This window comes from Camelina sativa, chromosome 15, assembly GCF_000633955.1.
Source record: "Camelina sativa cultivar DH55 chromosome 15, Cs, whole genome shotgun sequence".
Taxonomy (NCBI): Eukaryota; Viridiplantae; Streptophyta; class Magnoliopsida; order Brassicales; family Brassicaceae; genus Camelina; species Camelina sativa.
Genome location: NC_025699.1, coordinates 29,347,352 through 29,418,848, shown reverse-complemented (window position 1 = coordinate 29,418,848; position 71,497 = coordinate 29,347,352). Strand labels below are relative to the sequence as shown.

Here is a 71,497-nt window from a genome sequence, read left to right as displayed (position 1 = left end):
AGAAATAGAAGATAAGAAAAAAAAAGGAGATAGGAGAAGGGGAGATGAAGAAGAAAAGAAAAAAAGAAAAGTAAAAAAAAGATAGCAAAAAAGAGAGAGTGTTAAGAAAAGAAAAGATGATTGAAAAGAAGAATAAGAAAAGGATATGAGTAGTGAGGAGAAAGAAAAAGGTGATAGAGAGAGTGAAGTAGAAAAGCGAGGTGAAAGGAGGAAGAGAAATAAAGAGTGAGATAGAGAGAAGAGAAGACAAGAAAGAAAAGAGAAGAAAGAGAACAAAGAAGAAGAGAAGAGAAAAGAAAAGAAAGTGAGAAGAGAAAGAGCACAAGAAGAAAAAAGATGAAAGAAAAGGGAGAAAGAAGAAGAGGCGTGTAGATAGAGTAGAGAGATGAGATGAAAAATGAAACCGTAGAAGATGTAAATGGTGCCGCAAACCACGGTTTCAAGAAACAAGTGGCAGAGTTCCCGTTCCTTATAAACGAATGTGGTATTTATCCTTAGCAGACAGCTTAAAAAGGTTATACCAATCTGAACGTACAGCTGAGCCAATGAGATGGCATGCAGAGCATAGAAGAGAAGAAGGAAAGATCACACATCCCTCAGAAGCAGAAGCATGGATCATGATCCAGAACTTCTTCGATTAGGAAAGGTGGCAAAAAGACTTCGTACTTCTTCATCACCAATATATGAGCTTGATCCAGAACTTCTTCGAGTCCTCCAAGAAAAAGATGAACGTATTGAAGCTCTTGAGAAGATGATGGAAAAAGAGAATGAGAAGAACAAGCTGAGAGATGAGGAGCTTGCATCATTCATGGCAGAGATGCGATCAAAGTTCCCTGTGAATTCAAGCTCCTAGACCTAGTTTCACAAGATCAAATCCAACATAATCTTTTTCTTTTTGTTTTTTGGGATGATTTGTGATATTATATTTTGGAGTTCTAATTGTATGAATATAAATGTTATTACCTAATTAGTAATTTAAATATTGAATTTATGAATTTAAATTTATGAATTTAAATATTTATCTAATTAGTATATTAAATATTTCAAAATATTAATATTAAACATTAACCATCCATCGGGATTCCGTCGATAATCCGTCGAGATTCCGTTGAGATTCCGTTGGTACAAACAGAGAAAAACAGAGCAATGAATAATTTAATTGTCGGGAATCCGTCGGTAATCTCTGTCGGTAAACCATCGGGAATGTAACAGTCGGGAAATCCATCGTAAAATTATTGACGGGTTCTCGACAGCCACATCTCAACGACAATATCTGTCTCCATTTCGTCGGGAACAAGAGTCGTTGGTTATCCGTCGGAATAATCTGCCGTCGGAAATTTGTCGGATATCTGTTGGATGTACTGACGGATTCCCGACAGAGTTAATATTCCCGACGCTCTAGAACCGACGGACTGATGTCGTCGGGAATCCGTCGGTTTAGGTTGTTCCCGACGGTTTACAGACAGATATGGTCATCGTTTTGCGGTTGTTTTCTTGTAGTGTTTGTATCAGGCGAAGCAGAATAATGGTATGCAGGTTGGGGGTGTCCTTGAGCCTGAAGTCCCTTTGGCTGTTGATATGGTGGACCGAGAGAAGGATGCACTGATGGAGGATGCTATTGGGGCTAGTGGAGGAGACAATGAGGCTGGTTTCTCCGTGAGTTCTGATGATCTCCTTGAGGATGGGGAATACCAGGAGGGTGAGGGTCAGGCTGACGATACTGCTGCGGATGATGAGGATGCTCAGACGGATACAGAGAAGGGTGTGTCAGAGACCGATGATGACGCTCCACAAGGTACCGTTTCGCTCTCTCCTTCCCTTGTTAAGGATTTGGGACATGTTAATAAGGCTATGAAAAAGATTGAGTTGGGAAATTCTAAGGTTGTCAAGGTAAAGAGAGCTGGTCTCTCGGCCTCTAAGGGTGGTAGGGATAAAAGACATGTTGTAGCTATAGTTTCGCCTGGTAAAAGATTATTAGCTAAGGCTCTATTGTTGAAAACTGCAGGTGATGCTGCAAAGAGTAAAGGGATTGCCAGGCCAAGCCAGAAGAAGTCAGAGGGTGGCAATATGGGAGGAGGAACCCGCAAACTGAAGAAAGGGATGATCATGAGTTGGAACTATCAGGGCATTAGTGCGAATCTGACAGAGAACTATTTAAAGGATTTGTGGAAGCAGAATAAACTAGATGTTTTATTTTTATCAGAAACAAAAAAATGTTTTTTCTATTTACAAAAGTTTCAGAATAAATTTCGTTATCATCATTTGTATACGGTTGAACCATGTGGGTCTAGCGGTGGTTTAGCTATCTTTTATAATAATAATATAAAACTTGAAGTTCTTTCTGCTTTTGATCGGTTAATTGATGTTCAAGCTTTTTTGGGATCTCAAATCTTTTTTATTACTTTTATTTATGGAGATCCCGTCCCCGGGTGTAGACAGGTGGTTTGGGACAAATTAATTCAAAGTGGTGCTATTCGGCAGGATCCTTGGTTTATGATTGGTGATTTTTAGTGAACTTATTTGTAATCATGAAAAATTGGGAGGCGCGATAAGACCGGCTTCATCATTCCTTCCGTTTATCTCAATGATTAGAGAATGTGGGATGTTAGAGTTTCCATGTTATGGAGATTCTCTTTCATGGTGAGGTAATCGCTGTAATAACCAGGTGGTCCGTTGTAGGTTGGATCGTGCTTTAGGAAACCAAGATTGGCATACACTCTTTCCGTGTTCGCGGGTGGATTATCTAAAAATGATAGGATCGGATCATTGTCCTATATTAGCCTCTTGTGCAAAAGTTGAGGGACGACGTTTTCGTCAATTTCATTTCGACAAGAGGTGGATGGGGAAAGACGGGTTCTCCGGAGCTGTGGAATCGGGGTGGAATCGTACCAAAAATTTCAGGATACCAATGTTTGTGGATAAAATCAAAAATTGTAGGAATTATATTTCATGGTGGAGGAAGCATAATGTTCCGAATAGTAACACTCTTATCTCTTCCCTAAAGACGGCTTTAGAGGATGCTAAAAACGATGATTCTATTTCACAAGCGGAGATTCACATTATTGAGAAGAAGTTAAAGGATGCGTATCATGATGAGGAACTGTATTGGCAACAGAAAAGTCAAAAATTTTGGTTACGGGTGGGGGATAAGAATACTAGTTTCTTTCATCCGTCTACTAAACAGAGGAAGACTAGGAATAAGATTGTGGGACTGTTTGATTCAGAGGATGTTTGGGATGAATCGAATGAAGGTATGGAGAGGATTGCGTCTGATTACTTCAATAAGCTATTTGCTCAATCGGATGTGAGTGGTATTTCAGAAATGGTTCAAGCGGTCAATCCTTTTATCACCGAACGTATGAATCGGGAGTTAATTAAGGATATATCAGAGATAGAAGTTCGTAAGGCCTTATTTGCAATGCATCCGGAGAAAACCCCGGGTCCGGATGGGATGACCGCACTTTTCTTTTAGAGGTTTTGGCCTCATCTTAAAGGGGACCTGGTTGCTCTCGTTAGGGATTTCTTTCGGACTGGGAAATTTGACCCCAGAATTAATGAAACTAATATTTGTCTGATCCCAAAGGTTGATGTGCCTAAGAGGATGGCAGAATTCAGGCCTATTAGTTTGTGTAATGTGAGTTACAAAATTATATCAAAGATTCTGTGCTTCCGTTTAAAAAAGATTTTGCCCTCGATTATTTTGGAAACACAATCGGCCTTTGTGTCTGGACGGTTAATTACAGATAATATTCTGGTGGCACAAGAGATGTTTCACGGTTTACAGACCAATAGGATGTGCAAGTCGGATTTTTTGGCTTTCAAAACGGATATGAGTAAGGCCTATGACCGAGTAGAATGGGATTTTCTGAAGGCGGTCTTAATAAGGCTAGGATTTGATTCCCGATGGATTTCTTGGATAATGTGGTGTGTGAGCTTGGTTTCTTATCAGGTGTTGCTTAATGGTCAACCACGTGGCTCCATTTTGCCAAAACGAGGCCTGCGACAGGGGGATCCTTTATCCCCTTATCTGTTTATTTTGTGCACAAAGGTGTTGATTGCTAATATAAAAAAAGGCAGAGAGGGAAGGAAAAATATCAGGCATTAAGATTGCCTAGGACTCCCCCCCCCCATTTCTCATTTGTTGTTCGCGGATGATAGTCTCTTTTTCTGCAAAGCGGATGAAGAACAATGTTCAACGGTTATGGATGTCATAGACAATTATGGTAAAGCATCCGGCCAGGAGGTAAATTTAGATAAATCATCGATCATGTTTGGTAAAAAGGTGCCTGCAGAGGTCAAAGACAAGGTTAAATCTATCATTGGAATTTCCAATGAAGGGGGAATGGGCTCCTATTTGGGAATCCCAGAGAGCCTAAGTGGTTTAAGAGTTCAAGTCTTCGGTTACGTCCGGGATAGGTTGAACGACCGGGTTAATGGTTGGACGGCAAAATTTTTATCTAAGGGAGGAAAGAAGTTTTATTAAAGTCGGTGGCCTTGGCCCTTCCTACGCATGTTATGTCCTGTTTCAAACTTCCTCAAGGATTAACATCCAAATTGACGAGTGCTATTTCCAATTTTTGGTGTAGTTCTGATGGGAACGATCGGGGGCTCCACTGGGTGGCTTGGGATAAAGTGTGTAAAGATAAAGCTGAGGGAGGATTGGGATTTCGGGATTTGGAGATTTTTAATGATGCTTTATTGGCCAAACAGTATTGGCGTTTAATTCAATTTCCGAATTCTTTGTTTGCTCAAGTTTTTAGGAGTCGATATTTCAGGAACAAGCATCCGTTAATGGCAAAAAAACTATATTCTCCCTCCTTTGGATGGAGAAGCTTTTTCTTAACTAAAAGTTTAGTGGAAAAAGGAGCCCGATGGACGATTGGCTCAGGGTTCAATGTTTTGGTGTGGCGTGATCCGTGGATCCCTGACCAACACCCTCGACCTGCACAGGGTAGGGGACAGCATCTGCACCCAAATTTAATGGTAAACCATTTGATTAATCCTCGGACTAAAGAATGGCATTTACCTATACTTCAGGAATATATGGATCCGGAGGATATTCAAACTATTCTTAGTTTGCCAACTAGCAAATCTTTTAGGCCAGATAGATTGGTATGGCATTACACACAATCGGGTCGGTATTCGGTTAAGTCAGGTAATAAGGTAGCTCAAGATATGAAGGCTGAAATTGAGGTTGGTCCCAATGTTAATGCCCTGAAGGCTAAGGCATGGGACCTCCTGGTACCACCTAAAATCAAACACTTTTTTCTGGCAGATCACCTCGGGTTCCCTTCCGGTGACAGTGCGATTAGCCTCCCGGGAGTTAATTGTGACACGATATGCAAGAGATGTGAATTGGAGGAAGAGTCTATTAATCATACCTTATTTGAGTGTCCTCATTCACGTCAGGTTTGGGAGAGGATTTTTGATGGACCTGACATGGATAAATTTCCAGTTGGTTCAATCTATTCGAATTTAGATTTTATATATGGCAAAGGCTTAGCTCATATGGCTTTGGGCACTACTCATAGCTCGATCCCATGGTTGGTCTGGTTTTTATGGAAGGATAGGAATAACAAAGTTTTTCAAGGACTACAATCATAGCCAATGGATATTATTAATCAGGCTTTACGTGACCAATTGTTGTGGAAGGAATCACAATTAACCACAAGGGTTGATTCCGTTTCGACGGATTCGCTGATTACGCTGGAGTCGTTAATTGATCAACAGGTCAATTAAAACCTAATGTGTACTCCACCACGATCTAGTGGTATCGTTGTAACACTTCAGGATCGAATCCATAGGGACCAAACAATTACACTATGAAATTATGTAGATTAAATATAGCTAAGACAAAAGAGGAAGTTTTGTGAATAAATTAACTAATCAAAAACGGAAAGTAAATAAGTTGTTTCTAAATCAAAAAGGAAATATTGGGCGTAAGGAATCAGTTAGGGGACATGACCACGAAATTAGATGATAAATTGGGATAGCATTAAACACCGTTCTTGAACTCAAATCTCGAATGTAAAACTAACCTACTGTCGCAGCATTAGCTATCTATGCAAGGAATTGATAAAACTCTAAACCGTCGTTTGAATCTAAACAATCCTAGCAAGCAATAAGTTCAAGTTTGATTATGTTCACAAGGTGCCTCAACTTCAACTGTCGTTGGCTAAGGATCACCTTGCTCACCTATGTTCTTTTCAAGCAACTCAACAACACTTTTGGTGCCCCGATGAATTAAACCTAAGATCTTAATCTAGGTGATCAATCTAGCTTAAGCATTAAGAACAACTATAGATGAAGAACAATAAGATCAATCCCTAATCTAACAAATCTAGCATCAATTAATCATAGAAACCCTTCTGAAACCCTAAACCCAACAGTGAAACTACTCAGACATGGAGAAGCAGAAACAGCAAATCAATAATGAAGAAAACATAATTGAATTGCAAAAGAATAGAAAATAGGGTTTAGAAATCTTCTCCAAAGTGTCAAGAAGGATTAGAGATCTTCTCCCTTTGCTCTCAATACAGAATAGTCTCAGAAAATAAAACTTATGTCTCTGGAGGCCGTGCCTCTAACTTAAATATCAAAATAAAACCCTAAAAGTCGGTTTAAAACGAAAAAGGAAAACTTGAGTTGGGTGCGGGGACTGGTCGATCCCGATGTGGATCAGCCAATCTCGGATGCTTTTCTGGAGAAACCGTTTTCTGCTTCTTTGTCTTCCACGAAACAGGGGAACCACCAAGCAAGACAACATAAGCGCTAAGCGACCGACGTGTAAGAGGACAGGAACTCCAGTCCGAGTCACAATAAACTTCAAGAGTTAGGTCCGAAGAGGACTGAAGCAAAATGCCATGACCAGGCGAGCCACTCAAATAACGGATCACACGTAAAGCAGCCTCCATGTGAGCCTCGCGTGGTGCCTGCATAAACTGAGCCAAGACATGAACAGAATAGCTCAGCTCAGGCCGCGTATGTAACAAATACAATAAGCGCCCAATTAACCGCCAATACGACTTAGGAGTGGAGAGGAGAGGACCGTCATCAGTAGGAAGATGATGATTCTGCTCCATAGGAGTAAACACAGGACGAGAAGCAAGGTCTCCACTGTCAGCAACAATATAAAGGGTGTACTTACGCTGAGACAAAAAGAAACCATCCGAACCACGACTTACTTCAAGACCAAGAAAGTACTTTAATTTGCCTAAGTCTTTCATGGAGAAGCAACGACTGAGATAATCCTTGAACTTTTGAAGCATAGAACCATCATTCCCACAAATGATGAGATCATCAACATATATCAACACACGGAGCTCAATACCATTGCGAGTGTAAGAGAAGAGAGAATAATCTTCATACGACTGAAAGAAACCAAAACGCACAAGGGAATCGGACAATTTCTTGAACCAACACCGAGGTGCCTGTTTGAGACCATACAAGGACTTGCGGAGACGCCAAACTTTGCCTGGATGAGAATGACGAAAACCCGGAGGAAGCTTCATATAGACCTCCTCATCAAGATCCCCATGTAAGAAGGCATTGTGGACATCCATCTGATAAACCTCCCAATTCTTTGCCGCAACAAGACGAAGAAGAGTGCGGACTGTTGTCATACGAACAACTAGAGCAAAAGTTTCCTTATAATCCTCCCCCTCAATCTGATTGTTACCAAGAGCAACAAGCCTAGCCTTGTAACGTTCCACTGTGCCGTCTGAGTTATACTTTGTCTTATAGATCCACTGACAACCAATAGCCACTTTATTAGGAGGAAGATCAACCAACTCCCCTGTTTTATTAGTTTCAAGAGCAACAACCTCTTTACACATTGCATCTTTCCACACCTTGATCATAACAGCTTCCTTAAAATTCTTAGGCTTAGTATTGTCAGTGATGGCCGCAAGGAAAACACGATGAGCAGGAGTAAACTTATTATCAGAAATAAAGTCTGTAAAAGGAGACAAAAACATACCTGGGACCGAGGCCGAAGACAATGAGGAAGAGGCGAGAAGAGCGTTTGGTGATGATGGTGTGTAGTCAACATTGTAAAGGATGTAATCACTAAGCCGAGCAGGAGGCTTAGAAGTACGCGTACTTTGACGTTGTGGAGGAGTCGGCACAGCCGGTAACAGAGCAGGCATAGTTTGGTCAGCAGGAACCACAGACTCGACATTATCGGGAACAGAGGTAGAAGTAGAAGTGTCCGCAGCAGCACTTAAATCCTGTGACGAGGAATTATCAACAACAACTTCTTGCACAGCAGGAACCGGAGGACTCGCAACAGAGCTCCCCCTATCATCTGAAGTAGACACCAACCAATCATCATCACCAGACGATGGAGAAGGAGTCACAAGAGACAACGGAGAAGCGGAAGAAGCATAAGGAAAAACATTCTCCTGAAATATAACATCCCGAGACACAAGAAACTCATTCCTCTCGATATCAAAGACCTTCCATCCTTTCTTGCCAGGGGAATAGCCAACAAAAACACACAAGCGACTACGCTGACCAAATTTGTCTCTGTCTCGACCAACACGATGAACATAACACGCCGAGCCAAAAACACAAAGCTGGTCATATGTAGGTTTTACACCGTGAAGCAACTCAAACAGACTTCGACCAGAGTGCAGAGAAGACGGAGTAAGATTGATCAGGTAAGCCGCAGTAAGAATAGCTTCACCCCGAAACTTGATAGGCAGACTTGCCTGAAATAACAATGCTCTAGCCACATTGAGAATGTGTCTATGCTTTCTCTCAACACGCCCATTCTGCTGAGGCGTGGCAACACATGACGTTTGATGAACAACACCAATAGTCCGAAAATGAGAAGAAAGACACATAAATTCTGTCCCATTATCAGTTCGAACCACCTTGACCGCTTTACCAAACTGTTTCTCCGTATATTGCAAGAAATTTGTAAGAACACGTCGGACTTCAGACTTCTCAAGCAAGAGGAAAGTCCAAACTGCGCGGGAGAAATCATCAACAATTGTCAAAAAATACACTGCACCACAAGAAGACAGAACACGATACGGTCCCCAAACATCACAATGAATCATTGAGAAACAATCTGTTGTTTTATTAAGACTATCCGGAAAAACAGAACGAGTTTGTTTAGCTCTAAAATAGACGTCACAAGACGAGGAGCTAACAGAGGATGAAGAATAAGAAAGCATAGGTAAAGCCGAAATAACAGAAAAAATAGGATGCCCTAAACGCCGATGCCACAGAGCAGGATCAGTTGCCGCACTTGCCATATGAATCTTCGTTGTAGCCACATCCGTAAGGTAATACACACCATCACGCTCTTCACCTCTTCCAATCAAAGTCTTCGAAAATCGGTCCTGCAAGATACATAGAGTGTCAGAAAACATGGCGAGACACTTCGTTTGTTTAAGAATCTTAGAGACAGAAATCAATGTGCAGTTGAGTGCAGGCACAAAAAGCACATTTGTCAACTTGACATCCTTGGAGAGTGGAAAGGCTCCCATGCTTACAGCAAAAGTTTTACTTCCATCAGCAAATCCAACCGGACTTCGTGGAATAGAGACCACATCAGTCAATAAAGAGAGAGTCCCTGTCATGTGATGGGATGCTCCAGTATCCAAAATAACATTGCCAAATTTAATCTTACCAGACAACTTGTCGGAACTATCAGCAGTAGCGGTGTTGTTGGTGGATTTTTCTTGAAGGAACTGAGTGAAAGCCTTCAACTGTTCTTGTGTAAATTCAGGGAAAGTAGACGAGTTGGAGCTAGTAGCGTGTGCAGCAACAGGATTACCACGACCGCGACCACCAACATTGTAACCAGCACCACGACCTCTTCCTCGGCCACCAAAACCACGACCAGCATTGATCTTCTCAGACCTCTCCGTCCACCAGTCGGGAAAGCCGACTAGTTGCCAACAGTCTCGTTTCTCATGTCTACTACGACCACAATGAGAACATGAGAATCTAGACTTACTCATAACAGATTCTGGTTTGCTTCCACTAGAAGCATTTGACCGAGTGACAAAGCCGACTGCTTCCTCTCGTTGTTCACGAAGACGAGTGGAAGACAAGCGTTGTTCCTCACGAATGACTCTGCTGTACACTTCACCAAGGGAGGGAAGTGGATCCATGGCAACAAGTGTAGCACAGAGTCCCCCAAATCTTGACTCATCAAGTCCCAAAACAAATTGATGAATCTTTTCTTCCTCTCTTTCTGTTGCAGGCGCAGAAGTAGCTCCACAGGTGCACAGTCCACACGAACAGACGGTGAGAGGCTTGTAAATTTGGTATTCCTCCCACAAAGTTGACAACTTGCCATAGTAATCAACAACAGTTTGTCCTTCTTGTCGACACGAACTGAGCTGACTTTTGATCTGATGAATACGAACCTTATTTCCAACCGAGAACCTCTGTTTCAAGTCCAACCAGAGGTGATGAGCATTCGCGATAAAGGTCACCGTAGTTTTCACCTTTGGTTCAATTGATGTTCTTATCCACCCGACGATCATAGAGTTCACTGTCAACCAATTCTCCAGGTTGGGATCGTCACCAGCTGGTTTCGGAATCGTCCCGTTGATGAAACCAATCTTCCGTTTTGCTTGGAGTGCATTCAACATCTCCGTTGCCCATTCATTATAATTGTCACCATTCAACAACACCGACGAGATCATGGAGCCAGGATTGTCGGAGCTTGACAAAGTGTAAGGAGACACCACCGGAGTCACTGACTGCAGACTATCGGTCTTCTTTGTTGCAGAAGAAACTTCTTCTAACGAAGACATGATTACTTGTCACGCAAGCAAGAAACTTGAAGAAAAAAGAGATCGAAACTTTCGAATTAAACAAAGAAATTTAGAAAACTTTTTTTGTGATCTTTGCTCTGATACCATGTAGAATTAGATATCGAACCAACTTAACTTCTTATTGATTTTCCAACTAGAGTATTTATACATGAGACCTTACATACAAGATAGACTTTACATCCGAAAATATAGGACCATTAGACTTATCAACTAGAAGAAGATAAACACAACACATGAGACAAGACTATCCGCAATAAGATTCAACTGACTTTGGGCTTATAGGCCATGGGACAAAACAGTCATAATCTACTCTCAGCTTAGAGCGTACCAGACATCTACTCTCATCCTAGAAAGAAGAAGAAAAAGAAGCTCATATATAGATGTCCAAGTTTTAGGGTCATTCAAGATCTATTGCAAACGTAAGTGTCGTCACATTGGTTTTATATAGAAGATAAACAGAATATATAATTTGATTATCAGGGAAAAATCGCAGATTGATAAACACTGGTACTAATTTTAGAAAACAAATATTTAAAGTAGCAATACATATGATATCACATATAACATCTCAAGGGTTGTATAACGTAATACATAAATAATATAGTGTGACCATTATATATCACCAGCTCTGATCCTTTTCCATTTTGCCTACTCCAAGAACATTGTTGGTTGGATTTGCACAAAACTTGGAACATAACTGACGACAAGTGACCATATAGTCTCTGCATCATTATGAGCCACTTGTATATATTTACCCCCTCCCACAACGTGTAAGAAGCTGTTGGGCTCCCACGCATAGAGCTACACAGTAAAACTTTCTTCTCCTGGTCTACCAAGAAATTTATCCCATTAAAGAAACGAAAGCGCTGGTGGAGATTGGCTAAATCCAATGATAGGAACTTGCTCCATGACGCAGCTACGGGTCTCTCAATCGTTGTTTTGTTCTCCTGATTTACTAGCGTCTTATCAATCTTAGTCGCGATCCATACATCTATATCGTGTACTTTACCGCTTTGAGTAGCTAGCAAACAAAGTTTCTGATCTTCTCTAGTCACTGATAAACTGATAACTTGATGAGAAAGATGATTACCCGGAAGAGACACACTTACAAATCTCTCTGTTGAGAAGTCAAAACTCAATAAGAAATCCTCACGTGGGTTGTTTTGCGTAGAAGCAAGCCAGTAAGTATCTCCCTTCACAGACACACCACCACGACCATTCCACCGTGGTATAAACCATTCTATAGTCCCACCAACAACCCTCCACGAATTAGAGGTAAAGTCATAGATTTCGAACTCAAGGAAGCTTGGCATCAAGTTATTATGCTGATCCACTCTCAAGATTTTGTACTTGTTGCAGGAGGTTTACCGAGAGCAAAGTAATCGTTTGTCTTGTAAGTATCTCTGGGTTGGATCCACATGGTTTCACGTGAACACGGATTCCACACCACAAGTCTACTACCGTCTTTGGTGGTGCATAGTAACAAGCCTTCGCAGTGAAATACGTTACGTATCTCGACTTCTTCTGAAGAGTTAGTAGAAAGAGGATCTCTTAGGCTAAATTGACTTATTACCTTCACCTTGCTGTTATGAATTCCATGGAGATCGACACTCACTAAACAAACCCTGAAGCCAATCAACATAATAACCTGAGACTGCTTCTTCGCAAGTATATCTTTGATCAGAGCGTTCCATCTTTTGGATGCCCATCGTAGTCGTGCCAGAGAAGCCAACGGAGCCCTAGAGAGTATCTCCATTTCCAACTCCTCCGGAAGATACATTTTCACTTGAGATTTCAATGAAATAATTAGGGTTACATATATATATACTTAGAAAACGAGAGAGAAATGAGAGGTTTAAACATTCAAATCGGTTGCTTACCATGAAAGTCCTTTGTTCTTTGCTGCTGCTGCCGCTTCACACGCTTCTTAGATTCAGCCTCCATTTGGTATCAGGAAAAGCGTACGGCTTCCAATGTCTTAAGATTGCTCTTTAATATAAGAAGAAAAAAGTAACCGACGTGACGTTTCGAAATGTTTGTAAATTTTTAAATTTCGAAAATTTAATTGGTCAACTGTTAAATTGGCATTATTTTAATTTTTTTCCTAATTGATATAACTGGTATCGAAGAGGGGTTATTGATCTTGGAATTGGTTTAGTTAACAATATTCAAATCCCCTTCAATATAGAAGACAGATAAGAATGCAAAATATGAACTTTTCAAAAAGGAGAAAACAAAAAAAAAAGAATCTTCAAAGTAAATAACCATGCATGAACACAAAAACCAACTGAAAAGGTTTGAACATGCAGGCCATCGGGTTTATATAACTTTGTATTCAGGTTGAATCTGAAGATCTAGTCAACCAGAACCATCTTTTTGGTTTCAGGATGCTTCTCCATGAATCATGGACCAGCTAGGATGCCTCTCAACGGTTACATCTTCTTGGTTTCGAGTCATATATATATAGTACTGTTCAAATAAAAGATATAATATATGCTCGTTTAACAAGAGACAGCCATCCAATCCAAGATTCAAAGACATTTTTTTTTTTTTTTTAACACGTAAAACTTTATTGATATTTAAATGTAATCATGGAACAACATAGAGTTTAAGAAACTTGGGACAAAGTCATAGTGAATGGTATCAATATGTGGTCGTCGAGGTGATTTTGCTAGTATGTCCGCGCATTTGTTGTTGTTTCTGGGGGTCCAACTGAATTTCACCTGCTCGAACTTGTGTTTCCAGAAATTGATATCTTGTATCCAATTGTGTGTAGCAAAGTGTGGACTCTTGCCTTGTAGAATTGCTGTAGCTTCTTTGTTATCGCCTTCCATGTGAACCTTTGTGTAACCTTTTGTCGCAGCATGTTGTAGGGCGTATAGCGCTGCTTGGAGTTCACTTTCAAGTGATGAGTTGGTACATTGTCCTTCTGCTTGACCTGATCCTTCATAAAAGCCATTTTTGTCTCGGAAAATCCAGCCTGATTGTGCTTTGATTGTGGTATTTAAAAATGATCCATCGTATTTGCATTTAATCCATCCATGATTAGGTTTTGACCATCTCGTCCTTGTTTGTTGTTGAGGATTGGATATTGTATGAATCGAGTGATATTCCTTCGCAATAGTCATGGCGTCGAGCCATTCTTTCGCATCCCTCTGTGCTTGTTTCATACATATGTTCCATGGTACTCGGCGTTGTTGATAAAGTAAGATGTTCCTGCATTTCCAGATTCGCCATAAAGTCCAAAAAGGAATTTGTTTGGTGATTTCCTCCATATCGTGTATCTTCGTCATCTTGAGTAAATCTCGTATCTTGTCGCTTGCTGAGACTGTTGGATCTAAAATATTGGTGTTTGGTATACATGAAGCTCTCCAGACAGATTGAGCGAAATCACATCCAAAAAATAGATGTTCTGTTGTTTCTTCTTCTATGCAGCAGTGACGACAAAGGGAGTATTGGGAGATATGTCTCTTTTTCATTGTTGCACCCGTTGATAAAGCACCAGATAATAATCTCCAAAGGAAATGTTTGATTTTTGGAGCTAAGTTGCATTTCCAGACTTCTGCTTTCAGTTCAGGATCTCCTGGTGGGGGTTGAGGTTGTTGTTCTGATAGATGGGTTGAGAGCCAATATGCTGATCTAACTGTATGATTGCCAGTCTTCGTGTAGTGCCATCCTAATAAATCCCCTGCTGCGTGTCTGCTGATTTTGAGGTTTAAAACTGTATCTGCATCATCCTCATGAACTAGTTCTCTGACTAGGTCTTCATTCCAACCTGATTTTTCTTCATTGAATAGATGGTCGAGCGTCATAGGTTCTGCATTTGAGGTTTTTGGGCGAGGTGCTCTAGGGGGGTTTGAGGGTAACCAAGGATCTACCCAGGGATTTATTAATGTGCCATCTCCTATCACAAATCTCAGGCCTTTCTTAAGGAGATCCCTGCCATGCAAGATTGATTTCCAAATATAGGACGATTTTGCTTTGTCTGTTGCATTCAATTTATTTGTATCCCCAAAATATCTAGCTTTTAGAACCCTTGCTACTAGGCTATGAGGCTTATGAAGGATTCGCCAAGTCTGTTTGCTTAGGAGAGCAGTGTTAAAATGTTCTAAGTCTCTAAAGCCTAGACCCCCTTCTGTTTTTGGTAAACTCATTCTGTTCCATGCAAACCAGTGCATCCCTTTTTTTTCTTCCGTTGTATCCCACCAATATTTAGCTATAATCCCATTTATTTCCTCACATATTTCTTTTGGTACTCTAAAGAGGTTCATAGAGAAGATAGGCATAGCAAGGGCAATTGATTTGAGGAGTACCTCTTTTCCAGCCGGTGATAAGAGATGTTTGTTCCAGCCTTGTGTTCGTTCCTTGACTCGCTCCACAATGTATTTAAACATCTCTGATTTCTTTTTATTGAACTGCTCTGGGAGACCCAAATATTTGCCTCCTCCATCATTATGAATGCCCATGTTGTTGCGGATTCTCCTTTTAACATCAGGGTGCACTCTGCTTCCGAAGGTGATCGATGACTTGTTCAAGTTAATGGCTTGTCCGGAGGTTCGTTCGTACTTGGAGAAGATGTTTTTCAGAGTATTACAGGATTTCCCATTTGCCAAGGTAAAGAATAGAGAATCATCCGCGAAGAGCAGGTGCGTTATTGCAGGTCCTCCGTTGCTTATCTTTATTCCCTGAAGCTTTCTTGTGTTTGCTGCTTGGTTTACCATTTGGGATAACACCTCCGCACATAAGATAAACAGATAAGGTGAAAGTGGGTCACCTTGTCTTATACCTCTACTTGGTTGGATCATTCCATGTGGCGAGCCATTGATGAGAACAGAGTATTTAACCGAGGAGACACAAGCCATGATCCACCTGATCCATTTCTGGTCAAATCCCATGTGTTGCATCGATTTTTCAAGGAAAAGCCACTCAAGTCGGTCATATGCTTTGGTAATGTCTGTTTTTACTGCCATGTATATGACTTTGATTGTCGCTTGCGAACTTTTAATGCATGATGGACTTCATGGGCCAGTATTATGTTATCTGTGATCATTCTCCCAGGGATGAATGCTGCCTGATTCTCTGAGACCAACTGATCCAAATGTGACTTCAGTCTGTTTACTAGGATTTTAGAGATGATCTTGTAACTCACATTGCAGAGTGCAATTGGACGAAACTCAGCCATTGTGGTTGGGCTCTCTGTCTTTGGTATCAAGCAAATGTTGGTATGGTTGTGTAAGCAGTTCGTGTTTTCCTCTTGGAAGAAACTTTTGACTTCTGTGATAACATCTTGTTTTATGTCGTTCCAAAATTGCTGATAAAATATTCCTGTGAAACCGTCTGGACCTGGGGCTCGATGTGGACCGATACTAAACACTGCATCTCTGATTTCTTGCTCTGTAACTTCTTTCGTTAGATCAGTGTTCATAGCTGTGGAAACTGTTCGTTGGAAATTCTGAAATATACTTTCATAATCTGCTTCTGAAGTTGCTTGAGAAGTGTATAAGGTGTTGAAGTACTGTATCGCAGCTTCGCCAATCTGAGTCTCAGTCCGTCTTATTTCTCCCATATGATCTTGGATTGCATTGATCCTGTTTCTTGTACGACGGACCTTAGCTTGAGTATGGAAATAAGAAGTGTTTCTATCTCCCACTTGTAACCATGTATTGCGACTCTTGTTTTTCCAGTGGATTTCCTCATCTGTGTAAGCTTGATTTAGTTCTCTTCGAAGGCGCGTTCTCTCTGATAGGGGTAAACCCGTAGCCACTGCTTTATCCAAAGCATGTCGTAGTAAAGCTATTCGTTCTTCTCCATGTTCTCTGTTGAGACGTTTCCATCTGGATATTTCTTGTCTACAGTGAGTTATGCGTTACTGCAAACTACCATTGCCTGTTCCTTGTATTCTCCTCCAGCCCTTTAGAACTGATTCTTTGAATCCGTTTTTATGGTAGAGGCGTGAGTCATAATAAAAATAACCTTTGCGTAGTTCTGTTGACTCTGCAATATTTGTTACCAACGGACGATGATCTGATTCCTCAAATTCCAAGAATAATGTTTCTGAAGCTGGGAACTGAGTGTGCCATGAAGAAGTTGCCATACTGCGATCTAAACAACAAACCACATAGTGATCACCGCGCTGACCAGCCCAAGAGAATCTGTCTCCTACGGATTTTAAATCTGAAAAATCACACTGTCGGACCATTCTTCTCATGTCTTCAAAAGAATCCTCAGGTCGTATACGACCCCCTCTTTTCTCCTCATTGCCTAGTAGTTCATTAAAATCTCCCATTATTAGCCATGGTTGGCCTTGTCTAGTAATGGCTAATCTTTCTAATCTTTCCCAGAGATCATTCCGGTAAACCGGGTTTGGGTGACCATACACAAAGGAAAAAAAGAAACTTGTTCCATTACTAGATATTGTACAATCTACAAGATTTGGAGACTTAAAATGAACTACTAGATTAACATAATTTTTCCATAAAATAGCTAGACCCCCACTTAAACCATCTGGTGGAACTGTAACTGTGTGATGAAAGCCTAACTCTTCTGCTTTTTCCAAGACCACTTCATCCTGCTGCTTTGTTTCAAAGACATTATTTTGGGATTCAAATAAGCAAACCAACTCGCGGAGGATAAAAAGAAATAGCAATAAATATATATCTTATGAAATATCATGAGTTAGATAGATAATCCATTGTTATATTTTATTTCATCAGTTTGTTACCTTTCTACATATTCTCTCTCTGTCCCGAATATCGAGAAACCAGAAAGCCTAGTTTGCTCCGACGCCGGTGAAGCTTCGGCTTGCCGGCGTCGGGATCTCGAATCTCTCCTTGTTTCTGTTTACATGTTGTGCTCTCCTTTAATTCCTTTTTGGCTCTTATCTCAATCATTCCGACGGTTAAAGAAACCCGCTCAAACCTTATCTACCCCACCGCCGAGCTGCAATTTCCGAGTCTTTTCCGGAGATAAACGGTGGGGGAGTCCGTCGATGACCCTTTCTCCATCTCAAACCCTTTTCCCAAACCCTAGATTGAAACAAATAATCTTGGTGCATCTTCAAGTCCTCAGATCCGAATTATTTCCTCCCTTGGCTGAAGTTTCTCTCCGTCCGGTGAAAGCGTCGAAGGTATACGGCGCTGCCGCGTCTTGGTTAGAGTGCTCTTGGCTGCAAAAAACGGAGACGATACCGAAGAGGACACCTCTGCTCCCCACCGAATGCCTCTGTGCCTCGACAACCTCGAGTTTCAGATCGTCGCTGCCCCCTCCCTCACCGGTGCTAAGTGGATCCGGGCTGAACTCTTACCCGTTGTTGCGCCGCCACATTACCGCCTCCCACTGCTCAGCCGTTGAGGAACTAGGGTTCCCTCTGTTGGCTCTTTGGTCACAGTTAGGCCCATTACCCATCCTTCGGCCCATTACCAAAAGAAGTTATCCATGCTATCAAATTTTAAGGCCCAGGTCTGTGCATTCCTTTTCTATACCAACAACGTCTCTCGAAAATCTTTTCTTTACTCTCTTTGGCGGAACCCAGTTGAGCTTTGGATTGATTGTGCTGAGTTGGTCTTGGTTCCTTTATCTTGAAATCCTGCTGCCGTGTTTATCTTTGGTATGGCTTTGTGAAAGTCTAAACTTGCTAGCTCCCTTTCGACAGTTTGATTCTGGCTGTAGAGCTTCCCTACCCAGATCCGCAATATTGGTTTTATGTCAAGCTCATCTTTAGTACTGATTGTTTCTGCTTGGTCAAGACGAGGTCTCCTCGGTAGCAGAACGTTGGTTTCTCCTGTATGGCTTGGAGAACGTTTATGTCGATGCCAGGGTAATAGTTTTGATTGGATTTCCGCAATGTTGAGTTTTAAAGGTGACTTTGAGCCGACAGTCTTTGTGACTTTGTTGCTTGTACCCATTGGCCCCAGATGTCACCTACCGCCACAAGATCGAATGCTTGGGTCTGTTTCTTTGTTTCAGGGACAAACCGATTACAGGCTTTGTGTGGAATTCCTTGACCTCCATGGCCATGAGCTTCATGTGAGGGAAGACCCACCTGCTTTGTTACGTTTTGACACCCATCTCTTGCGAACCCCATTTGTAGCTTCATCTCGAATCATGAGGTATGTTTTTAAAAGCTTAAAGGACTTTGATCCAAGGCTATTGAACCCTCTCATGTATTTGGCGAGAAGGTCCCTGTGTGCTCCCCCTGTGGAGCTCTCTCTTACAAACTCGATTGCGTTATCCGCTAGAGTTACCTATGACCATCAGCTGGTCGAGGATTTCGTGAAGTCCAGCTTCAAAGACGAATCCGCTTTTGTCCCAATAGATTCTTCAAATCCCTTTGAAAAACTCATGGAACCCTTATCTGTATTTTCCTTTGCTTATCTTAAATCATGTTGTATGAACTCACCTCTTTTGAGGTTTTAGTTTGAATGAAAGTTTCTTGTTGTTCAAAAAAAAAAAAGATAGATAATCCATAACTTAGTCTGACATATATAATTGACAAGCTATCGCACATCAATGTTTTCCTAGTAATTTAAATTCAGAACCATCTTATTTTATATTTACTATTTATACTTTAATTTTTTCTATCTATATACTTATTTAAGCAACCCTTTAAACAAATAACCCTACTCTATGTAAAATATTACACAAAATGCCACAGTATTTTAATACAAAATATAATAATAGAATTTTAATATTAATTTGTTGTAACCTAAAAATGATTATCCAAAAAATAGTAATTATTAATTTATTAGATTAAAAAAATCATTAATAAAATAATTTCAAAATTATTTAATAAAATAATAATAAAATTATTTCGAAATTATGTAATAAAATAATTAAACAAATTCTATTTATTGTTTCAGAAATCTTAGGAAACAATAACAAACTATTTAGAAAATTATAAAACTTAAATTTATTTATAAAACTAAGATTAAATATTTACATATCTAAATCATTTAATAATAATAAATATATATTAAAATTAGGATAAAACATTGTTTATATTTTTAAAATATATCTATATACTTATTTAAGCTATGTTGTTAAAAATTTAACCAGTTCTGATGTGACATATTACGAAAATGCTATTATATTTTAATTATTCTAATAACTAACAAAAGAAAAGTTTAGATTTGTTTACAAAATAATAAAACTCTATTTAATTGTTTAGATTTATTGTTTAGATTTATTGTTTCATAAATCTTAGGAAATAATAACAAACTATGTAATTGGCTAAAACTTAATTGTTTATACACAATATTCACTATATAAACAATACTAAGTGTATAATATTGATAATATACATAATCTAATTGTAATTTTCACCTATAAAATTAATATACAACATATTATACCAATAACTTCAATTTGTAAATTTGGTATATTAAGATCTCTAAACACGACCACATCAATTTGTAATACCAAATCACGGGTCAATACATGTTTTGTTGGATTTTTTTGGCTTTACCGAATGTATAATTAACGAATTTGATATTGCACCAAACCAAAATAGTAGTACCAACTACGGGTCGAAATCAGAGTATGACCTTAAGTAAATTAAATACATAATTTTATAAAATGTATAGAATTAATAAATTTTCTACTATTATTTTGTAACAAACAAATCCAAATTCTACAAAATATTAACGTATATTTATGAGTCGGGTAATAAAACGGGTAATAAGACGGGTAATGAGACGCTCAAAAATTAAATTAATATCCGATAGGGACGGATACAAACCAAAAAACGGGTCCAATACGGGTATCAGTAGTAGATTCCAAGCCTACCTATTAGTAGTTTAATATGAATCAAAATTCACCAAATAGTACTCTATTATATAACATGTAAATGAATGATACAACATAAACATAATATTAACAAATAATAAAATAAAAAAAAATTCTTCGCGCTACCAGCGCGGGTTATTATCTAGTTATTTACTATATGTGCACTCAGATATCCCAATTTTTTGAATCTTCCATCCGTTCTAACTCCTAAAACATAGTTATCGACAAGTTTAATAATTTATTTTACATTTAATTATATTTTCAGAAAATTAAATTTATATATAAGCTAATTAATAATCTTCTAAGAAAACATATAATAGTTAGTATTGGTTTTTATGAGAATTTCAAAATCAAAGTGTATATATAAATTTTCAAGTTCTATGGTTGAGTTCATTTGAAATATTTATAAAGGTAGTAAATAATTTATTTAACTATATATATATATATATATATATATATATACAATTATGAAATTTGGTAGTATAGACATAGAACTGTAGTTTTATAACTATAGGAGGAGCCAAAATGTCTAATGAAAAATTACAACTCGGAGGACACTCATACAATTAGACTCGCAATTATGTTAATGAGTTAATCTATTACATTTTATGTTCTATTTTTCCTTTTTCATATAATTAAGAGGTTCTGGTCCGAAACCCATAAATTCCCTCATATCCGAAATCAGAACAAGTTATATAGCCTCGTCCCAACTCAAACCAACGATCTCTAGACTTTTATTGAAAATCTTTACCAGTTGAGCTATTAGCTCTTAGTTTTTTTCTAAGTTTTTTTTACCAACATCATTTTACGAAATATATAAATAGCAATTACAAACACCTTATAATATCATCATATTATTTGATACTCTCCTTTGACCATTTTCATCATTTCATTAGCAGTATCTGTCGTTCGTGGCAGTGCTTGGTCTTGTAATAGCTATAGCTTTGTTGTTGCTGTACAAGAAGAGACATCGAAATGGTAAAAACTAAAAACATTAAGAAACTATCCTACATTTCGTCTTCTAATAAGGTCTATTTTGTAAGAAAACTTCTCATGAGATCTTTACAGGTGATTCTGGTAGTGTTACAGTATCTCCAATGAAGGGCTTTTAGGTGAAATTTTTATGGTATATATGATTAAAAATAAATTAAAATGGGAGAAATAATAAGAACCAATTCTTAAATGGTTTAAGAACCACCTCTTAATGGACATATGTCGCGACATAATTGTTTAAATTTTTTAATATAAAAAAGTAATTATATGTATATATATATATATATATATATATTTTTTCCTTTCTCGACGCTTCTCTCTCGCGAATCTCTTTGTTGCTAAATCGGAGGAGATTTTTCTCTCAAATCGGAAGCAATCAGAGGAGAATGATTCGATTTTTCTGATCTCCTTGAAAAGTCAGATCTCCCTGCTATTATTTTTTTCCGGAAAAAGAGATACATCGTCGGATCTCCTTGCAAAGTCGGATCTGACCGATTTGGATCATAACAATAGCTAAAATATCAATATTTTGCTCAATAAGAATTATTTTTCTACTTAAGTTCTATTTACATTTTGGATCATAATATTTAAACAAATTAAGTTCTACTTAAAATAAAATTATTTGATCAATAAGAACCCCACTTATAATTTTATTATGGGAGATAGATAATTTTAGTTAACCTTATAAATAATCTTATTTTAAAAATTACAAAAATTATTGTTAAAAGTTATAAGAACCTAAAAATAACAACCCTCCATTGAAAGTAGTGATAGAACTGGCCGTTAAAATCATGTAACTGAGAGAGTTACTAGCCAAGGAGGTTTAGGTTTTGGATGTAAACAAAATAAACTAAAAAAAAAATAATAAAAGAAAAATACTTTGCAAACTTTTTTATACGAAAACTTTCTTGATGTTTTTTTTTTTTTGTTAACTCAGAGAGTAAATCCCTAGACTTATGGAAGGGTCCGAGACTAATCTCTGGAGGAAGAGCATTCCACGAATAGGTCCCCTCCATCGGTTATGCAAATGGGCCGTAAGCAATGGGTCCATACCCATGTGGCCAAAGAGATAAAGCTGAGCAATTCTTGCGCTTGGGGAGAATCGATCCCTGGCCTAGACCAACATGGCGCCTCTTCCACCAAGACTAGAACCACTAGCCCACCACCTCGTGGTTGACTTTCCTGATGTTTGGTATTTTTCTTTTCATTTTCTCTTCTTGAAGCTTTGGTTTTGAAGTTACTGTAGGGTTTATATGTTTGTTGGTTAAAAAAAACGTTAGTTTCCGTAACGGCTTTTTTTAGCAGACGGGTTTTAATTTTAGCTAATTCCTAAATTTCCCAATTTCGTGTATTGTTTGTTTCATTCCCCCAAAACAGAGTTGACATTTTTTTATTTCGATTTTGTCCTTGATCAGTGACTGTCTAGGTTTGAGTTCGAAATTTAGGGTTTTGGATCGGTGAATATGATGATGAAGAGACGATTGTACAAGCTTGAACATGGTAATATAGTGGCCATGATTCATCGTCACTCTGAGTCTGAGACGGGAGACAGGAGAGAAGACGACGATATATAAGCAGAAGGTGATTTCTTTAGTAACACGTAACGAAGATGATGTCTATGTCCTCAGGTTTGGCTTCTGTGATGAAATCACATCTCTGTATGACTGTATTATATGATTCAGAACTAACGGAATCTTTGACAATCTGGAGACGAGGCTGATCAATGGCAATACCGCTGGTTTCTAACTTATCCTGATGGTAAGTAACAATTTTCAAGAATTAGAATCCATGTTGCCCTTTACGAGATAATCCACTAATTACGATAGGTTCAAATAGCTCAAGAATCTTCTAAGGCATGTTAAAACGTAGAAGAGGAATGATCTTCACTACCGATTTCTTAAATCTTACGCATAACCCAACCTGGAGACTTTTGTTTGATAATAGAAAATAATTAAATAAAAAACCTACTTGGAAATTGTTGTGAATATAATACACACTTTTGTAATTAGTGTTGACATTATATCAAAGAAACTCTCATAAAATCACAAAATGCCCTTTTGGGTTATAGTATATGCTTTAAGATCGAAGGTAGGCAACATGTCTATTGAATGACTGAATAAACAAGTGTTTGCATATATAATTTGAATCTATGAGAAATTGATTGAGAATTGTGACTGATGGGGCATTTCAACTTTCTTCCTCTAGTTTCATTCACAATCTTTGTTCTTGTCGTTGTTCTTGTTTCTGCTCAAGACCAATCAGGTGGACAATGGTTTGGTTTTTAGTTCCATCCTTAAGATATTGAATAAGGCTTTCATGTGTGTGTGTATGTGTTTTTTTACAGGTTTTGTCAGTATAGATTGTGGTATACCGGAAGATTCAAGCTACAATGACGAGACAACAAACATAAAGTACATTTCAGATGCAGCGTTTGTCGAGTCTGGGACAAACCATAGCATCGGTCCTGAGTTTCAGATAAATTCTCTTGAGAAACAGTTCTACAGTTTAAGGAGTTTTCCTGAAGGAAAGAGAAACTGCTATGAGGTGAAGCCTACACGAGGGAAAGGCTTCAAGTATTTGATCAGAACCCGTTTCATGTATGGTAACTACGATAACCTTGGGAAAGCACCCGAGTTTGATCTTTATCTTGGAGTCAATCTCTGGGATTCTGTTAAAATAGATAATGCAACTATGATAAGTACGAAAGAGATCATCCACACGTTACGTTCTGACCATATTCATGTGTGTCTTGTTGATAAAGAAAAAGGAACTCCGTTCCTGTCCGTGTTAGAACTCAGGCTTCTGAAGAACGATACATATGAGACTCCTTATGATTCGCTTATGTTGTATCAAAGACTGGATTTGGGGGCTTACGGCCTTCTTCCTATCAGGTGTGATGATGATGTCCTCCTGTTATATGAGTACCCATCTCTCTGTTTGCTTACTTAACCTCTCTGTTTTCGTATAATGCAGGTACAAAGATGATGTGTATGACCGTATATGGATGCCTCTAAGGTTCTCAAATCATGCAGTACTCAACACGTCCTCCCCAATAGATTCAAACATGAACAACGATTTCCAGCCTGCTAACGTTGTCATGAGCACTGCTTCAACACCATGGAACGAGAGCCTAGACATTGTTCTGTCATGGAAACCACTTGATCCAACGTGGAAGTTTTATGTGTACATGCACTTTGCTGAAGTTCGCCTGGATTTCCCACGTAATGAGACAGAGAATAACTTGCCAACTCCATTGCCACAGTTTAAAGGAATCCCAAAGAGAGAGTTCTCTGTGTTTTGGAACAAGACAAAACTCTTCAATGCCTTCAGTCCTCGCTTCTTATATACAGACACACTTTTCACCAAGGATCCTGTCACAGGACCTAAACACGAGTTTTCTCTTCTGAGAACTGCTAATTCGACGTTTCCACCCAGCATTAACGCCATGGAGATCTATCGCATCAACGAGTTTCTTCAGTTACCTACTGATCAGCATGATGGTATGGTTTCATTTCTGAGATAATAACTTGGCCCTCTTTCATCTTACCATGTTTTTCTTGATTTCAGTTGATGCCATTATGAATATCAAGTCCAAGTATGGAGTGAAGAAGAATTGGCTGGGAGATCCATGTGCTCCATTAGGCTATCCCTGGCCCGGTATTAGCTGTAGCTACCTCGACAATGAGTCTCCAAAAATCGTTTCGGTGTAAGTATATATTTTCATATTTCCTGCTTTCTATTTTTTCTATTATATATAGAATCTCTCATCTCTGTTCTAAAAAGTTATATAAACTTGTGATCTGCAGGAACCTTACCTTCAGTGGCCTGACTGGACAAATAGATCCAGCCTTCTCCAACCTTACATCGTTACAGAAACTGTCGGTATTTTTGGTTCAATGCAGTTAAGAAACTGATGCATTCTTTTGTGCACACATAGTTGTAGAGTCTTAGCTGATGTCACAAATATTTTCATTTTAGGGACCTGTCAAACAACAGTTTAACAGGAAACGTACCCGAGTTTCTTGCCGATTTACCAGATTTGAAGGAGTTGTAAGTTATGCTAACTTGAGCTGTAGGTTATTGGACCAATGGTATCATCCATAACTTGGAAATATATGTTTGAGTTCATCTTAAATTATCTGCAGAAACTTAGAGGGAAACCAGTTCACAGGCCCCTTTCCAATAAAACTACTGGAACGATCAAATGACGGATCGCTCTTGCTAAGGTTTGTTTCTTTATTGACTGCTACAGAAATGATTTGGCTTATGGTTTATGTTTTCATTATGTTCCACATTTTGATCCTAAGACTTGACGGGATAAATACAACGAAGAAGATAGACAAACCAGAAGCTTGCGTGTCTGCTTCGTGTCAAAATACAAATAAGAAGGAAGAGAAGACTGGATATATCATTCCATTAGTAGCATCCCTAGCAGGATTGCTTGTTCTTTTAGCCGCATTAGCTTTGTTCTGGCTGTTCAGGAAGAAATATCAAAGTGGTAAATTATGAACAAACTCCTCAAAGTGCTTACCCTGGTAGCTGCGATTTCTTGTAGCAAAAATTAACTTAGAATTGAGTTCTTTATAGGTACCACTGGTGTCAAGACTGGTCCCTTGGACTCAACAAAGCGATACTACAAATATTCAGAAGTTGTTGGAGTAACAAAAAATTTCCAGAGAGTTCTTGGTCAAGGAGGGTTTGGAAAAGTGTACTATGGAGTCTTGAATGGAAACCAAGTTGCAGTCAAAATGCTATCTGAATCGTCTTCTCAAGGGTACAAAGAGTTTCGAGCAGAGGTCTACTCTCTTGTGCATTAAATATTTAAAGATTAGGCTTTTTCAAGTGTGTGTGGTGGACAAATAGAAGATATTTATATACTTGCTTACCCGTCAGGTCGAACTTCTCTTGAGAGTTCATCACAAGAACCTAAATGTTCTTATCGGATACTGCAATGAAGACAAGCATATGGCACTGATTTATGAGTACATGGCTAATGGAACTTTGGGAGACTATTTGTCTGGTTAGTCTCTTGCACTTTTGATCAGTTCCTATCAGTTCAAGCAGGGAAACACATTTCTTAATGTGTTTTGTATATAGTCAAGGGAAAAACTCGAGTATACTGAGCTGGGAGGAGAGGTTACAAATATCACTGGATGCAGCACAAGGTTTGCGCAAAACATTTCTCGAAAATACTTGCACCAAAGAATGTGTTAATAATTGTTTTGGTTTGTCTGAAATAAACCTAGGGCTCGAGTATCTTCACAATGGCTGCAAGCCTCCCATAGTTCAAAGAGATGTGAAACCAGCTAATATTCTGCTTAACGAAAAGCTCCAGGCCAAAATCGCTGACTTTGGGTTATCTAGAAGCGTTGCATTGGAAGGTGGCAGCCAGGTCTCAACTGCTGTGGCTGGGACTATTGGTTATCTCGACCCTGAGTAAAGCTTTTTGCATGCTCTAACTTTTAAATTTGTTGACGTCTTTATTTGTGTGTGTTTACTATGTTTTAGTGTTTTATGGTTTCTGATTCGTTTTTTTTTTGTTTTTTGTTTGTGATGAAGGTACCATGCAACACAGCAACTAAGCGAGAAGAGTGATGTATACAGTTTTGGGATGGTTGTTCTACAGGTAGTCACTGGTCAGCCTGTATTTACACATTCAAGAACACCAGAAAACAGACACATAAGCAACTGGGTCGGATTGTTATTGTCCAAAGGGGACATCAGAAGCATCGTGGACCCGAGGCTAGAGGATAGGTTCGATGCTGGCGTGGCCTGGAAGATTACGGAAGTAGCAATGGCTTGTGCATCTCAAAGCTCTGCTAATAGGCCGACAATGAGTCAAGTGGTGGCTGAGCTGAAGGATAGTGTAAACAAAGCAAGGGCTATTGGTGGTGGTTCCAGCGACATTAGTCCTGAAGAGTCAACAAACATGGTCTCTATTGATTTTGACTCAGGAATGGTTCCTCAGCCGAGGTAAATGATGTCATCCATCTGAGTTTTTTATTTTCTTTTTTCTTTTTGCCAGAAAATTGCAACTGTGTGTGACTATGAAGAAAGGAGATATTGTTTATTTTGTAAGAGATTGAATTGTACAAAAGTGAAATGGAAACAAAAAAAAAATTGAAAAACTGGAGAACCATTTTGGTTACTAAACAACCCTTTTAAGTTCCAAGACTAATGTTTGTTACATACATAAGCTGTATTGATCCTTTTTGTGCTTAAGCTCAAGACCAATCAGGTACATAAATTATTTAAGGAGTAATTTGATTGTATACCTTAAATATTATTAAAAATTTGAAATCTACACCATACTTTTAAAGAATTTGAGATTATATACTTCGGTTTGATTCTTGCTTGAGGTGAAAGGTAACGTTTAAGCAACCAGCAGGTGGAATAGCGGTTGGAACATAGTACGAATATATAATTATATGTATACTTAGTGTTAGTGGAAACATTTCCTGAGTAAGATAATTTGCCGTGTAAGATAATTTAAAGACCTTACTGGAACTTAAATGTTTCAAGGCATTTCTTTTCATTTTCTCTGTTTAATCAAGAATCAAAATACTGATGAAAGTCCATATAATTTGGTATGCTTTATTGAGGTTTTACACCAATCTTGAATGGTAGCTGTCTGAGATATTACAACTAAGATCTGGACATTATATATACATGCCTATATAGTTCTGACATTGTTTACCAACAAAAAAAAGTATCACTTCATTTGATACCAATCAAAAGTACTTTCACTTTCTAGCTCCTTGGCTGGTCTGATCTTTTCCCAGTGAAAATTCAAAAGTTAGCTAGACAAAGATTGATCATTCATGACCAGAAAAGTTACATGGGATATAGATTCAAAAAGAAGAAGAAAAAAGGTATATTTGTGTGAAGTATTTTTGGGAATGGAAGATATATCTTCCTTGACGAGCCATGTCTTTCAAGATTTAATATTAATAATCAAGGATAGTACTGTTAAAAAAGATTTCAAAAAGATAGTAATGGTAAAAAAGATAAGATAGGCAAATTCTTATTCATTGGCAAACAAAGTCTCAAGATTAATACAGAAAAGTTAAGCTAGTAACATTTAAAGTGGCTTCACATCACAGAACACCATTCTTAAGAAGAGAAACAAGCTTGCATTTTTCATGAAAAGTTTTCTGTACTCGAATCCAAGTTGAGGTGAGACTCTTTATCCTTTGTTCAAAGGATGATACAGCTGAAGACCTTAAATGAATCGGGGACTCTAAGCACAACATTTGACCGTTCAATCTTCCCCCAAATTTGTAATCCAGAAAAGCCAATGCGCTTCTCGAACCTTATCACCTCACAGCGAATACGCTTTGTTTGGTAGGAAACAATACGCTTTCTTTCGCAGCGAAAAGTACGCCTAATACAGCCCTTCGTCCTCTTCACTGTAACGTACCGTGGCGGTGGGCGGTAGTCCCATACAATTATGAGTTTCCCACCATAGTTAGCTAACCGAATGGTAGGATAGCGAAAACGATGATCTTCCAAACCCTTAACCATGGACCATTTTCTACGCTCTGAGTCATACCAACCGACCTTACCGTCATGATGTACACCAAACTTTATATCTTCTATAACGCAACAATGTCCAAACTTACCCAACTTTAGAAGCTCCTTCCATCTCCCATCCTTTGAATCATATAAATACTCTTTAAGCTTACTTCTAACATATAATTTTCCTCTACGAATCTCAACTTTACGAGCGTAATCATTAGCAGGTCTAGGCAAAGGCTTCCAAGTCTGAGTCTTTAGGTCAAAAACCTCAGCCCAAGTCAGGGAGGATGATGACTCAACTGTTCCTCCAATGACATATATCTTGCCGTCCATAAAAGCAGAGTTGGCGCGTTTCCTTGCCACTGTCATGTTAGGAGCATCACGCCACGTATGTACGACAGTCAAACACGCGAACGGCCGAGGACGGCTGGTTGTTGATGGTTCCGCCCATTTGGTAGATTTCGAAACCAACGACTACAGTGGTTGACATGGATGGAGCAGAAGAAGAGGGTGTTATCGGTGATAAGCTTCGCTCATCCTTAATATTGCCATCAGTAACTAGGTTCTGATCAAGAAGGAACAAGCGATCATAAGGGTGCGAGTGTTGGCAAAGGTAGAGGAAAGGCTCTGTGTTTCCGATCAAAGAACGAGACTGGTAGAGCTCTGGTGAGTAGATGAGAGAGCGGATGCTCTTGGAGACTAAAGAGAGGGAACGGTAGTGACATCTGGAGATGCGAGCCAAACAGTTCAAAACAATATCATCGGGAAGTGATGAAAACGACAGAGGAGGAATTGTTGTCTTCTTCTTCCTTTTCTTCTGCGGTGGCTGCTCTACTCTGGCGTCCATACCAAGCAACGACGGTGGTTACTGTAAGATATTGATGAGAGAAGAACACCTTAGTGTTTAGGAAATAGTATATTGACTCTCATGAGAATGATTGCACATAGAGATACACATTTATATAGGGAATGAATTAATATAATTATCTAACTAATAGAATCACATAAGATATACACAAATCTCTATAATATATTTATAATATCTTCTTTGAGAAGATCTTTCTATACGTCCCCTCAAGCTCAAGGGGTGATGAAGCAAAGCGGAAATAACGGCTTGAGATTGACAAGTCGAAGTGTTGATCCGGTGATGTTGAGGTGGCTGGCATCAACGATGGTTAGAGAAGGAGATCTGATTTTTTTCTTTTTCCTTTTTGTTTCTTTTTTTTTTTCCTTTTTTTTTATATAAAGTGAACGAAAATATAAATTGAGAGATTTTTTTTTTTTAAATAAATAGAAAGAATACTATAGCTTGATAAAACGACAAAAACAGTTTTTTTAAAAAAAAAAATGAATTGAAATGTAACAAATAAAATTTTGAAGAAGCATAGATGGCTGAAAACGGGAAAATAAGATGTTTTTTTTTTCTTTTTTTTTTAAATAATTTAAAGAAGCACTATGGCTTGATTAAGTGATTCATAAAAAGTTTGAATAATGAAAACGTTTTTTTTTTTTAAAACAAAGTAAAAAGAAAAGCACTTGGCTTAGATTAGATTCAGAGATCTATGATGAGAGATCTGGAATAAAGAGAAGCTCGAAAGCTTAGATTCAAAGGTTCATGATGAACTTGAATGTGGAAGCACTATGGCTTGATTCTGAGGTCTGTGATGATAGACTTGAATAAAAAGAAGCTTGATAGCTTAGATTCAGAGGTTCATGATGAACTTGAATTGAGGAAGCACTTGGCTTAACAGAAAATAAAAAGAACGAGTTTGATCGTTAGATCAAAACTCGGGAGCAAACCTGCTCTGATACCATGTTGGAGATTGATGAGAGTTTAGGAATAGAAGAATTGTATATTGACTCTCATGAATTATACAGCAGAGATTACATATGTTTATATAGTAAGATAATTTCCTAAACTAAGATATAATTAAATCTTTACATATCTGTATAATTAATATTACAATATCTCATATTAACTAGAGGATCTTCTAGATCCTTCTATACGCCCCCTCAATCTCAAAGGGGGATGAAGAGATGGTGAAATCAGCGGTTTGAGATTGATCAATGATGTGGAAACGTTTGACGAATGTGCGAGAGAGATTCTGAGATGACGAATGGACACAATGTCGTTGGTGGTGGCAGCCAGATCTGGAAACGTCTTTATCGGAAAGAGATCGTTGTAGAGTTGAGACTTGAGAGGGAGATCTGATCGGTATTCTTTTTTTTTTTTCCAGAAAATTAAATAGAAAGAAACAACTTGAGAAAACGATAATAACATTTTTTTTTTCACTGAATTGAAAAATAACAAAGAGATCTGATTTTTTTCTGTTTCCTTTTTTTTCTTTTTTTTTCCTTTTTTTATATAAAGTGAACGAAAATATAAATTGAGATATTTTTTTTAAAAAAAATAAAATAAATAGAAAGAAGTACTATAGCTTGATAAAACGACAAAACACAGTTTTTTTTTTTTTTTAAACTGAATTGAAATGTAACAAATAAAATTTTGAAGAAGCATAGATGGCTGAAAACGGGAAAATAAGATGTTTTTTTTTTCTTTTTTTTTTAAATAATTTAAAGAAGCACTATGGCTTGATTAAGTGATTCATAAAAAGTTTGAATAATGAAAACGTTTTTTTAAAAAAAAAAAAACAAAGCAAAAAGAAAAGCACTTGGCTTAGATTAGATTCAGAGATCTATGATGAGAGATCTGGAATAAAGAGAAGCTCGAAAACTTAGATTCAAAGGTTCATGATGAACTTGAATGTGGAAGCACTATGGCTTGATTCTGAGGTCTGTGATGATAGACTTGAATAAAAAGAAGCTTGATAGCTTAGATTCAGAGGTTCATGATGAACTTGAATTGAGGAAGCACTTGGCTTAACAGAAAATAAAAAGAATTAACGATCAAACTTGATCAGGAGCAAACCTGCTCTGATACCATGTAAGATATTGATGAGAGAAGAACACCTTAGTGTTTAGGAAATAGTATATTGACTCTCATGAGAATGATTGTACATAGAGATACACATTTATATAGGGAATGAATTAATATAATTATCTAACTAATAGAATCACATAAGATATACACAAATCTCTATAATATATTTATAATATCTTCTTTGAGAAGATCCTTCTATAGTTACTAGGGTTTTAGGTTTTGGATGTTATGGATTTTAGGGTTTTAGGTTATGGATGTAATATTTATACTGAGGCACAAAACAAAATAATTATAATACTCTGCAAACTTCTAATACGTAAAGATCTTAAAAGACCTTTACTAATCAATCATATCTATCAATCTGCCTTAATCACAAATATATATATATATATATATATATATATATATATATTAGATGAAGACCCGCTCGATGTGCGGGCTTAAAGTTTTATAAATTAAATTAAATTTAACAAAAATATATTAAAATTTGTTGTATGTTATTTATAAATTTTATTTTTGTTATGATAAACTGATTTATATCTATTTACAAATCTTTTATGTATGTTACTATTAAAATTGTATTTTTTACACCAAAATATACTCTATGTTACAAATATATTCTTTATCACCAGCTAGAAAATGTCTATATGAACACATTCCAACTATTTTACTTTCACTTCTGCATAATTTTTTAATTACTTAAATTGTTGGCTCAAAAAAATTTTTGAATAAAAAATATATTATATAATATATTAATCAATGATGTATCATCACAATAATGTATGACCACCATGGAGAAAATCTCGGCTCCGCACTCATCCCTTATAGAGAGAACCTTGCGTCCAACCTCCTCTACAATGGAGATAACCTTGCGTCCAACCTCCTCCACCTTCCTCCATTGGGGAGATAACCTTGCGTCCAACCTCCTCCACCTTCCTTCCTTGGGAGATAACCTTGTGTCCGGCCTTCTCCACCATAAAGAGAACCTTGGCTCTGCCTCCTTCCTTCCTTGGGAGATAACCTTGTGTCCAGCCTTCTCCACCATAAAGAGAACCTCGGCTCTGCCTTCCTCCTGTGTGGAGAGAAAATGTTTTGCTATCTCAAAATGGATTGCTCCGACAACCAATAAAAGTAAAAATCTTTTTCTAACGTCACAAAATCTTTTGATAGTAACAAATATTAAATTTCCCAATGTATTCGTGGAAGTGTTTTTGACACATCATGATGTAGCTTGTCTCTGTAACGCCTCAATCGCCACCTTGCTTAGTGAGCCCATGTCCACTCTCAATCCATGGGTCCACCTTCCTAAGTGGGCCCTACATCTATTCCCGACCCGTGGACCCACCCATATTTGATGGCCGGTTTGTTATGTCTGGGAGGCTTTAAAAACTTGTTTACTGACCCTACAAATCAACAAATGATATTTTCCTGTATTTTGTGCTTACTTGCACAGTTCCGACAATCACTTCTAGAAAGGTCACCCATCATAAAGTGTTCTCAGGACCCTTGACCAAAAAAATAAGTGCATTTTGGTGACATACGGCCAAATCAATTCTTTTAAACCTTTCCGCAAACCAGGGTGTCAGAGTCTTTGAGCTCCTATGGATCTATCAACAATGATTTATGTTTTTCCAATCTATTTATCTATGTTTGTTGTATGCTTGTGTTTGATTAGCCTATTTTATCTATCAATTAGGTTTATACTCGTTATCTACCTTTGGGATTGAATGAGTAATTGTAACAATTATGTTTGGCAAAACAAAAAAAAGTTTATGACCAACCAATCAAAATTGTGAAATTAGAAGAAAATTAATTTGGCATAATTAAAGAAACAATAGAAAATTATAAGCATGGTAATATATGAATCCCAAATAATTCAAAGATGAAAATATAAATTAAATAAAAAAATCTAAAAATACTACAATAAATTTTAAAATACTGTATTAGGAAAGGAAGACGCATATATTGATATTTTTTTGGATCAACATATTAATCTACCTATTTCCAAATGAAAAAGAAGAAAGTAGGAGAAAATTTTGGTTTTAAAAAATAAGAAAAATTTACCTTCCCATTAAAAACATTTTTCCGATTAAACAAAGTTAAAAACAGTGTTTTGAATAAATTATTTAAATATAAGACGATCTATGTTTATATAGAAGTGAGTATTTACAAAATTTAGAATTAATTAAAAACTGTATATTTTTCTTAATTCCTTTTTCTATATTTTTTTGTAGAATTAATAACTTAATATTCAAAATAAGTAAATAATATTATAAATTTGAAATTTATGAAATATATATATATATATATAAAAAATCTCCTTATAATATTTTTAAAAAACTTTGTACTTTTTAATAAATTCTGTAATTTTTGATAATTATCTTCTTACATTATTAATATTTTTTAAAACAAAATATTTTATTTTTGTTGTAATCAATTCCTTCCTATTAAATATTGACTTTAACACATGTCAAAATCTCAGATTGATAACTTGACACATGTCAAAATCTTGTTAATGACTAATATATATATAAACTTATAATTCTTTTAAAAAACTTAGTATTTTTTTTATAAATTCTGTAATTTTTGATAATTATCTTTTTACATTACTAATATTTTTAAAATAAAATATTTTATTTTTGCTGTAATCAATTTCTTTCTATTAAATATTGACTTTTACACATGTCAAAATCTGAGATTGATAACTTGACACATGTCAAAATCTTGTTAATGACTAACTTTCAAAACTCAACTTTATATAATAAGATATATATATATCTACCACTAATTAAAATAAAAACCTACAAATTTGATATCACATATATCAATTTAAAATCTAATATAAAATCCAAATTCAAACATCTCCTAAAGTTGATTAATTAAAAATTGTATAATATAAAAGTTTTATAATAAAAAAAAATCTTTTACAAATCCTTTATATTTTAATAGGAATCATTTTGTTGAAAATGCTGACGTCGCCAGAGCGATTTGGAGATTTGATTGCAGTTAACCATCCTCAAGATAAACATATTTACAAAAACAAGTCTTTCGATTTATAAAATGTGCCACTAAACTATATACGGTGATGATTCTTTCTATTAGTTTTAGTAAATAAAAAACTTAATCATCTATTAAAACCAGAAAATATTTATTTATTTAATTATTGTATTTATAACATATTTAATTATTAAAAGTTAATTACATTTCACAAAGAATTAAAAACTTATTCATCTATTTAGTTTTTTGAAATGCAAAACCTATTTTCCAATTTTAAAATTTTTATGACTATTTATGTATATTTAAAAATTAATTATCACAATAATCTTAAAAATAAACAATTTTAAATTTCTTAACCAATTTAAATTTCTGAAAAACAAAAATCTATCTCCTATTTTAAAATTCCAATAATTCTTCAAATATTTGAAATTTTTTATCAAAAAATAAATACCAAAATAATCATAATGATTAGATATTGAATTCTTTCGTTCAAAAAAATAATAAGATATTGACTTTTTATAATTTAATAATATATGATGATACACTACAAGAAAACAAGATATTTGCAAGGGAAGGTTTCATAGCAATTACCTTGCAAATAGCCTGTGGTAATGGATTTGCGAGAAAAGACAACCACTCGCAATTCGCTTCTCGCAAATTACAAATCTTGCAAATCCTTTGCAAAATTTGCGAAGAAAATCTTTCGTAACATATCTCTCGCAAAATATATCTAGTAAATATCTTGCAAGAATTGCTATGGATTTGCGACATTTTCAAGAATAATTATATATTTTTTTCACAAAAATAAATTATATTCCTTCTATGGATTTACGAGGCACCGTAAATAATTTTTTTAAAAATTATAATTAAAACTCTTTAAGAAACTACATTATTCTATTTAAAATTTAATAGTGTTACCAAAATAAAATAATTACAAAATAACGAAAACAATGATTTTTCTTTATTGCATAAATAATGATTTGTTTTATTAAAAAAATAATGAAAAAGACAGATTTGTATATACATATATATAAAAACCTTACTCTTCAAAAGACATTGTGGTTTCTCTTACATCAATAACCTTGATGGCAAGGATGCCATGATCCTAATTTCCAAAAGTACTGGTTTGGAGGGTTGTAATATGCTTTGGGGATCTGGTTCATTTCCATGTATCCTTTCACCAAAGAGCAGTCCTTTACCAACACCAAAACAATTGAAAAGATTTTCTACATCACCTTAATGATAAAATGTGAATATATATTGGTATTTATGTTAATTTATTATATTATAGTAATTAGGTTTATTCAAATTCTATATAAATGTATCCACCTTGTCACAAACTCACATCAACATCTAATATGGAAGCATAGCTTGTATGCTCTCAAGTTTTAATTTGATCTAATGATCAAACTCCTCTTCCCATTTTTTTTGTCTAAAAACAAAGTATTGGTAAAGATATAAGAAAATCTAAAAAGTAACAGACAACAAACTATTGTAAATGATAGATGTGAACAAAATAAATGATATGAAGCCAAAAATATGAATATAGAGCAAGAATGACTAACATTCTTCAAACAGAATAAACAATTTTTGTACAGATATTTGTGAAATTTTTATTTCATTTTTTTGAGTTCATGTGACCACAATTTCTGATTTTCGTTTATTTGTTGAAATTTGCTAAATCTCAGATTTGTTAGATTACTTTGTGAACCACACAAGATTCAAGAAGATCAATCCTTTCATCAGCTCCTTAGGAAAAAATTCGAAGAGTTGGATGGAAGGAAGCAATGATATGTTGTTATTGTTTATGAATTTGTATTGTCACTTGGATTTAAAGAAAAAAAAAAACATTTGTGGCCCAATTTTTTTCTAGTTTTTAAAATTAAAATTATATAAATATTTAGTACTAAAATTACTTTGATATTACTTTTATATTATAACAAGCTTATGAAAATAATAAACTTTTTTAGATATAAGATTTATTATATATACATATATATATATATATATTATTACATTGTATTGTCACTTGGATTAAAAATCTTAATTCATCAATTGATGTTAGTTTTTGTTTGACTCTATCCGACTGATAATCTGTGGTTTCTTTTGAGTGAAACAGGGAGAAAGGTGAAAGAATCTCTTCCATGTATTTATGTTAATTGATTCTATTAGAGAAATTAAATTTATTCAAATTCTAAATAAAGAATCTCTTGTTCACCTATTAATGCGATACTGTGCCGTAAATTATCGCCGAAGTTGTCAAAATTCTACAACAAACTAGTTTTGAGCTGCGCATGAGGAAAGCTCGGTGAGAAAATACAGTGCTTGATCACACACACACACGAGAAAGTCTTTCATCGCAACTTTGCAAATCAACAAAATAAATGCAATAAGAAGGCAACCTATCTTTTCTACCAACCTCCAAGAAAGCAATTAACAAGATTGGAGAAAACAAACATAACATGCGAAAATGCTCGTATTGAGTTTAGAAAGATTGTAATAACGGTTAAACTCGAGCATAAACGTAGACGAAGAAAGCCCCCAAGCTAAAATTATATATCAAGTCAATTATAAAATATATAAAGTCAACAAGGCATATCAAGTCAGCCAAAAGATCATCATATAACTTAATGGCTCACAAACCCATATGTACAACAAACTGCTTCAACCTCAGTCACAATCTGTTTCTCCAAGCATGTCCTGTTCCTGAATTAGCAAAGCAAAACATACTTCAAATCAATAACAATCATTGAGTATTAAAATCTCTTCTTTATGATGAGGATGATATAAGATACAATCTTGTTACCTGCCCCCTCAGCGCTGGAAAAAAAAGTATCGATCAACTCACTCTTTCCCATCTTCAGGTTTGAAAAAGTAAATCGGATCTGGATAATGTGCTAACTTGACTTCTAACATCTCATTCCCTGGGATTTTCAAATCCATGGTCGTAGATTCTACCTCTTGTGTAGATGATGATGACTCATCTAAAAACATTTTCATATACATAAACACAAACATATCACCAACATACCAATACACAAAATCTCTTCCCTATGTAAATCCCTTTTAACAACCTAAATTACGAATTCCATATACCAATTTCAATTTCAATTTCAAATTCAGGGGAAAATGAAATTGAAGCTACGAAGATGATACCTGGAGGAGGGATGAAGAAAGAGGAAGAAGGCCAACCAAAAGGAGACGAAAGAGAAAGAGTCTCTTCCTCCGTCAACGGATTAGTGACCTTATCGACCAAATTCGCAATCTTCTTGGCGGTGATCTGATGAGGAGGTACCCAAAAGGAGGAGCCAGGTGCGAAAGGGAGCCAATCCGGGGTCGAGTTATGGACGATGATCCTTCTAACGAACTCGTTTAGCTTCTTGAGAATTGCGGCTTCGGCTTCGGTTTTGGTATCGATGTCGACCTCGATGAGGTGTGGTATCGATGAAAAGCGGCGGCTGAAACAGACGGAGTTTGGTGGTGTCGGTGTTTTAATCGCGGCCGGGTTGTTGAAATTACGGAGGAGGAAGAATCTTCCGGTTGGGATTAGGGTTTTTGAGAGCAATCGAGACATTTTTTTTTTTGAGAGAGAGGGGAAAATGGAAGTTTTTTTTTTCTTTTAATATTATTTATAAACGATGACAGAGGTCAAAGGCGGTTTCACGTCTGTGAAACTGAAACGGGTACCAAAATGGGATCCGAATCCGTGAGATCCGATCCAATTATAGTAAACACAATTTATTGCTAAGAAAAAAGAAATAATTACAAGGGTGAAAAAAAAAAGTAAAGAAGAATGAATGAATATACGAATTGAATATTATATAGTTATTTTTAAACAGTAAAATTTCCAACAAAGATATATAATCATATGAATAAACTTAAGTAACCAAATGCTCCATATAGAAATGAAAAGTTAACTAACATATATTTAATCATTCTGAAGTACATAACAAATTAAAATGAAAGATACACTAGACTAAAGTATATTCAGCTTTTGTAGCCCTCAAATTAAAATTTAATCATAATATATGTCCTAAAGTTATCCCAACGGGAGTTTTTAAGAGGGGTTGTTGTTGAAAAGAAGCAAAAAATTAAATCAGAAAAATAAAAGAAATAGAAGAGAGCCTCTTATTTAGTATACTCGTTTATAGAATAAGAGACCATACGTGTCACGTATTCCTTGGCCAAAACAGATTAACGGAAGAAATTTTTTTTTTTAATGTTCGATCGATTTTTTCTTCCTCTTCCTCTCCCTCTCTCTGTCTCTCTCTCTCTCGATCCAAGTCGCGAAGATGTTGGGGTCGGAGGATATTTTTGATGATCGATTGATTTTTTCCTTTCTCTTCCTCTCCCTCTCTCTCTCTCTCTCGATTGAACTCGGAGGAGATTAAATTCGGGGATTGCCCTTCTCGGCTTTTTGATTCCGGTGAGTTTTTCGATTTCTAATCTCCTCATTCGAATCTTTTCTTTGTTTTTGGTGTAAATTGTTTGGAAACATTGGATTGTCATGCATATGATTCTCTGTTTTTATTGGTGTTTGTGTGATCAAGTTTTGAATTTTCGAATTGGGTTTGGTGATGGTGGCTTGAAGGTGTTTCATGTTTGTTCTTTTCGCAATTGGCTAAATCCCAAACTGAGAACTCTCAATTTCAGAGATGCAATAGATAGGCTAAAACATTATAATCCTTGATAAGCTTGTTGATAGGATTCTGAATCTGTTTCCATTTGAAGTTAAGAAGCATTTTGATTGAACTTAGCAGGATTCTGAATCTGTTGTTTTGATATCACTCTTATCTAGTTTGGTCTGAGTTTACTTGTAAACTGGATTTTGTAGTTTGATCTCTTGTTTTGTTCAATTTCATTTGAGAAGCATTGTGTAGCCTCCATTGTCTTTGCCCGAAGAGCCTTATCAGTTTGAGAACATGGCTCGTAAATATTTGTTTGAGAACATGGCTCGTAAATTTTGATCACCAAAGCTATTGTTAAATCTAGTTTAATTACAAAATTTCTTGCTAAATCTAGTTTTTGTTGAAATTCGTTGTGTTATGTGTAGTTAAGATAACAGACAGGAGATGTGAAGAAAGCTATTGTTCAGAAAACTGGATTGGAATCTAGTGAAGTCAAGATCTTGTTCAGGGGAGTTGAGAGAGACGATCCTGAGCAATTGCAAGCTGCTGGTGTTAAGGATGCCTCTAAGCTTGTCCTCGTTGAGGATCAGAACAAGAGAGTGGAACAACAACAACAACAACAAGTTGAACAACCTCCTGTGGTAACTGAAGAGACGAAGAAGGCGATTGCATGTATTTTCCTTACATCTTGTTCCATATTGTCTATTTCACCATTGTACTAACTCTGGTCTTTGTCTGGTTTTGGTTTTGGGAAAATGCAGATCGAAGAACTTGCTAAGATGATACCAAGAGAGAAGCTTTCTGAAGACATCTTCACATCCTGCTGCAATATTAGCTTTGAGATGTCCACACATTCTCCAAGTAGAAATTTGTTTGAGTCTTTGATGGTTATTGTTTGGTTTGAAAGCAAACAAAACTGTAAATTGCATCTTTTCTCTTATTTTTTTTTGACATCTTGTAAATGTCAAACAACAAGCTAATTGATGACATGTTGTCTAATTGCTAATTGTTAATATGTTTTTATGTTTTCTATGTTTAAAAATTTATAAAATGCAATAATTTCCCTTTCTTTTAAAATCTGAAATGTTTAAACATTTATACTAATCAAAACTTTTAGTCAAATGCAATAAAAATTTATACTAATCAAAATTTATAAACATATATCTCAAATGCAATAATTTCATTTCAAAAAAAAAAAAATTAAGAGACTCATACTAAGAACCCACCATTGGGGGGTAAACTTTTAATTAACAATCACAAAGTTCTTAATCTACTCAAGCTACAAAATATATCAATAAACAATCTTAAGAGGCCCAAAGATATTTCCCCCCATTGGGGTTACTCTAAAGCACACATGTTCTACTTACTGTAAGCAAGGGCCGATTATGGTTAGATGAAACTCAGAGTTGTGTGAATGGAAGATGAGAGTGAAAATTCTTGATTTGGGTTGTCCCCAAGCTTTTGTAAGATGCGTAGGCATAACCACCGTCCCTTGGTCGACCAAGGACATGAAAGCCATGCCTAAGCACACTGGACAGTGGACACAAAACACATGCATGCAACCTCCGAGTTCATGAATGTTTATACTTTATAGACATATATAGCTTCATTATCAAACTGAGCTTCAAAGACTTTGCATAGAACTTTTTAAAAGATCTCAAAGTACGTGACGTTTTTTACTCTTGATTTCCAACTAGCTCAATTCCAAGAAAACATTCCCCCGATATTATCTTGTTTCCATTTCTAAAATCTAAAATTGTTTTCAATTATTATTAATGTTGGAGCAAACCATTTTTTTTTTCTTTTTTCTTTTAAAACGAGAATCTAATAAAGACGAGTGGATTGGGCTTGAAATGGGCACGATTGATCAGATCTGGTGGCTCTAAAGAATAGTCTTCTTGGTAGATGCAATTTGCAGGATTCGCTGACCCAATAATATTTGCTGACATAATTTCCAAATGTAATATATGGAACTATCTTTAACAAAAAAAAAAAAATATATATATATGGAACTATGATTATGTAGTCATGTGTGTGTGTACGTAAATGCACGTGAATATGGGAGATTGTGAGTCCACATGTCATAAAGTGTTGTTTATATTATGCACGTGAATTTGGAGTTTATAGTTGTACCTTGTTAAGTCATATCATAATGCTATGACAGAGATATGGATATAGTTAAACGACTAAAATCCCCACCATAACTAAGTGGGGTTTGATCAAGAGGCCAATCCTAAATCTTCTTGAAAAGAAGGTTGAACTAATTCTTATTTTGATTCTCCACTTGCAAAAAAATAGTTCTATAAAGGAGATTTAATAACCGGCTTTTTGGTCACCATATGCGCTAAAATGCCCACCACGAAGGCAAGCATTCCAAAGCTAAAATCTTAAACTCAGTTTGAATTTGTGTCAAAGAAAAAGAAAAAAATATGTACGAATGAAATGACTTCAAAAATACCATTTCCATCTAATTTGCTTAGATCATTCAGGATTTAGTTTATTTTTAGAAGGGACTACTCTTTTTTTTTGGTTTCTTCGAACAAAAGAAGCATTTGGTATTTGTTCCCCACACCTTCAAACAATCATACACATGGTTGTTATGATGAGATGATACGTACACATAGAGAAGCTATATATATAATAAATACTATAAACCCACAATCAAGGAAAGAAATCACCTCAAGAAAATACTATAAAATTTGTCATCAATACGTGATATTTTTTGTGGATCATTTACTCAAACGATCGACAAGCATACCCTACAATTTTACAGATCCAATGAAATAGTTTGTATTTCAGTTTTTAAAGACCCTAGTTATATAAAAAAAGACCCATCATTTGTTATAGTATAAAATATCTCTCATTACAAGAATGATAAAAGAGAGATTGCGGCATCGCTATCATACCAGAACGGTTTGTCTCATGCATGGTGTGGCTACGTCGACAATAAATTAAAGAAGTAAACTTCTTTGAACCAAACAAAAATAAGTAATTACAATAAAAAAATGAATATACGAATTTGCTTTGTTGGTGTTAGAGGGAAACCTATTTATTAATATTTAGCAAAGAAAAATGACTGGACACATGATGTGTTTGGACTAGACGACATTTTTGTGGGAACAATACTCACATGTGCGCTTTCAGATGTTAACTTTAAACTGCCATATAAATCCAATTCGTAATTTAGATTGATCTTTTTATATGTATACAATATACATTCAGTATAATCGCTTTCCTTATCGATGTATCTGATCATATTAAATGTCTCAATCAAAGCAAGAAGAACAATTGCACAATGCACTTTATTGGGTTTGGCTTACAACATGCTTAATGATCCTTCTTTCTCTTAATTCACGTCACTCTTTGTAACCCATTCGAGAAATAATATTCCTGTCACACTAGTATTAGTGACAGTCACAAAATATTGAGTATTTGTGACAGTCACAAAATATTGATTTGTAAATCTCTTGGAAAATTTTGTATCCAACTGCATCAATTGTAGTCTACAAATATATATATGTTAAAAAATTGCGTGTATAATGTTGTACAAAGTAACTTAGAATCGTGTACTATTTTATTTTTTTGGGCATACTCAAGTGATAAGTATAGGAATGTCACGGGCGAGAGGTATCGAGTTTTGGGGTCTATATGTACATAAGGATTTCTTATGAGCATTGTTGGCAAAGTCATCTACTTGACCATTACTCAACTTTCTGGTATTTAATTTGTTGGGCTAAATTGGCTCAATACACATATTAGCTCAAGCTATTTTTAAATAGCTTCATTATATCAACGGTATGACAGTTTAAGGAACTTTTTTTCTTTAGCTTATATTCTCGAGTTAAAGGTCCTTTGGATGCAGATTGGGGACCTTGGTCCTTACACTAGAAGATCAATACCGAATATTGAATGTCCTTTGGTCCTTCTTATGTTTTATGGAAGTCCATATAGCAAGCTGAATGCATAAGTATGGCTTATGCAATTTGTGAAACCGTGAGGTTACGCAGTTTACTACTTGATCTTCACATCATTCAGTTCACCAACTATATAATATTGTGACAATATGGCGGTAGTTCAAATTGCTAATAATCTATAGTCTATCATGAAAGACCAAACATATTGAAATGAATCGTATGTCATACAATACGAAAAGTCTTGAAGAAGGGACTTTGATGCTTCATAATGTTCTAACAGATTGTCATGTTGCAGATATCTTAACTAAATCGGTTTATCCTGGACCATTTCCGAACTTTACTATTCGAGACTGGAGTTTCTTACATTATATCTTGAGGGAGGCTATCAGTGTCTACACCCTACGTTGCAAGGTAGATAAAGATTATTGGAGACGTCTAAGTTAGTTGGGGATGACAGTTACTTTCTTTTACTACTCTCCTAAATTCAGCAGTGTAGGTCAGTGTAAAGGTTCATTTGAAGTGGAATAGAACTTTTTTTTTTTTTTGATAAAGAAGTTAATAAGAAATATTCAGTCAAGTAAACAACAATCTCTCTAAAATTAGGTACTCTAAAAACTTATATTTTTTAAGTTTGTGTATAAGAAGAATACATTATTACTTGTATTTTTTAAGGAAGATGATTATGTTCAAGAGAAATACCTTAAACTAGCACCATTCTAAGTTTTTCTTCCAAATTTAGCACATATGCTCAATTTTTCCAAAACTAGCATTTGTGAATATTAAATATTTAGGTAAAACAATAAAATTTATCATTAAAAAAAATCAAACTCACGATCTCTTTTAGCTTTCTCCCGTGAAGCTTGTTCCAATATGATATCTCCATTTCCAATCTCAGATCTTTCAATTAAGTGATTAATTCATCGATTGAAACTTCAATCAAGTGATTTCATCAGAGATTCATGGATTCCATTACCAATCGAATTCAGATTCGTAGCTCCGTTTTTGTTTTATGTCCAGGTCAAATCGAATGAGATTTTGTAGTCTCGGTTTATAACTGCGGCGGGGGAGGAACATAGAGCATTCTAGATCGATAGTTCCTGACAACGTTGAAGACAGAGGTGACGCGTTTGAGTCACAGTTCATCGGATCAAGTGAAGGATGGGTGTTTATCGGTTCTGGATTTGAATCAATGGAGATGAGATGCAATAGCAAATGAAGCGTTGTTGGATTGTTTTAAGAACATAGAGAGAGAAGTAATGGAGTTTTGAGATCCTAATTTCTCAGGTCTTTTATTTCAGGTATGTATGTTCCATTGAAACAGAAGCAATTCTTAGTTCTAGTTAGTTCTAGGAACTGTGAAGCATACCAATGTAAACCTGATCATTTTTTCTTTCCTCTTTAAAACTTTTTTTTGTCTGTTTAGTTAGCTACTGTTTTTATTTGGTTGTGCAGGAGGAGAAACTAGAAGATTTAGCTATTGAAACTTCAACTATGAGTCTCAAGTTAACGGGTAGAAAGATAAGGAAGCAACCGGTTAACTAAGATGGAGTTAACGACTATGACATGTAGCTAGAGTCGTAATGTAGAATTGGACAATCTTGTATGTTTAGTATAGTTTACTTCTCAACAAAACTTGTTTTGTTTCTCAAAAATGATGATGTTAGTATTATAATTTTTCAGAGTTTCTCAAAAATAATGATGTTAGTAATGTAAGCTAATGCTTATATTCTTCAGATTTTGACAATTTTCAGAGACATACAAATTGCAAACCCAATGTTAGCCACATAGATGTTGTTTCGTATATTTAGGAATACCTTCATGAACTTCAAGAACGCCTTCCTAAACATTTTGAAATCCTTTACAAACTCAGAGATATATGTATTTAAATCTCTTTATTTATCTTTTACCCCAATGTATCACAAACTACTCCATTAGAATGAGTAATATGTGATATATTACTCTATTAGTAAGGGGCAATGTATCACAAATATCTTCTTCTTTTTTTCTCAATGAAAGCCTTCCTGAAATTCGATAATTCCTTCCTAAATATCTAGGAATCCATCCTAATTTTCAAGAAATCTTTCCTGAATTTGAATTAATGTTTCCACAATCTCTTATAAGCGGTTATGAAGCCAAAAAAATCACTATTGTTATGTGGTTATCTATCATTTCTTATGTTCATCTTGAAATCCAAGCGTTTTTATGAAGGTCATCCTGGAATTCAAGAAATCTTTCATGAAGTTTTTATGAAGGTCATCCTGAAATTCAAGAAATCTTTCATGAAGTTCGTGAAATCCTTCCTGAATTAAAGAGAACCTGTAGCAAACTCAGTCAATATTACCTCAACAACTACTAACTTGTATAATAGAAACCTTTGACATTCTTATAGTGCAGAAACATCAGACAAGTACCAAAACAATATAAAAATGTTTTACATCCATCATAGATGTCTAATAACAAATATAAATGATAGGTGAATCAGACTCTTTCATTGATTTCACCATGGCTATAAAATCTTCCAAGTCTTCGGTATGCAAGCATGTTTTACGAGACTTCTCCAAAATGTTGATGTTAAGATTAAGAATATATGGTGCTGCATTTTGGGCGTGATGTTGGATGTAGTAAAACCCCATCTTGGCTAAGCTTTCATTTATCTCCGCAAAACCATCAATAGTAGATAACTCTTGCATTCTGTAAAGAAAATAGATAAAATTTCCAAATATTTTAGTGTGTCTTAAGTAGCAAAGCAAAACTAGCACACATGGTTATCTTAGAACAATTAGAACATAATATGCAAACAAACACTTGATATACAACGAAATCAAGCTATTGAGTTTACTTATTTTTGTTATGTCTAGATAATTTATCAAAGTAGTATATGTTTGGAAGCTTAGAAGGAATTTATTATAAATTAAGATTCACAGACAATCCAAGAGAAGCAAGGTTAACTAACAAAGGAGAATCTTAAATAGACTAATCGAGAACTAACTAATCAAATCATAGTCTATATCTATACTTATGAAGGTCGTCCTGAAGTTCAGATAAGCTTTCCTGAATTTCATATATATCTTTAACTCGTTAAATCCAATGAACATAGAAAAGGTGGAAGAGAAGCTTACCGATTTGGAAGTTGAGAGACCCAAATCACAAATCATCCAATATACTGAAAGTCTGAAACTTTCTGAAAATTAGAAAAAAAAAGTTAATCACAACAGAGGTTTCAATTGGACAAAGCAATCAGACCTTAGCAATCACAAATCGCCACGAACTGTTTCGACTTGATTATGCTGGAGAAAAAGTAGGAGATTCTATAGCTTACCATGACTTTATATGAACTTCCCCCTGAAATTAACCAAAATCTAGTACTCGTTAGTTCCAATAAACATCAAAAAAGTAAAAGAAAAGCGTATAAGAAAATTAAACATGGCGTAGGCTTACTAGTTTCAATCGGACAAAGCAATCAGACCTAAGAATTGAATCTAGATCCAATAATGGAGAATCGAGATTCATATCCATAATCCAAAATCAAGCATGACTTGTGTTTAAAATCTGAGATTGAAGAAGTGTTGCAACGAGATAGAAGAAGCCGGGAAAGAAAGGGAAACTTTTTAGTTTTGTGTATAAAGAAGACGACGATTGCTGCGTTTTTCATATATTTCTCTGTTTTATTATTTTTAATAATAAATCTCCAAAATATTAAATTGTGCTAATTTATTAAGAAGTGTGTGCTAAGTTTGGAACAAAAACTAAAAATGGTGCTATTTTTGTCAATTGCCCTATGTTCAAATAACATTGTGAAAGTTATTAAACAAAAAAGAGATTATGACAATATTATTATCTTTTAGCTGCATGTAATAACGCGTTTGAGTAAAGTAGAAATTTCTTATTTAGTAAAATTGAAGAGAGTCTAATTAGACCTTTTTGGACCACATGTAATTGTTTTAATATGAAAAAACCAATAAACCAAAATTGATCCAAATGTGGTACTAATTAAATTTCTCCGGTTCCATTTGCTACTTTTTATTTATAAAGTTCCATTTACTACTTTTTAAATAAATTAAAAAATGTTGTATATATAGTTATATACTACCTATTAACTAAAAAAATATTTCGTATGTAATATTCACATACAGTAGTATCTAGGAGTCCCGACTTTTTTTGTGCAACATATATATAACTCGTAAAAATTTCCATTCCATGGTAAAGAAAGTTTGCTTTACAATCAATTAACAAAACTTATTAGGCCGAATAAAAATATCATATGGATTCATATTTGTTCCTCTGAAGTGAAGTAAGTTACTTTGAACTTTGCGTGTCTTCTACAATTGTTTTTATTACGCCATATGGACTTTTGTTACATTTTATCTTTTATCATTCTTTTAAAATATCACTTTGTACTTTTCATCTTTCGGGTAATATAGAATTTCAGCTTATATGACATGGTCATGGTTACAGGATTATATCTTGGTGATATTTTTATAGACTGGAACATCTTTCTTTTGGTTTAACAAAAAAAATGCCTTTTTGACATTTATCATACATATATACTAAGAATTTGTTATGTTAGAAGTTTTAAGAAAGTTAAAAACATAAAAATATACTTCTATTCAGTATATCACTATTTAAGATAAATTAAGTTCAGAATTTATAAGTTTTGAATCAGGGATAAATTAAAATTTTTGGTTTCTACGACATACTTCCTATTTATTGTTAACAAAATATCATTCTAGAACGACATTATTTTGTGGAACATCAATGATAACAACCTACATAAACTTTACTTAACACCTCTCTCCTCTCTGAGTGCGACGAAGAAGGCGATACTGAAAGCACCATTTCGTTAATTCCTTTCCGGCCGGCGTCGTTCGACGTCGGCCATATTTCCGTTTTATATTTCGTTTACAGTTTTTTATTTTTACATAAAATTTATTCAGATCCAGAGAACTTTATATGTATCTTCTTCGATTCATGAAAGGGTTTTCAAAATTGCCCATGAGAAGAGATGTGTTTCATCGACAATTCAATCCATGGTGCCTGCCTCAAATCTATTCCCCTGATCATATAAATCTGGATTCGTTTTCAGAGAATAATGATGCAGAGCCATCATCAGAGGCCTTGAAGATGGATCAAATTCCTGAATGTTGTCATCGCACCCGTCGAAGGACTGTTGGACTCGGTAGATCTGAAACTCTCTCTTCCATAATTATGCGTTTCGGTTGGCTCTTTGTAGCCATCCATCTCTCTCGTAGAGTGTTTTTCCGGCGTCCACAATTGTGTGGTTGTCGGCGTTTTGTCTCCGACTATGTTTCATCTTTCTATAACCAATTAACCATCTTTGGCCCAAGAATGAAGTGGCATTTTCGGCAGTTGTCTTTTCCCTCCGCCAAATGGTACGGAGATGTAATTTGGATTTTTGATCCTGGTATTATATTGTCTTGGATTGACAACGAAAGCGAGTGGAAGAGATGCTTAATGCAGACATCGATTCATAGTCCCGGTTCGAGACAGTGCCTAATGATATCGGTTAATTACAATGGGGGCCTTTGGGGATGTCAACATGGAACGAGAGTTAGAAGATGGTACTTATCATGTCAGCATTTATGGGCGTTAGCTATAACAAGGAATGATATCATCTCCCGTTGTTGGAGCTGTGTTGTTGGGAAGCGATGTAACAGATGGATCGCAACCATTGATCGTTTCAAAGTTTATTAGAGTTTCGTCAAAAGAACGATAGCCAAACAAGACGATCATGTAAGGAAGAAGACGAATAAGGAATATAGTAGATTTAATAATCTACTAGCGTATAAGGCTTACCATAAAAAGCAGCGTTTAATTCACTTTTTCGATTGTATTTTCTTCTTCTTAACGTTTAATCATTTCTTGTTAGATGTGTATGTCATAAACTGACTATGTAATCTCTGTTTCAAGTTTAATAAAGTAAAGCAAGATGTTAAAAAAAAAAATAGTAAAATTGTTTGAAATAGCGAAAAACAAGAAAAGTAAAATTATTAGAAACTATAGTTTATTTTTAATTTTCAAATCTAGCTATAAAATCATGATATATAGCATAGTGATTTGTGTTGTGTAAATTATTAATAAATTGGCGTAATTATTTTGTTATTCACCAGATTGAATAGAAGCTTTTTGACTTGCAAATCATCAATACCGGTAACAAGTATGTATGGTAGGGTATAAATCTGCATACTATTATATAGTACAATATTTTTATAAACAATAAGACTATCCTCATCGGTGAATTTATGTTGTTTCTTAGTTCATTTCTTAGGTGTAGATAGTATTAATTATTCAAANGTCTCTTTTTAGCTGTATAATTATTGTATTTCAATTGTTCATAATGCTTTTGGGATGAAAAAGACGTGTTTATGTTTGAAAAGGAACTCATTTCCTCAACGATCAAACATCATAATTGAGTTAAGTAACATTGGCCCTCTAATTATGAGTTTAGTATTTAACTTTTCACCTGTAAGGCTGTAACCAATTTAAGTCTAACAATATTTTTCTTTTCTTTCTCCTCGGCCTCTTCCATGTTCCTAACCTTTTTTCTGTCAACAATCTTTCAATTTTGTTTTTTTTGTTGTCATCTGTTTTTATTAAAATTGCAAAGCAAAGATACATTATCATATTACATATATGCCAGCGAAAACACTAAATATTCCGGAGATTAAAAACCAATAAAAGAAAAAAACGAAAGCCCAAAAGAAAGAAACAAAATCCAGTTACATAGAAACTAATTAAAAAATTTAAAACTATGGGTTATACAAACTACAAAAGTTTAAACATTTAAACAAGAGTTCGTGATAAAACGGATTTGCCAAACTTACTCTCATATCAAAGTGAACTTAAACTAGTTACAAAGGACGACAATCTTTCAATTTAGTATTTTTATTTTATTTTTACATATGACTATTTTAGTATCTTCTCAAATAAAATTTGTCTATCCCAAAAAAAGGTATTATTTATCATCAGAGATTATTAGGTGAAATGAAAAAAACAGTGAAATAAGTAATAGACCATTAATTACATGAGACAGTAAATAGTGTGGATCATCAATTTTCTATAATATCAACATGTTTTCTATACAGTATACACAATTAAATTCTTGCACAGGTAATAAAATCACATAAATTATTCACTCTATTATTTTTGAGATTTTTAAAAAATATTATATATATTCAGAAACATTTAAAAACGAAAAGAAAAATAGGATTTGTTGTATCAGCATTTAACACAAAAAAAAAAACACTGATATCAATTATCTACTTTTTAAGGGGTAGAACCGTCATTAAAGTACGAGCTGACAGCAAATCTGGCGCGCGAATGGTCACTCTCCTTCCTCCCACCTTCGGACATTTACGTAAATCCATCCACACACCACCAAATGTAATCTTCTTATTATTATCATCCATAAAAAAAAATAATTTACTAAACACTTTTTTTTTTACATTTTACAATTACACAACTATATAAATCTACTAATTAAACCATTTAAATACATAATCTTCGGTTCGTTGTCTCCTTAGCATTAAGTCATTTACTATAGTATTAAATCAATATCAAGAAAATTTTAATTAATATACCCAAAAACACACACACACATACTCTCACTTCATTCAGCACTAAAATATTCACAGTACTGTAACTTCTTTTTATTTTTAACTTAAATTTCGTACCTTTTTTTTTCCTCTCTCTTTGGATACTTTGCTAGATCTCTCTCTATTCTACGAACAAAAACCCAGAATCAAAAAAAGAAAAAAAAAAGTAATCTTTTAATCATTCGACTAGAGTCTAGAGAGATCTGAATCAACTTGTTCTGTGGTTTTTTCTACAAATGTGGTTTATGTAGTCACTAAATTTCTAATCTTTTCGGCTTCTGATTCAATTCTTTCGTATCAAAAATCTAACTTTTTTTCTTCTTTTCTCTGTTCATCCGTCTCGTGAAGCACAAATGTAAGTTTCCTCAAAGTAATCTTTTTTGTGTTTTATTTGATGTTTTGATTCTTTGCTTTGGGTGGTGATTTGTGAAAGTTAGTTTATTCTTACTTCAAGTCTTGATTTTTTTGATTTTCACCAAATGTAAGTTTTAAGAGATTAAAGATTCTTTCTTCTTTTTGCCTCTTCTTCGTTTGTCTCATTAATTGAAGAGCAATAGTTGTTATACTGTACTTACTTACTGTTTTTGGGGTTTTTTTTTTGCTTTTCTTGTTTATATAAATGGTATAAGATGGAGCTGAACTTTCTTTACTTGATTGTTGTGTTTAGGCAATTTTCTCTAGAGTAAGTTCTTTTTCTTGGGGTTGGTTGGGTTTGATTATAATGCTTTTATGTGCTTGGTTTTTGACAAACTCAGTTTAAAACAGCGAGAAAGATGAATCTCTTCCTTGCTTTTTTCTTGTGTGCTTGTTGCCTTGTTTGTGGCCTTGGAGATGATTGATTCTTGTGCCTCTCTATACAGTAGTTTTGACTATGTGTTGTCTGCATTTTGTTTAACGTTTTTTATTGAATATGTGGTTTGACTGAAGTGATAGTATTCCATTGATAGTGGTTTTTGGTTTCAGGATGCTAATGCATTCATTTGATTTTGATGCTGCAGTTTAAAGTTGGAGCTTCATTTGTGTGAACCAAAATGGATATCGGGTTGGGAATCTTTGTTGTTTCAGTGCTTCTTGTTACTGTGGCAGCAGAGGTTTACATTGTGACTATGGATGGAGATCCAATTATAAGTTACAAAGGTGGAGAAAATGGTTTTGAAGCAACTGCTGTCGAATCTGATGAGAGGATTGATACATCAAGGTACTTAGATAGTTGCTCCTCTTCAATTGTCTTAGTACCCCAACTGTGTATACATTGCTTGCTAGATTAACAATCTGTTACTGTTTTAGTGAATTGGTGACAATGTATGCTCGTCACTTAGAGAGGAAGCACGATATGATTCTTGGGATGCTCTTTGAGGAAGGATCATACAAAAAGCTATACAGCTATAAACACCTTATAAATGGATTTGCAGCTCATGTTTCTCCAGAGCAGGTGAAAAAATCGATTTGAGATCATTGCTAAGTATATATTTTCTTGAATTCATGTTCCCTTACACTATTCCACTATATATTTGGTAGGCAGAAACACTTCGTCGCGCCCCTGGTGTGAAGTCTGTAGACAAAGATTGGAAAGTGAGGAGACTCACCACACATACACCAGAGTTTCTAGGACTTCCAACTGATGTTTGGCCAACAGGAGGAGGTTTTGATAGAGCAGGAGAAGACATTGTCATCGGGTTTGTTGACTCGGGGATTTATCCTCATCACCCGAGTTTTGCCTCTCACCACAGACTACCTTATGGCCCTCTTCCTCATTACAAAGGGAAATGTGAAGAAGATCCTCATACCAAGAAGAGCTTCTGCAACAGGAAGATCGTTGGAGCTCAACATTTTGCTGAAGCTGCTAAAGCGGCTGGCGCATTTAACCCTGATATCGACTATGCATCTCCAATGGATGGTGATGGGCATGGAAGGTTTGTTCTTTTTATAGTTTTGTGACTTAGGGGAGATAAGACTGCATCATTGTGTGCATGTATTCTATTGTACTAAGCAAGTCTGATTCTGCTGGATTTTCTTCAGTCATACAGCAGCTATAGCAGCTGGGAATAACGGTATTCAGTTGAGGATGCATGGTTATGAATTTGGAAGAGCGAGTGGAATGGCTCCTCGTGCAAGGTAGGCAGATGTGCAAAATGTCAGTTTTATTGACAGATGTATTCTTCACGTTGGTAGGCTAAAAAAGGCTAGTTTCGTTCAGGATTGCTGTTTACAAGGCTCTTTACCGGCTTTTTGGAGGCTTTGTTGCTGATGTAGTTGCTGCCATTGATCAGGTAAGAGTAAGAACTTAGCATAAGTTTTAAAATCATAAAGTACCATGCATGGAAAAATATCTCAGCTTAGATGAAATGATTAACGTTATAACTGCTACTTTCCATGGACATTAACATTAGTTGATATTAAATGAGGTTTTCATGACAGGCTGTTCATGATGGAGTAGATATCCTGAGCCTCTCGGTTGGTCCAAATAGTCCTCCAACAACTACCAAGACAACGTTCTTAAATCCATTTGATGCTACACTTCTTGGTGCCGTAAAAGCTGGTGTTTTCGTTGCTCAAGCTGCTGGAAACGGAGGACCCTTTCCGAAAACTTTGGTATCATATAGTCCCTGGATAACAACTGTCGCCGCTGCAATTGATGATCGCAGATACAAAAATCATCTGACTCTTGGGAATGGGAAAATGCTTGCTGGGATGGGCTTATCTCGTAAGAATAAATAATAATTCTGTTTATACATTTGGCATGGCACTATATATACCGAGTTTTTGTTTTGATGAACTGTTACGTGGTTTCTGCAGCACCAACTCGCCCTCATCGATTGTACACTTTGGTTTCTTCAAATGATGTTCTGTTGGACTCATCTTCTTCGAAGTATAATCCATCTGATTGCCAGAGACCAGAAGTCTTTAACAAGAAATTGGTCAAGGGAAACATTCTTCTCTGTGGCTATTCTTTCAACTTTGTTGTTGGTACAGCTTCCATCAAGAAAGTTGTTGCAACCGCTAAGCATCTCGGTGCTGCTGGTTTTGTTCTTGTTGTTGAAAATGTATCTCCGGGAACCAAATTCGATCCTGTTCCTTCTGCTGTTCCAGGAATCTTGATTACAGATGTGTCTAAGTCAATGGTAACGGGAGTTTCAGTTGCTTTCGCTTACTCTCCTCACACATTATTTTCTCAATCTGAAATGCTGGTTTTGGTTTCTTTAGGATTTGATCGATTACTACAACGTCAGTACATCAAGGGATTGGACAGGAAGAGTCAAAAGTTTTAATGCCAAGGGAAGTATCGGAGATGGCTTAACACCTGTTCTTCACAAATCAGCACCTCAAGTGGCATTGTTCTCAGCTAGAGGACCCAATACCAAGGATTTCAGCTTTCAAGATGCTGATCTTCTTAAACCAGATATTCTTGCACCCGGTTATCTGATATGGGCGGCTTGGTGTCCAAATGGAACAGACGAGCCTAATTATGTTGGTAAGCTTCTCAAAGAACTCAAGCTCACATGTGGTGTGTCCTTTTGAAACGAACTATAGTTTCTTACTGTTGGATTTTGGGCAGGTGAAGGATTTGCGCTTATATCAGGAACCAGCATGGCTGCACCACACATAGCCGGGATAGCTGCGCTTGTGAAGCAGAAGCATCCTCAATGGAGCCCAGCTGCTATCAAATCAGCTTTGATGACAACCTCAACAGTCATAGATAGAGCAGGAAGGCTTCTTCAGGCGCAGCAATATTCAGACACTGAGGCTGTAACACTTGTTAAGGCTACTCCTTTCGATTATGGAAGTGGTCATGTCAATCCAAGTGCTGCTCTAGATCCTGGTCTTATCTTTGATGCAGGTATTGATGCTATGTCTCATCAATGATATACCAAAGACCTTTGATCTCTGGTTGATAAGACTAATTGATTTTCACTTGTAGGGTATGAGGACTATCTAGGATTCTTGTGCACGACCCCTGGGATCAGTGCCCATGAGATAAGAAACTACACAAACACACGCTGTAACTACGACATGAAACATCCGTCAAACTTCAATGCACCATCTATCGCAGTTTCTCATCTCGTGGGGACCCAAACCGTAACGAGGAAAGTGACGAATGTGGCAGAAGTAGAAGAAACATACACAATAACAGCTAGGATGCAGCCTTCTATCGCCATCGAAGTGAACCCACCAGCAATGACACTCAGACCAGGCGCTTCTAGAACCTTCTCAGTCACTATGACCGTGAGATCGGTTTCTGGAGTATACAGCTTCGGGGAGGTGAAATTGAAAGGTAGCCGAGGGCATAAGGTGAGGCTTCCAGTGGTGGCTCTAGGACATCGGCGATGAACAAATCTTGTGGGTGTTGTAATATTATTTTTTTGTAATATGCAGTAACAATAAGAGGGTAGTTCTAGAGAATTGTGTCTGATAAAAAAACAAAAAAAAAGGAAAATGCTTTATAGCAGCTTGTATAATTAGTTATTGATATAAAAACTCCATTAATATGTCAAATGCCCAGCTTTAAACTGTATAAACCTCATGCCTTAGTTTTTCATTTCATTTTCAACAAAAGAGTTCACCAAAGGGAGAGAAACACAAAACGCACTCTGAAAATTCTATCGATAACAATGAGATGTACTGAAAACAGATGAGTTAAAAATGTCCCAACGTCCCCAACCAAATGAAAAAGAAACCCCAAACAGTTTCTAAGCTTCTCCAGATCACACGATTTTCTCTGCTCTTTTAAAGGACTTTGCAGCGAGTAACAGCTTCTAGGGGTTTCATGATTCAAGTTTTAATTTGATTCATGTGTGTAAACTGAACGTTGGTCAAAGAATCCGAGTCAAAAGAATACCTCCTTTGCATTGCATTTCATCAATCAATCAAAATTGTCCGTGGCTCCCTATGCTATGCTTGTGTAGTTTGGGAAGAGGTCGATCAATTTATCGAGAGTATCAGCGTGAAACTTTCTTCCAAAGAGATAGCAAGGTCTTTTGATCCCATTCCACATGCAATGCGTCCATGATGCTATTCCCTATATTTGCAGGCATTTAAAAAAAGGTAGATTATCATCTCGGTAAAGGAGGAAAAAGCCAGAAAATTTGTAACTAATCAAAAGTGACGAAGACTTGGTTTTAAAGTGTGTACCGTTCCCTCACTTGTAACGCGTGCCACTGCGTCAATGGACTGTAAATGGATTAAAAATGTACACCAATTAGTTTATCACAATGGAAGCAAGCAAGGAAATTGTCAAGGTAGATTCTAAGAGATCATAGCGGTTTAGTGATGATACCGAGATGTTCTTAATTAACTCGAGTGTGATATCTTCAGGCATGTATTTTCTTGGATGCCACTTTTTCTCAGACCAATCAACATATGTCACTGTCCAGTTAGCAATGCCAGTAGGATCAAGCATCTGCAAAGTTTATCAGACCAAAGTATATTATGGATAAAGAAATTACTAAAACAACAAACATTTTCATGTTAGTAAGAGTCAAAATGGATTCTCACATGGAAGAATGTTGGCAGATAGTGTTCATCTGCGATGCAGTTCTTGTTGCTTTCTATACCTGGCTGAAGAAAAAATAACCTTCCTATTTTACATGTGTTTTTTCTATGTATCTATAAAGTAACACCTCTATAAACACGACAAAAAAGTAATAAAACATCTATTTTGAAGGTTAGGTCGTACTCACCCCACAGTAATCCCGGAATTTAGAGTAGTAAAGACTGTCTGCCATAGTTATTACAGCATGCTGACGCTTCATGGAAAACCACTGCACGGATATAGAGATAATGTGAGTGATGAAAACTTGTTGAAAAACTCTCTCAATGGCGATTTTTGTAGCATCAGTTGATCAAAATGCTTTCCTAAAAACAATGGATGGAAGCAAATATGCAGAACAATGTGTTTAATTGATGATATTAATACTAGGTGGTAGCAAATAATCACTCGCAAGGGAAAATTTGGACTTGAAGAGAATCCAAATCCTATACACAGAGGTAATATGCATATTATGTGGCTATAATTATTAATTAGTCCACAAAGAATTCTCGTTATAACCTAGTTGTTTTATCAATTGATTCAAATCAGTGACACAGAATTGGCCCCTTCTATTCGGGTCTTTGTATTTTGCTGATCTCGCATATATTTTCACAGTACGAGCAAGCATGATACTGGATCAGTAAAATATTTTTTACCTGTGCACCCTTTCGAAAATCTTCCTTTGGAATTTCCGGCAACATGTGATCCATATGCCTACCTTTTCCATGTGGACCAGGGTCGTCAAAGCTGAAGAATAATAGAGTATATCTTATATGAAAAAGTGTAGTTATAGGTCTCAAATCTCATCAACTTGAAAAAAATCTTTACCAGTCAACATAGCTGACATTGCTGTACATCATATAGTTGTACATATATTCAAAACTTCGTAGTGGCACACAACTGCAAAACCAGAAACACTCAAATTGGTTAGGGGAACCTCAGAATAATCAGTAAGAAGAGAAATAAAGTTTCCAGGAGATTACCTATCAGAGAGTAAAACAAATTGCTGATTCTCAGGATCTCTAAGAGCAGTAGTCAACAAACGTCTCTCAGCATCAATCATCGATATTCTACCCCAGACCACCTTCAGAAAACATATATGATTCTTTTACTATAATCATGAAATTCATTAACAGGAGCAAGAGAAATTTATGTAACATCCACCAACTAAATGTAATCAATCCAGAACTATGGTTTTTCTCTTCAGGACCGTGAAGAGGGATGACATGGTATCTACAATTATAGACATCAGATATAGAGAAAGAGACATACCTCGTCACTTCGTGTCTCACGGTTAAGAAAGTAGCGACTGGTGTGAACCGGAGTATCTTTTGATGCATGAATATAAACAGAGAATTTCCCTTCATGACCCTGTGAGGAGAGGTAAAAGCACAAAATCGTCAGTGAAAGAAATAGGTCAAAGAAAGAATCAAATAAACATAAAGATACTAAAATGATTGCAAGCTTTCATAATGCACAGCTAAGTATGCTTCCGCCTAAACATGCTGCATCCAAGTAGTCAAACGATATTCCAGACAAATTCTACACTTTTGATGAATTGCCAAACATCATAAATGGCCAGCTTAAACTCAAAAGAGTACATTGTACTTCTTATAATACTAGCCCGAGGGAAACCTCTGACACAATTGATGTGGGAAAAGAAGTAGGGTATAGATGAAGTCTACCTCAAAAAAGAGGTCCCATAGCTTTTCAAAAGGCAATGTACCCGGAGTTAAGAACATAAAAGCAATTTTAGAACGCTTTGTTATAACACGAGGGGAGCTCAATATTTCCCTAATCACTACACGAGCTGCAATTTCGTCATCGGAATATTCCCTCAGTGACGGTGGAAGCCAATCAGTTAATCCCTTGCACCCGTTAGACGAAAACATATAACAAGCCGCTCTTCTGTGACGAGGAAACATGAACGCACCAATTAAAAACATTGCTATCAGTGAAAGCACCGCGATGATCCATACTAGCTTCCTTGTAGGAGCACGGTGGCGAGCCCCAGGCAAAGACTGCAGATAATTTATTCTGCCTAGACGCCACCCCTTAATTGCCTTCATCTCATAAAAACCTCTATCGCATACTGCAACACCTCAACCTCAATTATTCTTTAACCCACTGCCAAATCTGCTTCTTCAGCTAAAATGAGAAATTCCACTAGGCAGCTAGAAACCAGTCGAAACCTACAAGTTACAAGCCAAACCCCATTTTTGAATATCAGATATCTATTAAGAGCAGAACGCAAGTAAACTATCAAATAACTAGACCAGATCAAGAGATTAATCTCAAATCAATCAATCTCTTTAAGCTTTATCCAGCAATAAGAAACAAAAAGAATGTCATACAAATTTGTATCACATCAAAAGTTTGAAACTCAAGTTGACAAGCTAGATTCAACAACACCATTATAGCTGAAGAAACTTGTCAAGATCCAACATAAAAGATAGAAGAATCAAACATCCACAGGGAAATAAATTGACAATTTCAAACTTGTACAACAAATAAAAGAAAAGTCTTATCTGTATCTTAAACCAAGAAAAGTCAAAACCATCACCACAGCTTCTCTAATAGCCAAATTCAAAAATAAACCATCACCACGAACATTGCTTCAAAGCAAAACATCCTCAGTCAACACGAATGCTTCCCAAATCACAGAAATCACGAGATCGAAATTATCAAAGTCCGGTTGCGTTTTCAATTAGAGTTTCCAAATCCGAAACCAAATCGGATCCCACAAAATCCTAAATCCAGACTCATCTACGCATAAACGAACACACACGAAAGTATCCAAAAGCCGAGAAAATGTAACCTGAACGGAATCGGATCCTAGAGGCGGTGAGAGCTCCCGTCTTTCGCGAGCTTGTTTTGTCCTCCACCCCAAAGATCTAGAAGATGAATAAGCTCTCAGCGAACGAACAACTGAGAGCTACGCAAAACCTTAATATAAAAAAAAATCTCTCGGAGTATTGAGTATCGATATCTATGCACACATTTGAAACGTTTCCTTTTAGGTAAAATTTCAATTTCTTCTATAAGTGTTTCCCCCTTCACGATTTCGTTTCTTCTTCTGATCTCTCTCTCTCTTTTTTTCTTCTGTTTCTCGCTCTCTACAATAATGAAGTTATCTGTACACAGACGACGAAGAAGTCGAAGAACGAAGGATGAAGATGAAGAGGAAGAAGAAGAAGACTCTTCGGTTCAAAAACAGAAGTAAATATTTTTTTTGAGGTAGAGAGAGACTAAAGAGAGATTAATATTTTATTTTACAAATATTTATAAATTATGTTATAGCATTAACGTGTAATTTTATAATTGGCTACTTGTAATTGTGTTTTTACTTCATACCATATAAAACCCACGCGCTTTGAGAATGACTATGACTATGCGTGCTGTTGATGAAACTTTATAATAAACCAGTAAGAATTGAATTTTGGTTTGGTTAGTTCGGTTCGGTTTGATTTAGATTTATTGAGTTTTGTTTGGGTTTAGTTCGGTTCGATTTGAAAAACTACCAATATTAAGTCGATATTTTTACAATTTTGAGTCGTTCGGTTCGGTTGTACATAATTCGAATTCGGTTCGACTTTTACGTTGAAGAGTTTTTAATCCGGTTTTAAGTCGAGATCGATTTGTTGGGTTGGTCAATTTGATGTCCCGTCAAAGGAAAGCATGTTAGATTTTTTTTTCCAGTGTAGATATTTTTGTCCTGATTTATTTTTCTAAAAAAATTCAAAAAGTCTAAAAGGCTGTAACTCTTTACTTAATTATTTTAGGGTGTATGAATATCATATTAATTTGCTTTTGGCTAGTTAAAAGGAAAAATATACAAAAAAAAAGTTTATTATAACTAAAATATGTTGTAAATATACTCCGATTTCTTTTATAAAGAATGTAATTTTAAAAATTTTATCTTTGTTTTACAAAAAATGTCACTGAAATTTTTTATTTTATGTTTAATTCTATGTGAGTTTTATATTAAATAAAACATGTATGTGTAACTAAAAAAATTTTAAATTTTGTGTAAAATGAGTCAAAATAACTTTTGTGAAGTAATAAGCCTTGTCCTTGTGTGGATTGTTTTACTTTACATGTTCTCATGATTTTTTTATCATATTTTTTTTAAACTAGTGGGCATTGACTTCGACTTATTTTTCTGTTTTAATATAAAATTCTAAGCAAAAACGAAAAGATAGTTTTTATTTAGTTATTAGGTGTAGTCGTGTAGATTCAATTTTCAAAAGCAAACTATATATTGCAGTAGACTCAAATATTTTTTCATGTTTTTAAAGACCATTGGTGATTATTATGTGTATTATAAACCAGATCATCTACTACTCTACTACATATGATAGATACTGTTTTAAATAAAGTTACCTAGAAATTTTTTTATCTACTTATTATATGCTCTCTGGCTCTATTTCTTGATAATAAATAGTAATAATAATAATTTGCTCTCGACATAACTTAAAGCAAGAACAAAGTAAAGATCGTGCCACCCATTTACTCCCCAGTCCCCACGACAGTGCCAATCTATTTTTATTTGTTCACGTACATATAGACAAATCCCACGAATATTTGAATCGAAATCGTGATTTTTTTCCAGTAAATTTTATGGTTTAAACATACTTTTATCCACATAACATATAAACACAATATTTTTTTAACCAAATATCTATACAAACAAAAAAAGAAGTCGTTAATCGAAAAGTCTAACGTATACTAAGTCAACTCAACGGTCTACACTCTACACACAAATATGAAGGCATGACCAAAATCAAACAGTAACTATATTTTGGACAGTAACCAGACCGTATTTAAGCATTACCCGGATCTTAACTATATAAAACGGTAACCATTAATCATAATTATATAATTAAATTATATTAACCATAACTGTGATTTAATTATAATAGTATTAAAATTATTAGTTAACCGTATAGTTAAACCGTAATTTTTTAACTGTAACCGTGATTAAAATATAATAAAAATATATAATATATTGAATATGAATCATATGATATATAGAAATATGAGTACACTAAAATAATGTATTAATTAAAAATAAATAATGTCAATCATATTATATCATCAATTAATATTAATCATATTATATTATCAAATAATTGTAATTATATATAATCTAACCGCTTTAACCAGAACCATATTTAGCCGTTTAACCGTTTAATAACTAGTTATTATTAAATATTAAATAAAATTTCTAATCGTAACCGATGGTTAATAAACCATAACTGTGATAACTTTAACTGTTATCATTACCCTACACAAATTATTTAATTTCTAAGTACTTTGATCCACACCTCTTCTTTAGTATGTTGCTCTCATGTATTCAGATTCTATCGTATATTCCAAGTTTTAAAAGTGTATTTTTACCAAGATTCGTAATATAATTTTGAACAATTCAGCTTTAATTTTTTTATCCAATGATTTATCTTTAGATATAGCCAAATAGATGTGCCAAACTAAAAAGTATCGCTTTATTACTTTTTTTCTTTTTTTTGGCAACTATTGCTTTATAATAAGGGCGAATTAGGTGGATAACCAAATTTACTAATGAAATAAAGAATATAGCATGCTAATCGATGAAATTAGGTAACTAACCATAGGGGTGTGTGATTTTACCGATTTACTCCCCGGCCAACTACCAAACTACTCTCATGTGGCAAACACGTGCTGTTGTTGTGGCAATGGGTACAAATGACCTGTTGGTCTAGTTTTGTAGGTGTGTTTAGCGTGTACGCCTAAATGTCTAATCACTAACATAACCTTATAATTTTGTTACACCAGTTTTTTTGGAAGAACGTAATTTAATAGTTTTACTGTATTTAATGCCAAATTAACCCAATATCTCTGATATGGTATAAAACCCATATTTAAATCTGAAATTGCATTGCAGGGGACCATAAGAATAAAAATAAATTTGCAATTTTATTTTTTAAATTTAAAAATTCTGTATATAGATACAAAGATAAATACTTTTATAGATGTAAATGAGACCTCAGAAGTTTGAAAAGAATTACACATCCATAAATTAGAACAATGTTGAATTTAACGCATAAAAAGAAGGTTCACTAAACCCTACAAGATACTACCTTGAGAACCCAAACTGGGTAATAGCATTGCACACGAACATGATATAGAATAATTGTTTGCAAAATTAGAAAATGAAATAGAATGTTGAACCAATAGAATAGAATAGACGGAAATACTCATGTATCATAAGCTTCTGACGAAGCTTCACTTTGATTAGCGAGTCCACAACCTCTCATGCCTTTGAATCAGCCGTCGTTGTTGATGGCCGTTGTAAAACCACAAAATTTTCTTTCGACGCATCGATTTTTTATAATGGAGAGTCCATAGATCTTCTATTTCGATTGGAGAAGATGACCCAGAAAAAAAAAAAAAAAATACTTTCCGTTCTGTTTTTAGAGAGAAAAACAGAGTGATAGTCGAGCATCTAATCAAAGCCCCAATTGAAATCTCTATTTGCCGAATCGATTCCCAGTCTCTTCTAGCCGTTGTTCCTCCGATCCAGTCACAGTCCAAGCGAGTGGAGAGAGTTTTTGAAACAAAGTCAGATACTTTTATATATATAAATAGAGCTCGAAAGCGTTATAACTTATAAACAAACTCGCCGGAGACGACGACACAGCAAAAAAAAACTAGAGTTTTTAATGGAGAAGAAGGAAGAGAACGGTATTGATGATGGGAAACAATCGGGTCGGGTCATAAACGGACCCACTAACCCGATGGTCACACCTCTGCTCAATGATCTTTACCAATTCACCATGGCTTATGCTTACTGGAAACTGGCAAACAATCTGAGCGATCTGTATGTCAAATAAAACTCCTTAATTTGAATCTTTTGAATCCAAAAAAGTTTCATCTTTTTAGATTCTCTCTTTCAGGGAAAGATTTGTATTTTCGTAAGAACCCGTTTGGTGGAGAGTATACTATCTTTGCTGGTTTAGAAGAATGCATCAAGTTCCTCGCTAATTTCAATTTGACTGATCAATAGATCGATTTCGTTCGTGATTCGTTGCCTGGCTGTGAGGTATATAACAAAACATAAAAAGTTTCGATTTTTTTACTGTTCTGACATTGAAGTGTGTTTAGTGTGTACGCATAAATTGATTGCAAAATCAGATCTCTCTCCGTCAATCGCTGGCAAATCTTTCTTCTACAGCCCAGAAGGAACTTTCTCTCCTTCGTAACTTAACACTAATTTTCTTTGGCTTGTAGGAGAGAGACATAGAGAGACATAGGGTAGGCAACTGTTGATCATGCAACAGGGGTAACAAAGTAAATAATATAGAAAATACAGAGAATATTACCTTCTTTTGGTTAGAATGGTTACTCAATGAAATATAATTTTTTTGTGTGTTATTGCTGCCAATTCCCCTTATAATAAAGCAGTATCGTCTTTTTTAATTAAATAGAGAAAGAATTAGTTATAAAGAAATATAAATACATGCATGTATTGGAAAGAAAACATATACTTTTAGTGAATGTTTGTAGAATCATTATTATGGGTCAAGTGATTTATTGAATATCCAAGCATCTAGGAATTGTAAGATTTTGATTGTTTGATCATTATATAAAATGACTAGCTAGTTATCTGCGCTACGCGCGGAAGTTCTATTATCTATTTATTTTATTTGTATTTATTTTATTGCATTTGTAGTCACAATATTGATGCTGTACATGATGGTTAATCGAACAACCGCCAAAGTAGCGTAATAGAGTTGTAGTTTTGTTACCCTGACTCCATGTAATGATTGTTTGTCTTTTTCTAGCATTGATCGGTTTTTGCTTTGCTTTGTTTCCAGTCCAGCTTATCTAATTAGAGTTTTCCTTCCACAATATTACCAATGCATACCATTAATTTTGTAAAGGTAAATACTACTACTGTTCGTAAATATTCCAATCCTGAATCTGTGTTGTTTTTGTGATAATATTCTTGAATTCGTTTTATGTAGTGTGCCTCAACATTTTGACTTCTGAGGTATTTCTCCATGAGGTCTTTGTCTCTATTTATTGTTGATAATGGATTCATATCTTGCGGCCTTAAGTTGATATTCTTGTATACTCGATTGTCTCGGGCTGCCTTTGCAAGTTGTGGTGATGCTTCCAATATATGTCTTACGTTTTTGCGGGAAACGCGAGCAATTCGTGCCATTATATCTCTAAGGATGTCATTTGGGAGTTCTTCTAGAGTGTATGGTTTTACTTGGTACATTTTTTTTCTATGTTTCTTTTGAATTTTTTTGGTCATAACTTTTCATGTACTTTATAGTGTTGATGTGCGTTGGAGTTATGTTTTGGTATTATGGCTTAATTGTTAGTTTGTCTTTATTGTTGGTTAATTGTGTGTTTTATATTGAGGTTTTATGTAGTATTGCCGTTACCTCTTCTGAGTATTTGTGTTTAGTGGTGTTTTTGTTTATTATCGATTGTGTGAATAATTTTATTGTGTGGCTTGATCTCAAAAAAATTAAATTCTATTTTAAATTTATTATGAACTTGTTGGTCTATACTTTTAAAATTTAAGACATATACTGTATTGAAGTTGTTGATGGTCTTCGAATTAACCCTTTGCTCTTTTTTTTGTCCTAAATACTATTAATTATTATAATGTATTAAAATTAAGTAGTTTTCAGAGAAAAATATATTTTTAGGTAACTTTTTTTTAGTGTTTTAATGAAACCACCTTTAATTTGTATAACAGATTACAATAACCTAAATGTTTTTGTTAGCAATTTTTTTTGTCTTTATTAATGGATCTAGATGTTGTTTTTAATATTGTGGGCCTTTTTGATATATTGGTGAGAGTTGAAGGATTATTTGTAATTTTTTTGGTTGTCAAAATTAGAAATTAGAAATAAGAAGTAAAACATTTAGGTTTAATATGGACTTGTTATGAACAAATAAATTAAAAACTGCTTAAATGGGTAAGTGTTTAAAAATAGACCCAAAAAATAAGAATGAGTTGCTGATGTGGCAGCACCAGAAATGAGGAAAGATAACTATATACAGTAGAACCTCTATAAATTAATACTCTTTAAATTAATACTTGCTATAAATTAATAAATTCTTTTGGTCCCGAGTTGGGCCAGTGTAAAAAATGACACATTTCGATAAATTAATAAGATAATATTTTTTTTGGAAATCCTATGTAAAAATATAGTACCATCAATATCATAAATTAATAATCAAATAATATTAATATATATATATATATATCCAAGAAAATCTAGTGAAATACTGAAATATGACTCTATTATTGTTTGCATATTCTTGAATTTGCATTCTTATTGGAGCTCATCTCTAATATCTTTCATTGTCGTATTCTCAAATCACATCCAAAAATTATGAAGAGTTCTAAATGAGATAATTGCTTCTTTATATGTAACTGGTTTTAAAATTACCGCAATATCTTATTCAACTTCATCATTACCATGAATGATACTAGTAGAAATTTCTTCTAAACTCTAAACTTCTAACATCTATCATTTTTACCTAAACTCTAAACTTAGCAATTACAATAGACAAGATAATAAATTAAGAAATTTTTTAAAAAAATATGAATGATAACAAAAGTATCTTATTTTGTAATACATAATTTTCAAAATTATGAAAATTAAAAATCTCTTCATAAATTAATATTTTATTAATTTATTGATAAATTAATTTATTAATTTATCAATAAATTAAAACCTCAATAAATTTCATGGTCCCGACCTTATTAATTTATAGAGGTTCTACTGTATATATATTCAGCATGTACGTATAACTCTCTTTTTTTGTGTGCTTAAAGCATGTATAAATTACAATCAAAGTTGTAGATTATTGAAGTGAAGTTACTATGATTGCGATGGTTATAAATTTATAATGACAGCTCAGACATGTCCATGTGAAATAACGATGCGGTTCATCTCTTTAAAACTAATATAAACTTTAAACGAGATCCGATTGTTTGATTCAACGTGTTGTTTAATAGCTAACCATGTGACTCATAAGCTTACTCAGTGTTATAAATTGAAATCTTAATTAATCTTACCTAGTAAAATATAACATTTTCTTCAAAAGAATAATCAAAAGTTTAGAAGAAATCCGATATACCAACCAATCAAAATTTATGTATGGGACAAAATATTGTATTTAAATCTTAAACGGAAGCATATATAAATATTCACTTTGATGTACTCTCTTCGCCAATGCGACCCTCCTGTCACCTTATCTTTTTATACTATGCACCAAAGTTTTTATTGCCAACCTTCAAAAGGCGGAAAGGTCTAAACTTATAACGGGTATCAAGGTGTTAAGGTTTCTCCGGCGATCTCGCACTTATTGTTTGCAGATGATAGTCTGTTTTTTTTGTCGGACTACAAAAGAGCAGTGTGAAGTTGTTTTAGGGATTCTACGACAGTATGAACGGATTTCTGGGCAGCGGATTAACTTTCATAAGTCCTCGGTTCAGTTTGGATGCGGGTGTGCGTGAAGAATTAAAAGGTATTTTGGGCATTACTGCCTTAGGTGGTATGAGTTCATATCTAGGCATCCCAGAAAGTCTTGGTGGATCGAAAACAAAAATCTTTTCTTTCGTTCAGGATCGGTTGCAAAAACGAGCTGGTGGCTGGCCTGCTAGGCTATTGTCTCGGNNGGGGGGGGGGGGAAGAGGTTATGATCAAATCGGTGGCGACCGCCGTTCCTACTTTTGTTCTGTCCTGTTTTCTTCTGCCGAAAACAGTTACTCGGAAACTTACTAGTGCGATCTCTAATTTCTGGTGGAGCTCTTCGGGAGAAACAAGAGGGTTACATTGGATCGCTTGGGATAAGTTATGTTGTGATAAGATGGAGGGAGGTTTGGATTTTTGGTGTCTGGATGATTGCAATACCGCACTGTTGGCTAAGCAACTATGGCGGTTGATTTCAGTTCCAGATTCTTTATTTGCAAAGGTTTTCAAAGGTCGATATTATAGACATTCTGATCCACTGGATATTATAGACATTCTTATGGATGGCGGAGCATGGTTTCTGCTCGCTCTCTGGTAAACAAAGGACTCATTAAACGGGTAGGATCGGGAGATTCCATTTTAGTATGGTCTGATCCCTGGATTCCTGCTCAATCCCCGAGATCAACAATGCATTCAGGATCGCCAGTCGATCCTACGCTTAGAGTTGAAACTTTTATTGACCGGGGCTCGCACTCCTGGGATTTGGCCTTGCTTTCGGCCTCTTTTGAGCCGGAGGATGTTGCCTTTATTTCTGCTTTACCTCTTGGTAATCTGACCACACGGGATAGCTTGGGTTGGCAATTGACAAAAACCAGTGTATACACCGTTAAATCTGGATATCAAGCTTTGCGTCAGAAACCGGAATCTGACTCCCCGGTCTCTGGCCCCAATATTATTCCTCTCCAGGCATTTGTATGGCAGCTTCGGTGTCCACCAAAAATTAGACATTTTTTGTGGAAAGCAATTACGGGTTGCATGGCGACAACAGCTAATCTGCGGAGACGTGGACTGAGATGTGATGTGGAGTGTGAGGTGTGTGGAGGGACGGAGGAGACAATCAATCATGCTCTTTTTTATGCCCTCCGGCTTGTCAGGTTTGGGGTTTGTCCCCATTTCCGACATCCTCAGGTAGTTTTTCTTCAGACTCTGTCTACATGGACTCTTTATTTTGGAGATTTCAGGACGTTCCTTCGGTGGAGGTGTTCCCGTGGATTCTCTGGTATATCTGGAAGGCCATAAATGATAAGTTATTCAGCAATTTGGATTCCAATCCATTAGCGATTTTACAGATAGCGGAAGAGGAAGCAAAGCTTTGGTTTCTGGCCCAGGAGAACTCTTTAGGATCTTTACCTCATAATGGGTCCCGACCTATCTCTGCCTCTACGGTTCATACGAGTATTGCGGTTAATAGATATGGAACCAGTCACCAGTGTTATGTGGATGGATCTTGGAAGGCGACGGACCAGTTTACTGGCAGAGGATGGCACTGCATTTCTCCTGAGGGAGAATTTCCCACTATGGGTGCATCTAACTCTCGCCGTAGTTTGTCACCCCTCCATGCGGAAGTCGAAGCGCTTATTTGGGCAATGCGGTGTATGATTGGTGCAGATAATGAGAAAGTTGTTTTTCTCACAGGCTGTTCTGACTTGGTGAAGATGGTGTCTTCGCCTTCTGAGTGGCCTGCTTTCAAGACATATTTGGACGTAATTGAAGAAGATAAGGATGAATTTCTTTCTTTTTCTGTAGTTCAGATTCCCAGATCACAGAATGGTAGTGCGGACAAGCTGGCGCGTCGTGCTAGAGTGGAGTCGCATCCTATTACCTTTGTGAACAGTTTTCCTGCTAATTGGCTCATTTGAGCTGATTTGTACTCTACTGGCAAAAAAAAAAAAAAAAAANTGTACTCTATACAAGTTAACTTTCAAAATTTGACATTAATTTACCGTAATCTTAGTCAAAAAACTAAACAAAAATAAGATATAATGCACACCTTTACATTAGTCGATAACATATTATTTGGAAATTTAATTAAAATATTAGTAATTTTTGAAAAAAAAATTATTGTGATACATTTTTTTTTCCACAAGATAATTACTTTATTCCTTTTAAGAATTGTCAATACAAAGAGAATCTCGAAACCATGCTGGCTGAGTTACAGACTTAGAGTAAAAAATGTTTTCATGACAACCATATTTTGCTAAGTTATGGGCAGCACTATTACACTCTCTTTTTGTAAAATGAAAAGAAGTTGAATTGAATTGTGAAATTCAATAGTGAATATCTTGAGTCAGGTTTGTTAGAGCTCTTCTCTTCTGAAAACTATTGACAATTTTGATAAGATTCTCATTGTCTCCTTCGAAAAGGACAGTTGTGTATCTTCTAATCCATGATTGTTGCAAATCAACTAGTAAGGCTTTTGTTTCTACTTCAAGTGGAGTTCCAGCATAACCTAGAAACGTTGGACCCCAAGCAAGGGGTGTACCGATATAGTTTCAAATTATTCAGCCACCAGTTGCCTGAAGATTAATCGTATCAAAAGCTACATCAAAATTGCATTTCACCGAAGATTGGGGAAGAACTGTCCACCGATGTGTTTGGTGAAATTTCTCGAGGATCCGTCTTGTTCATCATAATATAAATTTATTCTTGTGTTTCAGCTTGAGCTTGTAAAACAGTTTTAGAAACACTTTCTCTGTAACTGTTAAAGATTGTGTTGTTTCTGGCCTTCCAAATACGCCAAAGAAGCCAAAAAGGTTGTAGAGCATCATGAGAGGAGATGTCCAGTCGAGATGAATAAGATATGAGTGTAGAAATGTTTTCCTCCGCATCATCAGATAGTTGACTCCAATTAAGAGAGGAAGTATTGGCTAATCGCCAAACTGAAATGGCAAAAGGACAGGTAAATAGAGCATGGTTTTATAACTCATCATCCTTTCTGCATCGGGAACAGGTCAATCAATATTCATGCCTCGGGTACGTAGTCTTGTAGTAGTAGGCAAGGCTAGGGATATGGTACGCCAGAGAAAATATTTGATCTTTGTCATTATGCACAGTATACATATATTATTCTTTAATTCAACAGACCCGTGTGGGATGTTAGGATGAGGATTATCATCAGTAGGATCATGAGTTAGGAACCAATAACCTGATCTGACTGTGTAATCTCCAGAGAATGTGTAGTTACAAATTAATTGATCCGGCTTATCTTCCTTTGAGAGATAGATGTTTTAATGATCTACTGGTCTTTCGTGGTTACCGAAGTAGAGAGTTTATGCATATCCCATGAACAGTGAGTTCCTTGTTTGACTATCAATACTTGTAAACGAAAAGAATCTTGTGAGGCCTTTTTGAATATCGGCATGGCGAATGGGAGTTAACAATGTTATCTATGCATGAACGAATTGTTTGTCCATTTCCAACAATAAATCTTGATCCTTTTGTGATGACCAACAGTAAGATTGGTTATTGTGATACATTTAAACTGAAAACTTATGAAAATTAAAGCCTAAATAAATAAATAAAAAACTAAAATAAGAAATTGAAGATTATTAAATAATTTTCAGAGAATATAAAATGAATTAATGTATATATGGATTTTTGTATTTACAAAAATATAGAAATGTGACTTTAGATCCATATATTGTCCATCTAGTAAATAATATATTTCAAATATAAACTGATACTTTATATCCTTTAAGGGTAACCATAAGTTCATCTCGTAAAAAAATACTAATATAAACTAATATATGAATTTGCCTATAAAGTAATGGTTAAAGAATATATACTTTATGAAAATCATAACTTCATAGGCACAAAAGAAAAACAAAAATAATCATGGCCAAGACCCAAAAACCTCTATTCGACCTTTGAACTATATTTCATTTTTCAATTCTTCTCAGGTACGATATCAAATCCGCTAAAATTCAATGGACTGATACTTGGTTCACTACAAGAAGGTAGTGCTATTGCAACAATATATTTGCTATGATTGTATTCGTTACGACTTTGTAACAAATTCTGCTACATTTTTGCAATGATTGAATGCATGTCACAATTTTATCACAAATTTATTCTCCTTCATAAACACAATGTATTCCATTTACAGGGATCTTAGTAACCACAAATGATTGCCGTAAATAATAAACTGATTTATCTTTCCAACTTTTAGTTTTTTTTTTTATGTAGTTCATTCCACAATGATGTTAATTAAACTGATTCATCCTTCCAAATTCTAGATTTC

General features: G+C 35.4%; 6 protein-coding genes, 2 long non-coding RNA genes and 1 pseudogene across 10 annotated transcripts; 4 read left to right on the top strand and 5 right to left on the bottom strand.

The window, feature by feature from the left end:
- Positions 4,202-5,604, top strand: LOC104748921. Its single transcript, XM_010470500.1, has 2 exons — positions 4,202-4,473; positions 4,587-5,604. The coding sequence occupies exons 1-2, from the start codon at positions 4,202-4,204 to the stop codon at positions 5,602-5,604; spliced, it is 1,290 nt and encodes a 429-aa protein (XP_010468802.1).
- LOC104748920 lies at positions 11,419-12,579 on the bottom strand (annotated as a pseudogene).
- On the top strand, positions 23,753-27,552 carry LOC104748919 (putative leucine-rich repeat receptor-like protein kinase At2g19210). The gene is made up of 13 exons (XM_019236846.1): positions 23,753-23,837; positions 23,920-24,466; positions 24,549-25,075; positions 25,143-25,281; positions 25,382-25,453; positions 25,554-25,625; positions 25,721-25,805; positions 25,911-26,070; positions 26,163-26,371; positions 26,469-26,595; positions 26,678-26,740; positions 26,822-27,011; positions 27,135-27,552. The coding sequence occupies exons 1-13, from the start codon at positions 23,753-23,755 to the stop codon at positions 27,550-27,552; spliced, it is 2,694 nt and encodes an 897-aa protein (XP_019092391.1).
- On the bottom strand, positions 28,773-29,462 carry LOC104748918 (putative F-box/kelch-repeat protein At4g35120). Its single transcript, XM_010470497.1, has one exon. The coding sequence runs from the start codon at positions 29,460-29,462 to the stop codon at positions 28,773-28,775; it is 690 nt and encodes a 229-aa protein (XP_010468799.1).
- On the bottom strand, positions 37,511-38,641 carry LOC104747859. Of its 2 annotated transcripts, none has more exons than XM_019236567.1 (3): positions 38,188-38,641; positions 37,838-38,015; positions 37,511-37,731 (listed from the first exon to the last, which is right to left on the bottom strand). In XM_019236567.1, exons 1-2 carry the CDS (start codon positions 38,603-38,605, stop codon positions 37,876-37,878), a joined length of 558 nt encoding a protein of 185 aa, XP_019092112.1. In that variant the 5' UTR covers positions 38,606-38,641; the 3' UTR covers positions 37,511-37,731; positions 37,838-37,875. The 2 variants fall into 2 exon arrangements, with proteins under 2 accessions (XP_019092112.1, XP_010467870.1); XM_010469568.2 differs by having other exon boundaries at positions 37,557-37,737.
- LOC104747858 lies at positions 39,219-40,728 on the top strand. The gene is made up of 3 exons (XR_761261.2): positions 39,219-39,457; positions 40,085-40,331; positions 40,421-40,728. It is a non-coding gene; the product is annotated as an uncharacterized LOC104747858 (long non-coding RNA).
- On the bottom strand, positions 46,699-47,166 carry LOC109129281. Its single transcript, XR_002035500.1, has 3 exons — positions 47,012-47,166; positions 46,893-46,915; positions 46,699-46,754 (listed from the first exon to the last, which is right to left on the bottom strand). It is a non-coding gene; the product is annotated as an uncharacterized LOC109129281 (long non-coding RNA).
- LOC104747857 (subtilisin-like protease SBT2.5) lies at positions 51,118-55,673 on the top strand. Of its 2 annotated transcripts, none has more exons than XM_010469566.2 (11): positions 51,118-51,541; positions 52,185-52,384; positions 52,474-52,618; positions 52,705-53,099; positions 53,206-53,301; positions 53,384-53,456; positions 53,605-53,890; positions 53,983-54,308; positions 54,391-54,658; positions 54,743-55,024; positions 55,106-55,673. In XM_010469566.2, exons 2-11 carry the CDS (start codon positions 52,218-52,220, stop codon positions 55,513-55,515), a joined length of 2,448 nt encoding a protein of 815 aa, XP_010467868.1. In that variant the 5' UTR covers positions 51,118-51,541; positions 52,185-52,217; the 3' UTR covers positions 55,516-55,673. The 2 variants fall into 2 exon arrangements, with proteins under 2 accessions (XP_010467868.1, XP_010467869.1); XM_010469567.2 differs by lacking the exon at positions 51,118-51,541 and adding an exon at positions 51,716-51,868.
- On the bottom strand, positions 55,696-59,933 carry LOC104747856. Its single transcript, XM_010469565.1, has 11 exons — positions 59,532-59,933; positions 58,399-58,905; positions 57,986-58,084; positions 57,697-57,797; positions 57,542-57,613; positions 57,370-57,460; positions 56,865-56,945; positions 56,680-56,742; positions 56,462-56,584; positions 56,317-56,355; positions 55,696-56,203 (listed from the first exon to the last, which is right to left on the bottom strand). The coding sequence occupies exons 2-11, from the start codon at positions 58,780-58,782 to the stop codon at positions 56,072-56,074; spliced, it is 1,185 nt and encodes a 394-aa protein (XP_010467867.1). The 5' UTR covers positions 58,783-58,905; positions 59,532-59,933; the 3' UTR covers positions 55,696-56,071.

Excerpts from the sequence above, each read along its gene's own strand:
- LOC104748921 (XM_010470500.1), top strand. The coding sequence starts at position 4,202 with ATGGATGTCATAGACAATTATGGTAAAGCATCCGGCCAGGAGGTAAAT. Across the intron at positions 4,474-4,586 it reads TTATCTAAGGGAGGAAAGAA|TTCTGATGGGAACGATCGGG; the intron begins GTTTTATTAAAG and ends TTTTTGGTGTAG.
- LOC104748919 (XM_019236846.1), top strand. The coding sequence starts at position 23,753 with ATGGGGCATTTCAACTTTCTTCCTCTAGTTTCATTCACAATCTTTGTT. Across the intron at positions 24,467-24,548 it reads TACGGCCTTCTTCCTATCAG|GTACAAAGATGATGTGTATG; the intron begins GTGTGATGATGA and ends CGTATAATGCAG. Across the intron at positions 26,596-26,677 it reads TTTGGGAGACTATTTGTCTG|GGAAAAACTCGAGTATACTG; the intron begins GTTAGTCTCTTG and ends TATATAGTCAAG.
- LOC104748918 (XM_010470497.1), bottom strand. The coding sequence starts at position 29,462 with ATGACAGTGGCAAGGAAACGCGCCAACTCTGCTTTTATGGACGGCAAG.
- LOC104747859 (XM_019236567.1), bottom strand. The coding sequence starts at position 38,605 with ATGTCTCGATTGCTCTCAAAAACCCTAATCCCAACCGGAAGATTCTTC. Across the intron at positions 38,016-38,187 it reads TTTCTTCATCCCTCCTCCAG|ATGAGTCATCATCATCTACA; the intron begins GTATCATCTTCG and ends AAATGTTTTTAG.
- LOC104747857 (XM_010469566.2), top strand. The coding sequence starts at position 52,218 with ATGGATATCGGGTTGGGAATCTTTGTTGTTTCAGTGCTTCTTGTTACT. Across the intron at positions 52,619-52,704 it reads CTCATGTTTCTCCAGAGCAG|GCAGAAACACTTCGTCGCGC; the intron begins GTGAAAAAATCG and ends TATATTTGGTAG. Across the intron at positions 54,309-54,390 it reads CAGATGTGTCTAAGTCAATG|GATTTGATCGATTACTACAA; the intron begins GTAACGGGAGTT and ends TGGTTTCTTTAG.
- LOC104747856 (XM_010469565.1), bottom strand. The coding sequence starts at position 58,782 with ATGAAGGCAATTAAGGGGTGGCGTCTAGGCAGAATAAATTATCTGCAG. Across the intron at positions 56,743-56,864 it reads AATTCCGGGATTACTGTGGG|CCAGGTATAGAAAGCAACAA; the intron begins GTGAGTACGACC and ends TTTTTTCTTCAG. Across the intron at positions 56,585-56,679 it reads ATCTGCCAACATTCTTCCAT|ATGCTTGATCCTACTGGCAT; the intron begins GTGAGAATCCAT and ends TAAACTTTGCAG.